This window comes from Rhinichthys klamathensis, unplaced genomic scaffold (assembly GCF_029890125.1).
Source record: "Rhinichthys klamathensis goyatoka isolate OS25496 unplaced genomic scaffold, OSU_Roscu_1.1 h1tg000140l_1, whole genome shotgun sequence".
In the NCBI taxonomy this organism is placed as follows: domain Eukaryota; kingdom Metazoa; phylum Chordata; class Actinopteri; order Cypriniformes; family Leuciscidae; genus Rhinichthys; species Rhinichthys klamathensis.
Genome location: NW_026606675.1, coordinates 304,810 through 365,757, shown reverse-complemented (window position 1 = coordinate 365,757; position 60,948 = coordinate 304,810). Strand labels below are relative to the sequence as shown.

Here is a 60,948-nt window from a genome sequence, read left to right as displayed (position 1 = left end):
ATTGGTCACATATTATACCCAAAATGAAAATTGTGTTATTTACTTGCCCTCATGTTGGTCACAACCAAAAAGACTTTGTTCATCTTTGGAATAAAAAGTAGTAAAGTATTTTTAATGTTTTCATTTTATGGACCCTAATGCTCAACCACGCATGCTTGACACGAGAACAAACTTAATTGGACTTCCGTAAATTACACCTGTTCATCTTATGAAGTGATCCAGTCTCTTCAGAAGTCTTAAGTCATTTCACATTGAATTATTTTTTACAATGTCCCTTTGTAACATTTGAAGTGAATTTTGGTTGCATGAACTTCAGATGGATGTAAAATTGAGACTTAAAAATAAGGAAGGACATGAGGGTGAGTAAATGTATAAAAAGTATAAGAACTGTATTTTTTTTGGGTGAACTATCCCTTTAAGTATTTGTCCAAGATTAGTGGGGGCGGGAAACTATTACACCACACTCGGTAATAAGAAAAAGAATGCTGACATATAGTACAAAGGGGGAAATAAAAACTTTAATTGACCATACGAGATGAAAATACAAACCAAAAAAAAAAGAAAGTAATTTCCAGTCTCCTTCCTAGATATAACCATATCAGAATGAGCTGAGGTGAAAAGACAGAATAATGGGACATTGCCTTTTGGTCCTTGTTATAGCTGTGTGCCTTTCCAACCATGGCTTTTACTCAAGGAGGTGCAGACTGATGTACAGAAACCATTATGCAGGGGACTTATGGGTAAAATTTGTAGATACAAGACAGATCTATAAAAAACCAACATAAATACAAACGATCAGGCTGAAACGTTGTCGTCGGAGACTACTGCATTATTCCTGGGTCTCCATGCTTTCCTCTTCCCCCTCTCCACCTTCCTCCAATGCTTCATCCTCCTCTTCCTTGCGCTCTGGGGGTTTCTCATAGGCTTTTTCAGATGGGGTAATGATTACTCCATCCCATGTAGACATCTCGGTGGTGAGATCTGCAGATGAGCATCACAGACAATTGGCTTAATGACACAGAAATGTTGGAACTACATAAATTTAATCCGGAATAAACCTCAAACACTCACAACTAGCATCTCCTTCAAGGCCCAAGATCTTGCGGTATCCTCCATGAGAGAGAACCCTCACCAGCGTTTGGGCTGTGAAACACACCATGTCCTGCAGAAACAAATGAATCAGATTATCTGATTTTAACATTAGAATGGTGTATTACCAGTTGACTCAAATCTGTATTACCTGCTGCTCCAGTGTCATGACAGTGTGAACACGGAAGTTCCCGCTTTCACACGGATCAGTGATCCCTACAGAACCTGGCAGGAAAAGACCTGCAGCGAGCATCTGAAGACAGCGCCTGCAATACACATGCTCATTTTACCCCAAGATGCAAAAAAAGATTGATGCCCATGACAACAAGCAATTGGTTAACAACAAACAGGAAGTTCTGACTCACCTGTAAGCAACATTGAGTGGCAATGGCTGCCTAGAGGGGTTGTTCATGACAGCAGAGTGACCCTGTGAAGAGAGCCACATTACAGATATCAAATCAACTGGTGTAGTGCAGAAAACCAAGTTAGACTGATAATGGTGCCCACCAGCAGATCCAGGATCCAGGGAGTGAGAGGTTCAAATCCAGGGAACCGGGCTCGAACGTCTTTCAACAAGCGGATCAAAACTTTCACACTGAATCAACATAGAAACCAAAGTAAGCCACAAAATTAATTAAAGGGATTGTTCACCCCAAAATTAAAGTGGTCATCATTTACTCAAACTCATACAGGATTGAAACAACTTGAGGGCCTTTCTTCTGTGTTGAACACAAAATATATTTTAAAAGACAGTTGGTAATCAAACAGTTGACAGTAACCATTGACTTCCATAGTAGAAAAAAAAAATACTATGGAAGTCACTGACTGACTAGCATCACCTGTCTACCAACATTCGTTAAAGGGCACCTATAATTCCCCTTTTAACAAGATGTAAAGTAAGTCTCTGATGTCCCCAGAGTGTGTATGTGAAGTTTTAGCTCAAGATACCAAAGAGATAATTTTTTACAGCATGTTTAAATTGTCACTTTTTTGGGGCTCAGAAAAACGTGCCGCTTTAGAGTGTATCCCTTTAAATGCAAATGAGCTGCAGCTGCAGGCCAAGGGGGCGGAGCCTCACGAGCTTGCCCTCTGTTGGTCAGGACAATCTCATCTCACGGTGACGGAATGATAATATCAGAACAGAAACTCTCAGTACCAGTGTTCATTTCGAATGAGTTGGACAATAATGCCTACAGAGTCAGATAATATATGCTGTATGGAGATAGAACAGGTATAGTTTAGTTTAATTACGGTTATAACGTATTTGTCATTTGCTTTTATCCATTATTAATACAAGCCTGCTGTAGCGAACCCCATCCGAATGATGGCCAAAAATATACTGATGAGTTCAATTAAGTTTATTGTACATCACACAAAAGATGAAGCGTTAGTTTTACTTCAGAAAATCACTGTAAGAGCTGAATAAACAATATAAGTGCGCGTTAAAGTCTTATCCATAAACGCTCTCTCTCTGCCTTTCATTATCATCAACATACACAGCGAATTACACAAAACACTCGTTACAACTAACAGTACACATTACACCTTTTCAGGGGGTGCTGAATAAACTGGTAAACTTTATATCTGTAAAACGACTCGATGAGCTGTCAAAGCGTGTGCTCTCACTTTCATTTCTGCCGTGATCAGTAACGTTAGGCCTATCGCTCTGGAGAAAGAAACCTGCTTTATACTGACCCTCATTCACAAAGCAGTCCGGTGTAAAATGATTCGAGCAGACAAGCGAATTTCGGTGGAGTTGAGGGAGCATTTTTTTCTAAAACAAAATGAATCCACCTCGTCTTCAGCGGCTGGCTCAGATTTCGGAAGTAAATAGAGAGCTATGTGGATCAATACATCCAGCTACACAACACCTACAATGCTTGGGAGACATTCTCATCACTGCAGCAATGGCGGATGTGTACAACTCGCTGTGAACTCGATCAGGGAGGTTCTGTTAAAACGGCAGTGTCCGTCAACATTTGTGGGCGGAGCCTGTGGCTGATGTGACGTCACACCAGCCCCATGGCTGAAAAGAGACACTGCTTATGATTTATGGGGATAAAAAAAAAGTAGGTGGATTATCACTATAGGGTTGACATCCCCTTTAAAATATCTTTTGTGTTCAACACAAAAAACCTCTGGAACAACAAAAATTTGGAACAACATGAGTGAGTAAATGGTGACCTATCCCCTTTGAAGCCATTAAGAGATACAACTATCCTTACGTTGACTGAGAAGCATTCTCCTCAAACCAGCGAGCGTGACGAATGGCTGCCAGAGCACTTTGCAGAACCTTGATGTCCACTGCAAAAGGAATAGGAAGGAACTGCAGTTAAAATTCTGGCTGCTATATGGCCGATAATCGATTCATGTCAGATGTTGAATGGATAGTTTACCCAAAAATTAAAAGGTTATTTACCCAACCCTCAAGTTGTTCTAAACCTGTATGAATCTATTTCTTCTGCTGAACACAGAATATGATATTTTAAAGAATGTGAATAACCAAAGAGTTGTCGGTATGCTACTTCCATAAACATACAGGTTTGAAACAACTTGAGGGTGAGATGACAATTTTTTATTTTAGGGTGAACTATCCCTTTAAAATTCTGCACAATGTAGTCTAAATAAACAAATAATAACACACAGCCAATCATTTTTAATGACAATGAAGGTAGGCATTACTACAATACCTGGATATTTGTTTTGAGATTTGATAACGGTAACAGTTAACGTTGTTAAATTATTCGCCTATCATCTATCTTCGCATTATTTGATAGGCAAAAGTAATATAATCGAGAAAATAGGCTAAAACCAGAGTTTTAAATTAATATATTAAATATATTTAATATTTGAATTAAATATACTATATTGAGAAATAAAAAATAGCAGCATGGTGAAACATTGTAGATCCCCAGAAAGCTAATTTGTAAGAAAAACTTGTCAAACTAACAGCTGTAGTGTTTGAGAGTGTGACTTACAGTGGAGCTCTGGGTCCAGTTTGCGCAGGTTGGGTGGAACCGTGGTGATGAGGATTTTTACCGTGGCATCAGCAGAGCTGATCTCAAAACCTGTCTCGTTGGTCAGCATGGACAGTACTGAAGAGAAGAGGAACACATTTCATTGAAAATGCAGGCAAAGTAGTTTGATTTTCCCCCATTTTGATTACAAATAAATGGCTTGCCAGATTAAAACCAATACTCACCCTCAGAAGGGTCCTGTGTACGCAGGGTATCAACTACTTTGTTTCCCAAAGCAGCGACAGCTTCCACTAAACAAATAAACAGGAAAAAAACAACAACAGGATTATCAATAAACAAAGCACTCTGGGGATAGAAGTGACCCACATATACAACTAAACAGAACAAAACTCATGAAATGATACTCACAGGTGGGTAAGATCTTCAGGATAACCACAAGGTCAGCTACATTGTGTCCTGTCGTCATGGTGCCCTTTTTATACGATCCCACTTGTCTTACTTCCTCAATTTGCTACAGAGGGGATTGTAAGACATTAAACATTTATTCTACAAAAGTAATATGGGGGAGGGGGAAATGAAGATTGACTTATTGAGTGACTTCGCCTTCTTACCACTTCAAAGTTTCCAGGTGCCACGATTAGGTTGTCAATGACATTGTTAATCTTAGTGACCAAGGACAAAATGGAAGCCTGGAACAGAATGAAAAAAAAAACATAAGCCCAAATTATTTAAACTAACTCAGCAATAATTCTCATTCATATTTTTTAAGAGTTAAAATAAATATGAAGGATGAGGCTTAATTTACTGATCTATGGTTTAACCCACATAGGAAGGACTCATTTGAGTGTTTTGGCCATTTATCCTAATGGAAAATCATTGTACCTGTTCAGAAGGGTTAGGAGAAAGATCTTGGTTCCTCTTCAGCAGACACTCACTGAAAGCAGTCTCGTCAGGAGCCGGCTTCACTCGAGGAAAGGCCATCTCACACTGTAACAAGCAGTTCATGAGCTGGAGGCGTAAAGGATTAGTTTCACAAAGCAAAGAATCAATGTAGAAATGCACTTACAACATAGAAGTCAAATGGTATGTGAGGAACAAAGGGCCGATACCTGAGAAAACAGAAGACATGGAATGTTAGACCAATATAAAATTAGTCAGCAAATAAAATATAAACGCATATAAATAAATAAAAACACTCACCCTTGGACCAAACCTCCGCGGGAGCCGAATCGGCCACCTCGGCCCCTGCCACGATCTCCTCTGAGAAACACAAAATCAGTAATTAAATAAAGGGGAAAACACATTTCTTTTAACAAAAAATAAATACAATTTAAATCATCCGGCAAAATCTCAAATCGTAGTCAAAGCAGCTAATCTTTTTTTATTTTAACTGTTGGGAAAAATAAACACAATCACAGGTAAAAAGGAGCATCATTGTTCATGTGAATGCTCGGTTCTTCATTCATTCGTTCATGAATGTGTTAACGAACATTTCCCTTGATAGAATACATAGCGTTTTACAAACAACAGAATAATAGGAGTTAAATCCAAATGCATCGAAAATCAGTTTTAATGCAAGCGCACAAATAGTAAATATGTCCCATTTATGTTATCCATAAAATGCACACCACGGCTAGCAGAGCAACATGCTAACAGGCACTGGGCTAGCATAGCATCACAATAATAATAAAAAATGCGGCGATTTGATGAACCTCGGTTTGTAACTTAGTCAAGCAGTTGATATTTTTTTTTTTTTTAAGAATAAAACAATTAGAACCTCATTGCGTAAGACGTTTTGTCAGCTTAACAGGAACACGCTGATGAGAAATGCTCTGCCTCCTTCAACAGCTACCGCCGATCTGCGTTTGCCTAACCGGAAGTTTCATTTCAGAATAAAAGTCCGGAATAACAGTCTTCTCCTTCTTCTATGGATTTATTGGCGGGTTGCATACCAACTTTATGGTGCATATCGCCACCACCTGTGCTGGAGTGTGAAGTGATTTCAGTCTCGATGTATGTAACTTTCCAGTTCATACCTAGGACAAAATAACAACACATGCTCAACTGTTTCCTTGGCATATTTCGCATACGCCTGTACCATGTTTCCCTATACGGAATAACAGTCTATAAAAGTCAAAGATAACAGCGTATCCTAGTAAAAGTCCCAGTCGTCATTGACAAACTGAAAAAATTATAAATTGAAGACCTATTTAAGATTTGGCTTTACGATTTTAAAGTCACCTATCAAGTAAAATAATTTGCAATTGATTATTTGAACTCATTTGTACAGACAGTCAGATGTAGGCTCGCTTTTATTACAGCACAAGATGCTCTTTTAATCATATCAGATCACCAGCTTTTACATAACCTTACAGCAACTGAAGTGGGGGGCAAACCAAATATACATTCTGAAAAAAAAAACAATGTATATACACTACCGTTCAAAAGTTTGGGGTCAGTGAGAATTTTATTTTTTGGAGGAAAGAAATCAATACTTTTATTTATCAAGGAATAATTAATTTGATCGAAAGTGACAGTAAAGACATTTATAATGTTACAAAAGATTCTAACCCTAACCCTATTCATCAAAGAATCCTTAAAAAAAAAAAAAAAAAAAAAAAAAAAAACTGTACAACTGACAGACCAACAACTGTTTCAACATTGATACTAATAATAAATGTTTCTTGAGCATCAAATCCTCATATTATACTGATTTGTGAAGGATCATTTGACACTGAAGACACTGACACTGGTGATGCTGAAAATTCAGCTTTGATCACAGGACTTTACTATATATTCACACAGAAAACAGCTGATTTACACTGGAATAATATTTAATACTATAACTGATTTTTGTTGTATTTTTAATCAAATAAGCGCAGCCATGGTTAGCAGAAGAGAATTCTTTTAAAAGTATTTAAAATCATACCGACCCCAAACTTTTGAACGGTAGTGTATATAATTTTTTACTCCAATTTCTCTGGTGATAATATTATTTGAAATGAATTATACATTAAATTAGAATCAAGCAAAAGAAAAAAAAAATCCCCTGACTGGATTGTAAAGTGATTGTATAAGTGCCTCCTTCATTCATTAAAAGAAAATATATATAAAAAAAAACAGTTTCACTATTATTACTATATATTTTTGGCCCACATCATATCCCACTCTTTGGGCAAGAATTTCATTTTTTCTTTCCTAAAACACTTACAAGTAGGTGTTGCAGTGAGGTCTAGATTGTGACACCATGTCAGGGGTGGACCTGTACAGTACGTACACCGCCTTTATCAGAGAAGAACAGGCACACAATATTTTGCCACCCACAGCCAATCAAACGCTCAGTAATCCAAAGCTGTGCCATTTTACGTGAATTACGTAGACATTATGCATGTGCTGAAGAAAGATAAGATTTGTTTTTGCATGTCAGAGTCACTTTCACTGTTATTACAGCAATATGCCTTCATCAGCAGACCACAATTTACAGAATTAATTAAATCCAGTAATAACAAAGAAGGTAAGAATGTTTGTAACAATTTTATAAAAATTTGTGTAAGTGATATGTCTTAGCTACCTGTCCTGTCTGGTACTTTGATGATATGTGTGCTTTCTTTTAATTCAGTTTAAGTCGAAGAAGAAAAAAGTACAGCAAATACTATTTCTGCCTCTTTCATTATCATGTATAAACAAAATATATAGTATTACCTTGATTAAATATTTTTAATGCATTGTTTTTTTTTCTCCATTTCACAACGAATTAAAACTTTTTAAAAACTTTATAAGACTTACCTTTACATAGACTTACTTTTATTTTTTTTCTATTAATATATATTGATTTATATTATTATGCTATTTTTCATTTATTTTTGTAGTACTGTAGTATATTATGTACTGCAATTAATTTGTATTAATTTTCAGATCACAATTCACACACCATCATCTATTTAAAAAAAAAAACATGTAGCAAGCAGCAATGGCAGAATCCAGAGACTACGGTAAAGTTCACAGAGCACCACTTAATTTAATCAAAGTTTAATTTATTGCAATTGTATTGTGCATAGTGTATGCATGTTCTCCTTCAAATGTTGTTCTTCCCAACAGTTGGAGATTTCCTGACAGAATTCAAGGAGCAGATAATTACAAGAGCGACTCGGGTCAGTGACATTGCGGAGGCTGTTATCTCCCAAAGTCTGATCCATGAAGTGGCAGCTCAAAAAGTGGAGGCTGCTCCAACCCAGCAGGAGGCAATGCGGCTCCTGTTTGAGGCTTTGGAAAGAGAGCCAGCCCGAAACAGAGTGTCCTTCCATCTTATCCTGAGAATGACAGAGCCTGAATTGATTCATGAACTAGGTTAGAAAAATTAATAGATTTGTGGATTTCAGTGGCTAGTGTCAGTCATTTGACAAGAACTGGATCTGTCCGATATGCACATTATTTTCAATATAACAGGTTAAATCATGAATCTTTTTTTGGCTTCAAAGCCATAGTCATTATAAACTTATCTCTATAAACTCTTATGAAGTGGTATAAAAAATAAAACTTGCATGAAGATTGTTATGGTAACATAACATTTATGTACATCAGGGCTCTGAACCGGTTCAAGGAACGAAAACAAAAACTGGAAATGACCGAAATTTTAACAGGAACATAGAGAAAAACTAAATTAACTGGTTAATAACGTTATTTTATCATTCTGTTTAAGATTTTAATTTGCCAGTCAACCAATAATAAATTCAAACAGTACGGCCAATGCACATGTGATGTTGACGTATCCAACGTCAGTGAAATGCCCACGCTCAGATGTCAAGTCATCCTATGTAAGTGCTAGCATTAGCTGTCGCAGGAGTTTATCCGAGGATATGTGACTGGCAGGTTATATCCAGTGTGGTGAGTTATGAAACCATCGAAAATTGCAGGTTAGTGTAGATCCGCTACTATTCAGGAAATTTAAATTATTAAAAATTATTAAACACTTTGTTGTCAAATTTAGTATTGTGGCTATATGTATATGGTCAGACACTTGCGTGTTGTTATATTATACAAAGTTTTCCAAAATCAAGCTCAAATGGCGTTACAAGATTTTTAACAAACAAATGTAGTAGATTTTTGTTTTGTCCGTCATTAGAAAGGTCGCATCTGAGGCAGTAAGTGCATCGCATTAAGTTATCATCAACTTACAGGTTACAAAGGTATTGTAGCTATGTGTGCGCTCAGTTTTTACTGTCGTTTTAAATATTTGGCAAAAAGCTTGCGTTATAAAAGACAAAGTGTTACACACAGGCTGAATTGGCTGACTAGATAGCAAATACCAGACTAAAGCCTGGAACACACCAAGCCGAAGCCGACGAACTAGCGCTGATGAAAGCCGACTGTGTTGTCGCCTCTCGTCGGGGTGAAAAGCTGCACTTGAACACACCGAGAGAACTACAGCCGACTGTCAGCTAGAATGCGCGTTCTGCGCCTGCGTGTAAATGAGACAACTGTCTATTTCTGCAGATATATTAGTCTATATTCGTCATTCAAAAAGGGAAACCGACGCTGCCGGCTGCAGATACACATACCGTAAGCAAAGCAGTGCGTGCTTACCGTTTTGAATATCAATCCTGCTAAACACTTTCTTTATTCCACTCCGCTCGTGTTACTATTGAAATATTCGCCAAGGAACACTAAGGTAAGATGACGTAACATAAGAACAGCCTTATATCTGTAGAGTTTTAACTTCTTTGCTCGCTGTTTTGCTATTATTCTCGTGCATTGACTCTTTCACTAAGCTGAGCAGCCAATCAGACTTCCCTCTTTCACCGACGGCCCGACGCCGATTCAACATGTCGAATCGGCCGAAACAAAGCCGACAAGGACCAATTTCAGCCGACGGCACGGAACCGTGCGGAACACACCGAGGAAACTTAGTCGGCCGACACACAAAAACTGCCCGACGGCCGACCGTCGGGTTGGTGTGTTCCAGGCTTTAGAGACTCATTTCCGATAATCAAATAAACAAAATATTAGCCTTTACACACATCGTGTTTTGAATAAAGAAAACGCTGTACATATTTAAAGAACTAGTTTTTTTATTTGCCCTTGCACTGCATACAAGCAGAGACCGTCTCCAAATGCGTGCAGGACTGAGGCGGGTGGGAGATACTGTTGGTTTTGCCGACAGTTTGAGGATCCACTCGAGTTATGAGGTTTAGTCACAAGCTCTTAGTATAAAGTACAATTCAAGCTTGTATAACATATAAGCAATAAAAAAAAGTTATTAACCGGTACATTTTCTAATCAAACCATTTTTGGAACGATTAGGTTACAGAATGAACGCATGAACTGAAATGTTAAAATACTGATTCTGCTTGGAGTGAACTGATGGGCCTGATGTAAATGATCTTTTTTTTTTTCAGAGTGGATACAACGCAACAGCAAGCACACGCAAACAGAGATATGCAGTCCACTCAGTTCTCCCAGAGAAAAAAGAAAACAGGATGGGCATACAAGAGACATTCAGAAGAGAAAAGACTCACTAAAAAGGCGTAAACTGGAGACGATGCGTGCCATTGAGCAGATCGAGAAACTTTGGGAAGGAACCAAGCAAGAAAGGACTGAGATAGAGAACACGAGACAGAGGATTCAGCGACAGCAAGATGAAATAACTAGGATAACCACAGAGAAAAGTCAACTTGAGAGAACTATTACTCACATGAAAGCTGAGATGGACCACATCCGTGAAAGAATGGATCGGAATAAAGAAGAGGTAAACCGAGAGAGGGAGAGGATTGAGCAAATGAGAGCTGATCTGCAAACCGAGCAAACCACCCTGGAGCAAAAGCATGATGATATCATGAGAGAGAGACAGAATTTGGAGATGATCAGATTTGAGGCTCTGAGACAGGAGGAGGAGCTGGAGAGCAACCGAGAAAGCACCAAGTATGAGTTGGAACGAATGGAACAAATGAAAAGTGCCATACAAGTTCAGATTAATGAGATAGAAATGAAGATTGACGAAACACAGAAAGCAAAGGGTCAGATGGATCAGATGAAATCTGAAATAGAGGAGGAAAAAAACGAGTTGGAGAGAAAAAAGGATGACATCAAGAAGCAAAAAGACCAATTTGAGCAGATTAAACTTGACATACAGCAAGTGAAGTTGGAAATGGAGCAAAGGTGGCATGAAACAGAAAAAGAAGGGCTGGAACAGAGAGCTATAATCCAAAAAGAGAAAGATGAGCTGAAATACCTGCAAGGCGAGGTTCAAAGAGCAAGAGAAGAGGCTGAAAGAAACAGAGAGTTTTCAAAACAAGAGGATGAGAGAATAAACCAGCTGAGAGCTCAAACACTTATAGAAAACAACCTCATTGAAAAGAAATGGCAAAACGTCTTAAGAAAAGAAAAAGATCTGGAAGAGATGAAACATGAAATTGAGAGAGGCAGAGAGGAGTTGGTAATGAATGGAGAGCTGGTCAAAAAGGAGTGGGAAAAGATCGAACAGGCCAAAGCAGACATACAAAGTCACATGATTTCTATGGAGGGCAGAGTTGAGGAAGTAAAAAGAGAAACTGAGAGGCTGAAACATATGAAAACAGAGATTCAGAGGGACAAAGATATTGTAGAAAAACAGAGGGATGATACACGGAAAGCTAAAGAAGAAATGGAGAAGAAGAGGTATGAGATAGTGACAGAGGAGATAGAGCACAGAGCTCGACTGCAGAGGGAGAGAGATGAGCTGGTGAGTGTAAGAGTAGAGATACAAAGAGCTAATGATATGGAGAAAGCAAAGATACTGAAAGAGAAGGAAGAAAGTGTTAAGATAAGAGAAGAGGCTAGACAAGAAAGAGAAATGACAGAACTGATCAAAGCAGAGATCAAGGCCGAAAAAGACAGCTTGAACCGAAGACAAGAGGAAATGCTGAGGGAGAGACAAGATCTAGAGAGAATTAAACATGAAATGGTCAGAGCCAAAGAAGAGATTGAGAACAGTCAAGAGGTCACAATCCGGGAAAATGAGAAAATGGAAAAAATGAAAGCTGAAATTCAAGGGCAAATTGAAGATATTGAGAGGAAGGTTGAGGAGATCCAAAAAACTAAAGAAAAAATGGAGAAAACAAAGGCTGAGTTGGAGGAAGAGCAGGAGGAGCTGGAAAGAAAGAGAGATTTGGTGAGAAGAGAGACCGAACAGTGCGAGTTCCTCAGAAGTGAAATCCTCAGGGTAAAGGAAGAAATGGAGAGCAGGTGGCATGAAACTGAGACAGAGGAAGTCGAACTCAGAGCAAAAACTCAGGATGAGCTGGAAAGACTGGAAAAACTAAGGGACGAGGTCCAGAGATCCCAGAAAAACATTGAGGACAGCAGGATGGAGCTCATGCAGTGGAAGTACAGTCTTGACAAAATTAAGGTTCAGGCAGAAGAAGACAAACATGCCGCTATCAAACAGATGGATGAGGCAAAAGCAAAGGGAGAAGAGTTGAAAAAAACAATAGAACAGATGGAGAAAGAGCGAGAAGAGATTAATAACAGCAGAGAAAAGGCTAAACAAGAAGCAGATGAAATCAAAAGCATGATAAATGAGCTACAAAGACAACAGGCAGAAATAGAGAACAGGATTAGAGCCGCAAAAAAAGAAAAAGAGGATGCAAACCATGCCAAACTTGCAGTCCAAGAGGCTGAGATGCTCCTAAAAAAGCAAATGGAAGAGTCAGAAAAGAGACGGTATGAAACCATAACAGAGGCGCTGGAGCAAAGAGATGAAATACATAAGAAAACAGAGGAGTTAGAACAAATAAATGAGGAGATACAAATAGCCAGACATGAGCTAGAAAAGATGAAGCATTCTGAAAAAGAAATTCTACAGAAGATGTTGGAGGATACACAGCAAGAGAGAGAGTTCATTGAGCAAATGAGAACAGCTGTGCTTAAGGACAAGGAAGATCAGGAAAAGCGTTTAGTTAACGAGAGAGAGGAGCTTGAACAGATTCAATTTCAGGTCCAGAACGAGAAGAAAGATCTAGAAAAACTAAGGTATGAGATGATGAGATATAATGTAGAAGTGCAGAGACAAAAAGAAGACCTTGAAAAGATCAAAACTCAGCTAGTTATTGACACAGAGACCATGAACAGAAGCAGAGAGTTAGCGAGACAAGATAGAGAGAAAGCTGAAAATGTTATGCTTGAGGTCCAAGAACAAAGAGAGGATGTGAATAAAAGGTTAGAGGAGACAAAAAGACGAGAGGATGCTATGAGGCAGATGAGGGAGGATATGGAACACGAGAGAGAGGATCTGGAGAAGATTCGCATGGAAACACAGAGAGGGGATGATACGTATGGAGAGGTCAAGGAAGAGATTAACAGAGTGAGAGCGGAGATGGAAAGGTTGTGGGACGAGGCTGAAAAGGGAGAGCAGGAGGAACGTGAGAAGATGAACAGGGAGAAGGAGGAGATAATGAGGAAGATGGAAGCTATGAAGAAGGAGATTGGTGAGATTGAAGACATGAAGGTGGAGTTAACGAAACATAAGAAGGACATCGATGTAAAGATTGAAAAGGCAAGGTCAGAAATGACTAAACTTGAAAAGATGAAAGCAGACCTCCAGAGACAGAAAGAAGATATTGAGAATCAGATGATGAAAGCAAAGAGTGAAAGATACCAGATGAAACTGATGAGGACTGAGATCTTGAAACAAAAAGAGGATGTTGAAAAGAAAATGGAGCTAGCAAAAGCAGAGATGGATAAAATGCAGCATGTCAAAAATGAAATAAAAAGACAAAAAGAAGAGCTGGAGGAAAGGATGCAGAAAACTAAACGAGAGATTGGAGAAATGGAGCTGATGAAGAGAGAAATGGAAGGGAAGAAGAAAGAACTTGACCAAAGGATGAAACTGACCATGAGGAAGAAGGGTGAGATGGAACAATTGAAGATGGAGATACAAAGGGCTAAAGATGAGATGGAATGGAAAAGAATGGAAACGGAGAGACAGAAGAACGAAATGGAGCAAGTTAAAGTTGAAATCCAAAGAGCGAGGGAGGAGTTTGAACAAAGGGTTGAGGAGAGAGATTTAGAAGAAGAGAAAGGACAGATGAATCTCACAATAATCAACCTTATTCAGCAGATCGAGGCGACAAGAGAAATGGTGCGCAGAACGAAGTTCCAGATTGAAAACCGAATGGCAGGATGTCAGATGGAGACAGCAGACCAAGAGGTGATGAATGCTGAGATGCAGAGGCTCATTCTGGAGATCGAACACATTCGAGAAATGCTGCAAGGTCTTAAGAGTGAGGTGGAACACAACAAGGACATTATGAAAAGAGACAGGGATGAGATGAAGCTGTTGAAGAACGAAGTTCAACGAAAGAGAAGAGAGATGGAACACAGAGAAGAAAAGATTATGAGAGAACGAGATGAACTAGAACTCATGAAAAATATGATGCAGCAGCAAAAAAAGGAGCTGGAGGAGAGGCTTGAGGATACCATTAAAGAGAATGATAAGGTGGAGCAGATGAGAGAAGATGTGAAAAACACTTTGGAGGATATAGAACAGGCAAAGGAAGAGATAAAGAGACAGAAAGAACTCATTGCTCAAGAAAAGACAAGCAAAGAAAAGGTAAGTCATAATTTACATAAAGTTGACAGATGCTTCATAATATTATCTGTATTATCAATATTGTCAGCAGCAACTGGACTCTTAAAGTCAACATTAAGCATTTGTAACCCATTTTACTTCCATAATGTAGTTAAACAGGACAATCATGAGTTAAACGAGAAAAGAAAGTAGACGAAGACCTCACAATGAATTATACAAATAAAAAGAGGAAATTTTGATTTCACGTTGACTTCAAAACAAGTTTGAAGAACATTTCGGAACATTTCTTTTCCCATATGAAATACAAGGGACTTTACATTTAATTTTGCCAAAACATTGTGACAAATATTTTGAACTGTACCTAGCATAACTGTATACTGTATATCTAAAGAATATTGGAACAAAGAGATGCAAATGCAAACAAGGAGCTTTTATTCCAGGTTCAACAAGTCATCATTGCAGCCGAAAGCCCAGAGTGTTCAAAAACAGAAGAACCAGCTGCCATCGAAACATTTATAACAGAAGACTTTGAACTCAGTGTAGGTGAAATTCAGAAAGAAAGAAAAAAACTGGAACATTATAAAGAAATCATTTTAAAAGAGAAACAAGAACTACTGAAGGCAAAGGAGGATGTGCAAACAGTGAAACATGAAGCTGAAGAGAGGATGTCCAGACTGCAAGAGGAGGAGAAAGAGATGGAAAAGAAAAAAGCGAGTCTACAAAACAGAGAAAGACTGCTGCAATCAGAGAGAGAAGAGAACCAAAGAGGTTTAGATTCAATATGTAAAGAGAAGCAGCAGCTGAATCAACGAAAACAAGAACTGGACAATATGGAAATAAATCTACAAAGAAAGAAAAATGAATTGGAAATAACAAGAATGATGGAGATTCAACAAGTTGATGTTCAAGTTCAAACTGATGTGATGGATGACACAAGAAAATATGAGAAATATGAGCTGGATAAAGAGCGACAAGCTCTAGAGTATTTCGAAGAAGACTTACTTGCACAAAAAAGTACAATGGAGAGACAACTGGCAGAAATAAATTTGAGCGAAGCCACAATGCAAACTACGACGGAAACCACAGCAGACATGGAGTTACAATTAGAGCTGCAAAAACAGGAGCTGGAACGAACAAAAGATGAGCTGGAAAAGGCAAAGCTAGAAATACAGAAAGGATGGGATGACCTGCAGGCTGAGCTAGCAGAAAGCAGAGAAAAAGAAGACATGATAAGAAAAGAATTAGAAAAAGCGAGAGATGTCCTTAATCACATTAGACAGGATATAGAAAAACAAAAGCAAACCATGGAGACTGATCTAAAAGACACTTTTGCTGGGGAACTAGAGGACATAGAATCTCAAAGAAAAATGATAGAGGATGAAAAGAGAACATTACAGAGCATGAAGTTTGAGCTGCAAAGAGAATCTGCCGATATTGAGAGAGTAAACCAGGACATGCAGGAAGAAAGACAGAATATTACCCTGACCAAGGAGGAGCTGGAAAAAGAGCGACAAGCTCTGGAGTATTTCAAAGAAGACATACTTGCACAAAAAAGTACAATAGAGAGACAACTGGTGGAAATAAAACTGAGCGAGGATGAACTTTCGCTCAAAGAAACCTCACTGCAAACTGCAACAAGAACCACAGCAGACATTGAGTTACAATTAGAGCTGCAAAAACAGGAGCTGGAACGAACAAAAGATGAGCTGGAAAATACAAAGCTAGAAATACAGAAAGGATGGGATGACCTGCAGGCTGAGCTAGCAGAAAGCAGAGAAAAAGAAGACATGATAAGAACAGAATTAGAAAAAGCAAGAGATGTCCTTAATCACATTAGACAGGATATAGAAAAACAAAAGCAAACCATGGAGACTGATCTAAAAGACACTTTTGCTAGAGAACTAGAGGACATAGAAGCTCAAAGAAAATTGATAGAGGACGAAAAGAGAACATTACAGAGCATGAAGTTTGAGCTGGAAAGAGAATCTGGTGATATTGAGAGGGTAAAACAGGACGTGCAAGAAGAACGACAGAATATGGATGAATTGACAGCGCAGCTTAAAAAAGACAGGGAGGAACTAGAAAAGAAAATGTGTGACATGCAACAAATACAAGCAGAGGTAGCAGGAGAAAAGAAAGCTCTAGAAAACCTGAGAGAGGAGAATGAGCTGACATTGAAGGAGATCAAAGTGGAGAGAGACACTCTTGAGAGGATGAATGAACTTGTTTCTCAACAAAAAGATGATATTGAGAATGAGAAGGGGAAAATAAAGAAAAGAGAAACCGAACTGCAGCAAATGCAGGATGACTTTAACAGACAACAAAAAGACATGCAGGATATCCAGAATATAGTTTTCATGCAAAAAAGTCAACTTCAGAAAAGCCAAGATGAAATAGCCGAAAAGCTAAAACAGGTGGATGATGTCATACAGTTCACACAAAATGAAAAAGACAATCTTGACAGAGAGAGGGTGGCTATAATGGAACAGAAGCAGCAGATGGAGAGCAACATGACAAATGCATTAAACAGGGAACTTGAAGTGGTAGCACTTGTGAAAGAAGAGGTAGTAAATGAGAAGCGACTTATTGAGGACTGCAGAATTACTTTAATGAGAGATACAGAAGATCTGGAGCAAAAGAAAATTGATTTGGAAAGACAGAGAGAGGAAATGAAAATGCAAAGACAGGGTATTGCAGGCGAACAACACAAGTTGGAACAGATTAAATCTGTTCTGCAAACAGTAGCTGAAGATACTGAGAAGCTAAGACAAGATACATTAGCTGAAAGACAGACACTTATAGACACTACAGCACAACTCCAGAAAGAGAGAGATGCCATTGTGAGTCTTGCAGAAGAGACAAAAAGAAAGAGAGAGGACCTGGACCAAATGCAAGCTGATATAGAAAAGCAGGAAAAAGCATTTGAGGTATTGAAGGCTGATCTGCAAAAAGAAGCAGGTGCCATTGAAAATCTAAGACAAGCTGTTCAAAATGACATGCAAAATGTAAAAGACATGAAAGCTCAAATTCAAAAAGAAAGACGATGCACTGATAGTCTAGTTGAAGAGGTTGAAAAAAGGTCAAAAGCTCTGGATGAGATGCAAATGGAGATTGAAAAAGAGAAAGACGCACTGAGAACTGAGAGAGACGCACTAGAACAGGAAAAGTCTAGGCTCAGAGATCTCAAAGACGAATTTGCTCAGCAAAAAGAACAGAACATTATAAGACTGGCAGAGATGCTGAAAGAAAGAGAAAATCTTAAGAAGATGAGTGAAACCACCTCAAAAGAAAGGTGCATTGTGGAGAGTGATAAAGAATATTTAAGGCTGAGAGAAAATGAACTAAAGCAAAAAGAAGCAGAGATTGAATACAAACAAAAACAAATGGATGAGTTGAAGAGCAGTTTAAGGATGGAAAAGGTGCAAACTGAGCAGATACAAGCTGAACAAGAACAACAATGGGAAGTTTCACAAGGAAAAATGGAATTTGTAAAGACTGCAAGAAATAGAGAAATGGCAGATCTGGATGAAGCGAGACAGGAAATAGAGAATTTGAGAGAAGAACTGAGGACAAATTATGAAAATGTGGAGCTCCAAAATAAAAAAATAACTGAACAAAAGGAATTATTTGAAAGCCACATGAAATCTTTGGAAATTGATAAGGAAGACATGGAAAAAGATAAAGCAAAACTGCAAAACGAATTTGAAAACTTTCAGTTTAAGAGGCAATGCTTTGAGAAAGAGATTCAGCAAGTGAGAGCTGAGCTTCAGAGAGAAGCTGAAAATATCGAGAGAATGAAGAAAGAGGTGATGGATGAAAAACAGAGTATAAAAGATAAGGCAGACCAAATTCAACATGAGGGAAATGACGGGAAAGAAGCTCTGGAGAGGATGTGCCTTGAGCTAGAAAAACAAAAGCAAGCCACTGAGACCGAAAAAGATATGATAGAAAAGCAGAAGTCAGAAGTGGAGAAGAGCAAAACAGAGATAGCTAGAGAAAAAGAAGATCTTGCTGAAATGAGAAAAAAGAACAATATTGATATGTCAGAAATGGATATGCAGAGAAATTCTCTTGAGCAAATGAAGATGAACATCTCACAAGAGGAACATGAAATTAAAAAACAGAAAGACAGTTTAAGCCACCAGGAAAACGAACTGATTATACGTATGACAAAATTGTATGCACAACAGAAAGAAACAGAAGAGATTCAGGATTTTATCATCAAAGAGAAGAGTCAGCTCAATGAAAGACAGGCTGAAATGGAAAAGCAAAAGAGAGAATTAGATGATGTGCTGGACACACTCAAGAAAGAGAGGACTGATATAATGGAGGAAAGACTAAGAGTGAATGACATGCATTTAGAACTGAAGAGGGAAAGTGAAACAGTGGAGCTGATGAAACAAAAAGTTCTCAGAGAAAAAGAATCTATTGAAAACAGCAGGAAAATACTGAACAGAGATCTAGAGGATATGAAAGAAAAGAGAACCATCTTAGCTGAGGAGTTTAAGACCTTAAACGATCATAAACAAACGATTGGCAAAGAAAAGAAGGAATTGCATACGATGAAAGCTGAGCTCCAACAAGAAACTGAAAATATTGCAAAACTAAGGCAGAACACTGAGGAAATGGCAATCAAACTTCAAAAAGAAAAGGAGGATATAGAGACTTCTGTTGCCAGGATCAGAGAAGAGGAAGCAAGTCTAAGAAAAGAAAAACAAACATTTAAATCTGATAGAGACACTACCGGAAAGGAAATGTTTGACCTGGAGAAAACTAAGACAGAGATAGACAGAGCCCAGGAAGATCTTGAGAACCAATTTGAATCTCAGAAAAGACTAAATAAGATAGCATTGGCTGAGATACAGAAAGAGAAGGATGTTCTTGAGCACTTGAGAATGAACATATCAAAAGATAGAGATGATCTAGAAAAGGAGAGGTATGATATTAAGAGGGAAAGAGCAGAAATAATGAATCAAAAACAGCAAGTGGAGGTAAATTTGAGGGAAGAACTGAAAAAGGAAAGTGAAAAGTTGGAGCTGCTAAGAAAGGAGGTGTATGATGAAAAGGAAGGAATTGACAACAGCAGAAAAACGATAAAAACAGAAATGGATGATTTGGAACAAACAAAGCTTGATGTAGTTAAAGACTTGGAAAATAACAAACTTCAGAAACAAATGATTGAGGATGAGAAGGACAAAATTGAGCAGATGAAAGCTGAGCTAAAAAGAGAAGCTGAAAATATTGGAAGGATAAAACTAGAGACAGAAAATGAAAGACAAAAGCTTGAGGAAGCAACAATCCAACTTAAGAAAGATAGAGACAATGTTGACATCCTTGCTAAGGAACTTAACAAGCAAAAAGTGGGTCTAGAAAACAGGGATCGGGAAATAGAAAGGCAAAGGAAAGCAATTGAGTCTAATAAACAGATGCAGGAAATGGCTTTGTTTGAGCTGAAGAAAACTGTGACAGATATAGCAACTGCGAAGGAGGATCTTGAAAACCAGCTTGCGGAAGAAAGAGAAAAGAACAAGATCGCACTTGCAGAAATACAGACAGAAAGAGACATGCTTCTTCTACTGAGAGACAATATTTCAGTGCAACAGTATGACATTGTAAATGAGAAGGAACAAATTAGACTAAGAGGGATTGAACTTGAACAAATCCAAGCTCTGATTTATAGACAGCAAGATGAAACGGAAGCTACAAGGAAAGCTCTCACAATGGAAAAAGATAGACTTGAAGAGAAGAAAATTGAAATAGATCAAAGACAGAGAGAAGTAAACGAAATCATTGATTTTGCAACAGAAGAAAAGGCTAATCTTGAGAAAGAGAAGTCTGAAATGATAGCACAAAAACACCAAATGGAGATCGAACTTGAGTTCTTTAAGGTAGAACTGAATAATGGAAGAGAATTAATTGAGGAAAGGACCCAAATGTTGAAAACATACGAGGCTGACGTGGATGAAAAAAAAGAAGCTTTAGAGAGAGAGATAAAAGAGCTCAGATATCAAAAACAAGCTATTCAAGATGAGAAGAAGGATGTACAACAGATGAAGATAGAGCTGCAAATAGAAGCTGATGACATCAGAAAGATAAAAGAAGAAACACAAAATGAAAGACAGGGTTTGGAAAAAATGGCCGAAGAACTTCAAAAAGAGAGAGAAGATATTGTTCATCTTGCTGAAGATACAAGGAGAAAGAATGAGATCATGGATGAAATGAAAATTGCAAATGAGTCTACATTGGAAAATCTACAAAGAGAGAAAAACAATCTTGAGCAAATGAGAGAGAACATCTCAAAACAAACAGATGATATTGAAAAAGAAAAAGAGAAAATAAGATTCAAACAAGATGAACTAGAGCGACTGCAAGCAGAGATTCATAAACAACAAAGTGAAATGGAAAAGAGCGACATTGGAGGTGAAAGAGCTGCACTGATCAGGGAAAAACAGGACATGATGACTGAACTGAAAAAGAAGTCTGAAGATATTGAGATCCAAATGAAGGCAGTATTGACTGAAAAGGAATTACTGGAAAATGACAGACAACTGCTGAAGAGAGACATGGAAGATCTGCAACAAAAAATAATGAATGTAGATAGAGATTCAGAGAGTCTGAAACATGAGAGAGAAGATTTTGAGAACGAGAAAGAATTGATGAAACAGATGAAAACTGACCTGCAACGAGAAGCACATGAGATTGAGAGAATCAAACTAGAGGCACAACATGAAAAACAAATACTGGAGGAAATGACTGTCCAACTCCAAAAAGAGAGAGACACCCTAGATGAGATGAACGAGGACATCACAAGACAAATGCTTGAAATTAAACATCAAAAGGAACAAATCAGACAAAAACAACATGAATTCGAGCAGATGCAAACTGAAATTCAGAATCTGAAACAGGAAATAGACAATGACAGACACATTATAATGAAGGACAGAAGTCAGCTTGACCTGAGACAATCTGAGCTTGACAAACAACAGACAGAAGTGAATGAGTTTATGGAAATAATGAGGAATGAGAGACGACAACTAGATAAAGATAAAGAAGAGATGGAAGAACAGAAACGGCAAATGGACAAAGAAAGAGATGATGTAGACCGAAGCAGAAAGAATTTGGATGAAGACTTAAAGATGATGATACTTCATAAACAAGTGTATGAAGATGAGAAGAACAAGTTAGAACAGATGAAGATTGAGCTGCAAAGAGAAGCTGATGACATCAGAAAGCTAAAAGCAGAAACAGAAAATGATAGACAGGTTTTGGAAAAGATGGCTGAAGTACTTCAAAAAGAGAGAGAAGATATTGTTCATCTTGCTGAAGATACAAGGAGAAAGAATGAGATCATGGATGAAATGAAAGTTGCAAATGAGTCTACACTGGCAGATCTACAAAGAGAGAAATACAGTCTTGAGCAAATGAGAGTGAACATCTCCAAACAAACAGATGATATTGAAAAAGAAAAAGAGAAAATAAGACTCGAACAAGATGAACTAGAGCGACTGCAAGAAGAGATTTATAAACAACAAAGTGAAATGGAAAAGGAAAAGAGCGACATTGGAGGTGAAAGAGCTGCACTGATCAGGGAAAAACAGGACATGATGACTGAACTGAAAAAGAAGTCTGAAGATATTGAGATCCAAATGAAGGCAGTATTGACTGAAAAAGAATTACTGGACAATGACAGACAACTGCTGAAGAGAGACATGGAAGATCTGCAACAAAAAATAATGAATGTAGATAGAGATTCAAAGAGTCTGAAACTTGAGAGAGAAGATTTTGAGAATGAGAAAGAATCGATGAAACAGATGAAAACTGACCTGCAAAGACAAGCACATGAGATTGAGGGAATCAAACTAGAAACACAACATGAAAGACAAAGGCTGGAGGAAATGACCGTTCAACTCCAGAAAGAGAGAGAACAAATCAACAATCTCATTGAGGAGACAAAAATAAAAGACATGGTCTTGGATGGAATTAAGACCGATACTGAAGAGAAAACTAAAGCCATTCAATCTGATAGAGACATGCTTGAGAAGGAAAAACATGATCTGGAGAAAACAATAAGTAAACATTCAAGAGCCAAGGTAGATCTTGAAAAACAAAGAGAAAAGCAAAGAATCAAACTGGCAGAAATACAGAAAGAGAGAGAAACCCTAGATGAGATGAATGAGAACATCACAAGACAAATGCTTGACATTAAACATCAAAAGGAACAAATCAGACAAAAACAACATGAATTCGAGCAGATGCAAACTGAAATTCAGAATCTGAAACAGGAAATAGACAATGACAGACACATTATAATGAAGGACAGAAGTCAGCTTGACCTGAGACAATCTGAGCTTAACAAACAACAGACAGAAATGAATGAGTTTATGGAAATAATGAGGAATGAGAGAAGACAAATAGATAAAGATAAAGAAGAGATGGAAGAACAGAAACGGCAAATGGACAAAGGAAGAGATGATGTAGACCAAAGAAGAAAGAATTTGGATGAAGACTTGAAGATGATGATACTTCAGAAACAAGTGTATGAAGATGAGAAGAACAAGTTAGAACAGATGAAGATTGAGCTGCAAAGAGAAGCTGATGACATCAGAAAGCTAAAAGAAGAAACAGAAAATGATAGACAGGCTTTGGAAAAGATGGCTGAAGTGCTTCAGAAAGAGAGAGAAGATATTGTTCATCTTGCTGAAGATACAAGGAGAAAGAATGAGATCATGGATGAAATGAAAGTTGCAAATGAGTCTACATTGGCAAATCTACAAAGAGACAAAAACAATCTTGAGCAAATGAGAGTGAACATCTCCAAACAAACAGATGATATTGAAAAAGAAAAAGAGAAAATAAGACTCAAACAAGATGAACTAGAGCGACAGCAAGAAGAGTTTCATGAACAACAAAGTGAAATAGAAAAGGAAAAGAGCGACATTGGAGGTGAAAGAGCTGCAATGATCAGGGAAAAACAGGACATGATGACTGAACTGAAAAAGAAGTCTGAAGATATTGAGATCCAAATGAAGGCAGTATTGACTGAAAAGGAACTATTGGATAATGACAGACAACTGCTAAAGAGAGACATGGAAGATCTGCAACAAAAAATAATGAATGTAGATAAAGATTCAGAGAGTCTGAAACTTGAGAGAGAATATTTTGAGAATGAAAAAGAATCAATGAAAGAGATGAAAACTGACCTGCAACGAGAAGCACATGAGATTGAGAAGATCAAACTAGAGACACAAGATGGAAGACAAAGGCTGGAGGAAATGAATGTCCAACTCCAGAAAGAGAGAGACACCCTAGATGAGATGAATGAGGACATCACAAGACAAACACATGATATTAAACATCAAAAGGAACAAATCAGACAAAAACAACATGAATTCGAGCAGATGCAAACTGAAATTCAGAATCTGAAACAGGAAATAGACAATGACAGACACATTATAATGAAGGACAGAAGTCAGCTTGACCTGAGACAATCTGAGCTTGACAACCAACAGACACAATTGAATGAGTTTATGGAAATAATGAAGAATGAGAGAAGACAACTAGCTAAAGATAAAGAAGAGATGGAAGAACAGAAATGGCAAATGGAAAAAGAAAGATATGATGTAGACCAAAGCAGAAAGAATTTGGATGAAGACTTAAAGATGATGATACTTCAGAAACAAGTGGATGAAGATGAGAAGAACAAGTTAGAACAGATGAAGATTGAGCTGCAAAGAGAAGCTGATGACATCAGAAAGCTAAAAGCAGAAACAGAAAATGATAGACAGGGTTTGGAAAAGATGGCTGAAGTACTTCAAAAAGAGAGAGAAGATATTGTTCATCTTGCTGAAGATACAAGGAGAAAGAATGAGATCACAGATGAAATGAAAGTTGCAAATGAGTCTACACTGGCAGATCTACAGAGAGAGAAATACAGTCTTGAGCAAATGAGAGTGAACATCACCAAACAAACAGATGATATTGAAAAAGAAAAAGAGAAAATAAGACTCAAACAAAATGACCTAGAGCGACTGCAAGAAGAGATTTATAAACAACAAAGTGAAATAGAAAAGGAAAAGAGTAACATTGACGGTGAAAGAGCTGCAATGATCAGGGAAAAACAGGACATGATGACAGAACTGAAAAAGAAGTCTGAAGATATTGAGATCCAAATGAAGGCAGTATTGGCTGAAAAGGAATTACTGGAAAATGACAGACAACTGCTGAAGAGAGACATGGTAGATCTGCAACAAAAATGTATGAATGTTGATAAAAAGCAAGCAAATGAATTTGAATTGGAGAAGTCTGATTTAGAGAAAATCAAAACAGAAATTGCTAAAGCCAACAAACATCTTGCAGAACAACAGGAAAAAAATGAGATTACAATAGCAGAGATGCAGAGAGAGAGGGATACTCTTGAAGAAATGAGGGTGAACATCTCAAAACAAGTAAAGACCATTGAAAAAGAGAATGAAAGTCTTTCTCACAGAGAAAGTGAATTTGCGCAGCTGCAGGAAGTCATATTAAAACAACAGCATGAAATGGATGAAATGAAGAACATCATCATGATGGAAATGAGTCAGCTGGACCAGAGACAAACTGACATTGATCAATTACAGCGAGAGGTTGATGATCTAATGGAATTCACAAAGACAGAAATGACCAACCTAGAAAGAGAAAGAGTGGAAATGATGGCACAGAAGAGAAATATAGAGAGGGATATGGTCAGTCTAAAGATAGAGAAAGATACATATGAACAACTGAGACTCAAGTTACTTGAGGAAAAAGATCTGGTTGAAAAAGACAGAGAGCTGTTGACCAAAGATTTGGATCAAATGGAGAGACAGAAAATGGATATGGAGAGAGAATTAAAGAATCTCAAATTTGAGAAACAAACCATTGAATCTAAGAAAGAAGAACTAGAGACGATGAAAATTGACCTTCAAAGTCAAGCTGAAGACTTGGAGAAATTATCTGAGAAGACAAACAATGAAAGACAGAGGGAGAAGGATATGGCAGTCAAATATAAAATACAATCAGATACCAGTGCTCTCCCTACAGACAACCAACTAATGAAAGAGCTCTTGGATGAGACAGATAAGCAAAGAAAAGAAATTCAGTCTGCCAAAGACTTGCTTCAAGAAGAAAGATTTGAACTGGAGAAAACCAAGACAGAGATAAGACAAGCCAGGGAAGAACTAGATAGACAAAAAACAGACTTAAAGAGAGAGAAAGACATTCTTAAGCAGGTGAATACAGATAACTTGAGACAAATATCCCATTTTGAAGATGAGATGGAAAGAATACAACACAAAGAGAATGAACTAGATCAAATGAGAGCAGAACTGCAAAATAAACAAAAAGAAATGGATGACATGAAAAACAAAATGAAAAAAGAAAAGGCTGATATGGAGAATCTGAAACAAAAGAGAACTGAGTTGGATAGAGACCTCCAAATTCAGAGAAAAGCTTTTGAAAATGAGCAAGATGAGCTGCAAAAGAAGAGAGAGGATATTGAGAAGTTAAAGTTAGAAGTTCAGAAAGAAGAACAGAGGGCTGCAGAAGAATTAGAAAACGAGAGGCAACAATTTGCAGAGGAGACCAAAATGAAAACTGACACCCTGGATGAAATGCAAGCTGACATAGAAAGACAGAAACAATCTGCTGCTGTAGAGAAAGAGATGATTACAAAGGAAAGGATGGATCTGAAGAAAACCCAGGAAGATTTCAAAAGACAATCCGAGGAGAGTGAGATCACACGGGCAGACCTGCAGAAACAGAGAGATAGTCTTGATCTAATGAGCATGGAGATCTTAAAACAAAAACATGACCTAGAGAGAGAAAGAGATGAACTGTTAGAGCAGCAGTGCCTGGTGGAGACACAAAAGAAGGACATCAAAAATGTGGAACAACTGAGCCAAGAGCTTTTGGATGAGAAGGCATTGACTGAGAAAAGCAGAAAGCAGCTGATTCAAGACATAGATGATATGCAACAAAATAAATCAAATCTACATAAAGAATTAGAGGAGATAAAATTCCAAAAACAAGATATTCAAGATGAAAGAGCTCAACTAGAGCAAATGAAAGCTGAGTTCCAAATGAAGTCGGAGGATATCGAAAATTCAATGCAAGAGATACTGAGTGAAAGAGAAAAATATGTACAGAAAAAGTCTGAAGAGAGCAGGTTAAGAACAGACCTTGATAAAGCAAATACTGAGATACAGAGACAAAAGGAAGAGTTGGAAAGTTATGCTGATAATCTAGAAAAATGTAGACTTAAACTAGATGAAGCAAGGGCTGAAATAGAGAGTATTAAAGAGGATGTTGAAAGACAGGCAACAAAACGGATTGAGGAACGTTTGCAAAAAGAAAGAGACAATATTGAGGATATAAGAAGGAACCTGCTTAAAAAGGAAGAGGTCATTGAACAGGACAAGACAAAAATAAGACTGAGATATCAAGAAATAGAGCTCATCCAAGCTGAATTAGTGAAACAGAAAGAAGAGATGATTGAAAAGATTGGTAAATCAGAACAAGAAATACAAGAACAGCGAAATAAACTACAGATGACAGAAGAGGAATGGAGTGTACGAATGGGAAAGTTGCAAGACGAGATAAACAAAAACAATGTCATTAAATCGGAGTTAGCAAAAGAAAGAGAAGCAATTGATGAAATGTTAAGAGAGCTTAAGAGAGAAATGGAGAAATATGAGAAGATCAAATCAAATATTTTAATCCAAAAAGAAGAGATTGAGACTAAAAGGCAGTCAGATTTAGAGGAACTCATTAGTATGAGAGCTGAAATGCTCAAACAGAAAGAGGAATTAGAGGACAAGATGCAAAAGACTAAACATGAGATGGAAGAACTGAAGCTTTTTCAGAATGAAACTGATGGCAAGAGGAAAGATCTTGATCACAAGATGAGACAGGTAGCAAGAAAAAGAGATGAGTTGGAGAAAATGAGGACTGATATTGAAGGTGCAAATGAGAAACTCGAAATGAACAGGGTCATTTTAAGTATAGAGCGGGATGAGATGGAGCAAATGAAAGCTGAGAAACAAAGAGCAGAAGAGGAACTACGATCTCATATGGAAGAAAGAGGTGGAGATATGGAAGAGAAAGAACATATGAACACCAAGATTCAGATGCTTATTCAAGAAGCTGAAAATACTAGGGAAATGGCTTGGAGAACAAAACATGATCTGGAAAGAAGCATGCAGAGAGAAGTTAATGTTGAAGCAGATTCAGAGGATAGAAAAGAAATGAGTGCTTACATGCAAAGGCTGATCCAGGAAATTGAGCATGTTAGAGAGGTTCTCAGAAGAATGAAAGATGAAATCAAGGCTGCTAGAAAAGAAAGATTTGAACTGGAGAACTTGAGGCTGGAAATTGAAGCCATGAAAAAGAACATGAAAGAAACTTGTGAGCAGCAGAACATTGAGATACAAAAAGAGAAACAGCAAATAAAGAGTAGCAAAGACTGCATGAGCAAAGAGAGAAGTGATCTTGAGCAAATCAGAGCTGATTTGGAAAGACAAAAACAAGACATGGCATTGGCCAAGCAAAAACTTCAAGATGAAAATGAACTGCTGGAGAAAGAAAAGGTTGACATGAAGAAAAAATCTGAGATGCTTGAAAGAATTTTAGAGGAGACAACTAGAGAAAGAACAGTTAAAATTACCAGTAAAAAGAAAGGAATGAGGAGAGATTCAGAGGAATTAAGAGAGAAAATGGAAACATTAAGTATGGATGACCAACAAGAAGAGAGTGAGAGTCAGACGGGCGAAGTTAAAAGACAAATAGACAAACTGACAGAGTTGAAGGCTGAGCTTCATCAACAGCAGGCAGAACTTGAGAAAACTAAAGTAGACTTAAAATATAAGATGGACGAGCTAGAAAACATGAGGTCTGAGATATTAAAACTTGAAAAGGACACTGAGAGTAAAACAAAAGAGGCGGAGCTGATGGATATGCAGCAACAGAGAGAAAACCTAGAAAAAAAGATTCAGAAAATGACACATGAAAAGGGAGAACTGGAAGTCCTAAGGTCTGAGATAGTCCTGGAAAAGAAAGATCTGGATCAGAAGATGAGACAAGTGATCAGAAAGAGGGATGATATAGAGAAAATGAAGACTGAGATAGCAAAGGCCAGAGAGGAGATCAACAGAGAAAGGCAAGAGCTGGAAATTCTCAGGAATGATGTTCAAAGCGCAAGAGAGGATTTTGAACGATTGGTGGAGAGAACTGCACATCTAGAAGATGAAGAAAATGCCAATGCTGACATCCAAAGATTGATTTTAGAGGTCGTGAAAATCAGGGAAATGGTGAGAAATCTGAAAGTTTACATGGACAGCAGGATGGATGAAAGTAATGCAGAGAAAGATGATAAGGAAAACTTTAAGTCTGAGATCCAGAGGGTCATTCAAGATATTGGACAAATACGGGAAAATCTAGGAAGCCTTAGAGCAGAGATAGAAACCACTAGAAGAGACAAGAATGAACTGGAGAAAATGAGGACACAACTTGTAGAGAAGCAACAAGAGGAAGAAAGCATGATAAAAATGCTGCAGAAAGAAAGAGAAGAACTGGAGCAGTTGAAGGATGAGATAAAAAGAGAAAAGGAGGATGTGAAGACCAAGAGAGAGCTGGTTGAGGTAGAAAAGGCTATGGACACAAGGGAGAAAAAGCAAGAACTTGAAAGGGTCAATGAGGAACTCTTGAGAAACCAGAGTCATCTGGAACATCTCAACAGAGATATACAAAATCTGAGGCAAACCATGGAAGAAATGAAAACACTGCATGAAAAGAAAAAGTCTGAACTAGAAGGCATTACTTCTGAGATAAGGAGGAGACAGCAGATACTGGAGAAACAAAAAAATGAGTTGGAGGAGAAGGGTTGGATCCTTGAAGAGATAGAGAAGAAGAAAGACACACTTGAAAAGATCAATATGGAAATACTGAGAAAGAGAGAAGATATAGAAAAAGAAAAGGACAATTTAAGGCAAGAGAAGCAAGAGTTTGAGCTCTTCAGAGGGGAACTACAAAGACAGAGAGATGATTATGTATCTTCAAGACAAGCTTTGATCATGGAGAAAGATCGGTTAGAAGACGAAAAAGCTGAAATCAATCAACAAAAGCATGAAATGAGTGGTGCCATGAAGGCCAATAAGATAGAACTGGAAAATCTAGAAAAAATGAGGAATGAACTAGAAAATCAGAGGGCTAAGTTAGTTGAAAAACTCCATGATGCCACAAAAATGGAAGATAAACTACAAGAGATGATGAGTGAATTAAACAAAGAAAAAGAGCAAGTGGAAGAAATGAAGCGGATGGTCAACAAAGAGAGAGATTTGATTGAACAAGAGAAAGAAGATGTGAGAAAACAGACTCATCAGCTTAAAGATGGCCGTGCTGAGCTTCAGAAGAAGTCAGGGATCTCTGACAGGCTGATTCAGGAAGCAAACCGTGAGAGAGATAGATTAACAGACCTCAGTCTAAAACTTAAATTGCAAAAAGAAGATATAGAAAAAACCATCACAGAAATGGAGACCACAAAGAAAGATCTCAATATAATGAGTGCAGAAGTTCAAGATGACAAGACACAACTGAAAAATGACAGGGATGATTATGAAATGGAAAAGACGCATTTGCAGCTTAAGATCGAAGAGTTAGTGAGAGAAACAGAGGACCTGGAAAGAAAAACCTTACAGCAGAGAGAACAAGATGATATAGCAAAACAAGAGATTCAAAGTCAGAGAGAGGCTCTAGAGCAAATTAAGATGGACGTTCTAAAGGAAAGGGATGAGATTGACAAAGAGAAGGAAAGTGTACATTCAGAAAGACAGAAACTGGTTACACTTCAAAGAGAATTGCAAAGAAAGGAAAGTGAGCTTGAAAACAAAGAGCAAACTTTCATGAAAGAGGAAATCTTGGAGATTAAAAGCAATCTGGAAAAGAAGGAGGCAGAAATTGAAGCGGAGAGACTGCAGTTAATGGAAATGGGTGAAACAATGAAGAGAGAACACAATGAATACAGAAAGATGATTGAAGAAGTACATAAAGAAAAAGAGCAGATTGAAATTAGCAAAAAGTGGATGGATCAAGAGAAGATAGATCTTGAAAACACGAAAAATGATCTGGCGAAGCAATTACAAAATTTAAAACATGAAAAATTAAACGTACAAGCTGAGAAGAATGCACTAGAACAGATAAGGACAGAATCCGAGGAGATCCAAAATGTTATCAAAAAGGAGAGAGAGGACCAGGAAAAATGTTGGATGGAGATTGAGGGGGAAAAGCAACGAGTGGAGGAAGAAATCCGACAATTAAAGAGACAGAGGGAAGAAACTAATAAACTCCACAGTGAGTTACAAAACAATAGAGAGGACATTGAAAGTAGCAAAGAAAAGATTGATAAAGAAATGGAAGAATTATCGCAAACGAGGGTTGAGCTGGACAGGAAAAAAGAAGAAATAGACAAGGATAATCAAAATCTTCAAGATGCTAAATCTGACCTTGAAAAAACTAAAGCTGAGATACAGAGACAGACAGACAAAATGAAAGACATAATAGAAATGAAAATACAAATAGATAAAGACAGAGAAGAAATTAAATGTTTGTCTGAAGAGACTGAAATGAAAATGAGGGACCTTGATATGATGATGAAGGAGATGGAGAGACAAAGGCAAGAAATTGAGAAAACAAAAGCCATTCTTGAAAAGGATAAGACAAAAATTGACAAAGAAAAGAAAGACCTGGAAAACCAAATGATGGACCAGATTGAGGAGATTCAAAAGGAGAGGCTGGCCCTTGAGGAGATAAAGGATGAACTTATTCGTGAAAAACAAGAAACAGAGGAAGAAAAGAATAACTTAATGACTCTAAGAAACAAACTAGAAGATTTAAGAGCAGAGATAAAGAACCAGCAGAATGAAAATGAGATTGTGAAGAAAAAGCTTCTTTTGGAAAAATCAAACACTGAGGAACGACAGGCCGAGGTACTCAACCAGCAGCGACAGAATGATCAAACCAAGGAGGAAAACAAGAAAGAGAGAGAAAATCTAGACCAACAGAGGTTTGAACTTGAACAGCAGAAACAGACGTTGGGGCTTAGAAACATAAAAATGATGGAGGAAACACAAGAAATGGAAAACAAAAAATACATGACTAACAAAGAAAGAGACATGGTTGAACAAATGCAAGCTGAGATACAGACTCAGATTCAGTCAACTGAACTACAAAGGCAAATCATCCAAGACAAGCAAAAAACTCTTGAGGAAAAAGAGCTAATAATACAGAGGAAGGGAGAGGAAGTAGAGAGGAGAAACATGGAATTAGACGGAATTGCTGGTCAGCTTCAGATTGAAAAAGAACATTTAGATAATGTTCTTGAGGAAACCAATAAGAGACAACATGCCCTTGACTTGATGCAGGTTGATATAGAATTGCATAAACAGAAAAATAATAAGGACTTTGAGTTGCTTGAGAAGATCCGACATGAAATAGACAAAGAAAAGTTAGAAATGAAGCAGAAAAAATATGATCTGCAGATCTGGACTGAACAACAGAAAGAAGAGGTTGAATCCCAGTTAGAAGAGCTAGAGAAAGAGAGAGAAAGACTGAAACAGATTAAGAGAGAGCTTCACGCTGAGAGAGAACAAACTGAGAAATGGAAAGCTGATATAAGTAGGGTAAATGATGAAACAGAGACCATGAGACAAACAGTGATCATGGAGAAGAATGAACTGGAGCAGAGAGAGACATATATTACTGAGCAGCAGCAAAGACTGGATCAAAGTGTAAGAGAGATGAAGGAAGAAAGACATGAAATGGATAAGATAAGGATTGAACTAGAAGCTCAGAGACAACAAATAGAAGAGGACACGAGAATAAATGCAAAACAGGAAAGAGAACTTGCACAACTGAGAGATGAAATACAAAGCGAAAAACAAGACATTGGTGAAAACAGGACCATGACTAACAAATTAATGAAAGATCTGGAAATCATGAAAGCCAAGCTGGTGGAACAACAAGAAGAGATCCAAACTGAAGCAGAACAACTGCAAGAGGAGAGAAGACTGGTTTACAAGACAAAATCTGAGGTGCAGAATGATGCTGAAAATCTGACGAACATCTTAGAAGAGATCAGAAGGGAGCGAGAAAAACTGGACATAAAGGAGGCCCACCTTAAACTAATGAAGGAGCAGTGTGACAATACCATGGAAGAAACTAAGAGGAAGAAGAGTGAACTGGAAAAGACTGTTGATGACATAGCAGAGCAAAATCAAAAGATTGAGATCAAGAAAGATTATCTGGAAAAAGAGACATTGAAACAGAAAAAAGACATTGAAACAGAAAGAGAAGATTTACAAAGACAAGCAGATGAACTGAAACTGCAAATGACAAAAAACAGAGAAAAGGAAGACATGAATAAAAGATCAATGGATGATTTCCTGAGACAGAGAGATGAATTAGAGAAAGAAAAAGAGGGCATGATGAAGAAGTGGAAAGAACTGGAGGTTCTTCAGAAGGGAATACAAAAACAAAAAGATGAAATGGAATCAATAAAAAACGAGTTACAGACTGAAAATACTAAAATGAATCAACAGCAGCACAGACTAGAGGAGAGTTTAAGGGCCATGAATGAGGAGAGGAAAGATCTGGAGAACACAAGGAATGATTTTGAAACACAAATGGAAGAGATGAGAGTAAAAGCAAAGATGGAGAGAGAAGAACTTGATCAGATAAAGGCTAAACTGGAAAGAAAGAAAACAGAAATAGATAATGAACAGAAAAAAATGGATGATGACAGGAAGATGATTGAACAGGAAAGGAATGATCTGGAGAAGATAAGGTCTGAAATAATGGCACAAAGAGAACAAATGGAAGAAGAGAGATCAAAAATTGATCTAGAAAAACATGACATTGAGAAGAGCAAAGAAATTGTACGGACATTTATGGATGAGGGGGAAGAACAGAGAAAATATAATAAGCTCCAGAAAGAAGAACTTGGCCTTAAAAGACAAAAGATCACTGATGAAAAAGATCTTCTGGCTCAAAGAAAGACTGAACTGCAAAATGAAAGTGAAAAAATCAGATACATGAATGAGGAAATAAACAAGAAGAGAGAAACACTGAAGGAAATAGAAGCTAAACTACAAAAGGACAAAGAATTAATTGAAAGTGTCATTGAAGAAACAAAGAGACAAAAAGAGGATCAGGAAAAAACAAGAACAAACATAAATAAACAAGAAGAAGAGCTGAGGAAAAACAGAGACCTTCTAGAACAGGAAAGAGAAGAAATGAATAATAAATGGACACAATTACAGCAGAGAATTGATGAATTTGATGCTCAAGTCAGAAAACAGAAGGAAGAGGATATAACAGAACAGACGAAGCTGGAAGAAGAAAGAAAAAGTCTAGAAAAATCCAAAGCTGAGATCCTAGAGGTGAAAACTAAAGCTGAGCAGCAACATCATGATATAAACCTAAAAACACAAGAGTTAAACACACTGCAAGGACAGATTATGAAAGAAAAAGAGAAAGAAGAAGAAATGACAGTAAGAGCAAAGATGGAGAGAGAAGAACTTGATCAGATAAAGAGTGAACTGGAGAGAGAGAAAACTGAAATAGATCATGAGCAGAAGAAAATGGATGATGACAGGAAGATGATTGAACAGGAAAGAAATGACCTGGAGAAGATGAGGACTCAAATAATGACACAAAGACAGCAAATGGAAGAAGACATGAGAGAGGCAATCCAACTAGAGAGATCAGCACTTGACCAGAAAATACAAGAGATTGATCTAGAAAAGAAAACAATTGAAAAGAACAAAGAAATAATTAAAAAATTAATGGATGAGGTGGAGGAACAGAGACATGATATTACAATCCAGAAAGAAGAGCTTGACCTTGAGAAACAAAAGATCACAGATGAAAAAGATATTCTGGCTGAAAGAAAGAATAAACTGCAAAATGAAGTTGAACGAATCAGATATATGGAGGAGGAAATAAAGAAGGAAAGAGAAAAACTGAAGGAAATGGAAGCTCATCTACAAATGGACAAAGAATTAATTGAAAGTGTCATTGAAGAAACAAAGAGACAAAAAGAGGATCAGGAAAAAACAAGAACAAACACAAATAAACAAGAAGAAGAGCTGAGGAAAAACAGAGAACTTCTAGAACAGGAAAGAGAAGAAATTAATAATAAATGGACACAATTACAGCAGAGAATTGATGAATTTGATGCTCAGGTCAGAAAACAGAAGGAAGAGGATATAACAGAACAGAAGAAGCTGGAAGAAGAAAGAAAAAGTCTTGAAAAATCCAAAGCTGAGATCCTAGAGGTGAAGACTAAAGCTGAGCAGGAACATCATGATATAAACCTAAAAACGCAAGAGTTAAACATATTGAAAGAACAGATTTTGAAAGAAAAAGAAGAAGAAATGACAGTAAGAGCAAAGATGGAGAGAGAAGAACTTGATCAGATAAAGAGTGAACTGGACAGAGAGAAAACTGAAGTAGATCATGAGCAGAAGAAAATGGATGATGACAGGAAGATGATTGAACACGAAAGAAATGACCTGGAGAAGATGAGGACTCAAATAATGACACAAAGACAGCAAATGGAAGAAGACATGAGAGAGGCAATCCAACTAGAGAGATCAGCACTTGACCAGAAAATACAAAAGATTGATCTAGAAAAGGACACAATTGAAAAGAACAAAGAAATAATTCAAAAATTAATGGATGAGGTGGAGGAACAGAGACATGATATTACAATCCAGAAAGAAGAGCTTGACCTTGAGAAACAAAAGATCACTGATGAAAAAGATCTTCTGGCTGAAAGAAAGACTGAACTGCAAAATGAAAGTGTACAAATCAGATACATGAATGAGGAAATAAACAAGAAGAGAGAAACACTGAAGGAAATTGAAGCTAAACTACAAAAGGACAAAGAATTAAGTGAGCGTGAAGAAACAAAGAGACAAAAAGAGGATCTGGAAAAGATGAGCACGGACATAAATGAACAAAAACAAGAGTTGAAGAACTGCAGAGACCTTCTAGAACAAGAAAGAGGAGACATTAAGAATAAATGGACACAATTACAGCAGAGAATTGATGAATTTGAGGATCAAGTCAGAAAACAGAAGGAAGAGGATATAACAGAACAGAAGAAGCTGGAAGAAGAAAGAAAAAGTCTAGAAAAATCCAAAGCTGAGATCCTAGAGGTGAAAACTAAAGCTGAGCAGCAACATCATGATATAAACCTAAAAACACAAGAGTTAAACACACTGCAAGGACAGATTATGAAAGAAAAAGAGAAAGAAGAAGAAATGACAGTAAGAGCAAAGATGGAGAGAGAAGAACTTGATCAGATAAAGAGTGAACTGGAGAGAGAGAAAACTGAAATAGATCATGAGCAGAAGAAAATGGATGATGACAGGAAGATGATTGAACAGGAAAGAAATGACCTGGAGAAGATGAGGACTCAAATAATGACACAAAGACAGCAAATGGAAGAAGACATGAGAGAGGCAATCCAACTAGAGAGATCAGCACTTGACCAGAAAATACAAGAGATTGATCTAGAAAAGAAAACAATTGAAAAGAACAAAGAAATAATTAAAAAATTAATGGATGAGGTGGAGGAACAGAGACATGATATTACAATCCAGAAAGAAGAGCTTGACCTTGAGAAACAAAAGATCACAGATGAAAAAGATATTCTGGCTGAAAGAAAGAATAAACTGCAAAATGAAGTTGAACGAATCAGATATATGGAGGAGGAAATAAAGAAGGAAAGAGAAAAACTGAAGGAAATGGAAGCTCATCTACAAATGGACAAAGAATTAATTGAAAGTGTCATTGAAGAAACAAAGAGACAAAAAGAGGATCAGGAAAAAACAAGAACAAACACAAATAAACAAGAAGAAGAGCTGAGGAAAAACAGAGAACTTCTAGAACAGGAAAGAGAAGAAATTAATAATAAATGGACACAATTACAGCAGAGAATTGATGAATTTGATGCTCAGGTCAGAAAACAGAAGGAAGAGGATATAACAGAACAGAAGAAGCTGGAAGAAGAAAGAAAAAGTCTTGAAAAATCCAAAGCTGAGATCCTAGAGGTGAAGACTAAAGCTGAGCAGGAACATCATGATATAAACCTAAAAACGCAAGAGTTAAACATATTGAAAGAACAGATTTTGAAAGAAAAAGAAGAAGAAATGACAGTAAGAGCAAAGATGGAGAGAGAAGAACTTGATCAGATAAAGAGTGAACTGGACAGAGAGAAAACTGAAGTAGATCATGAGCAGAAGAAAATGGATGATGACAGGAAGATGATTGAACAGGAAAGAAATGACCTGGAGAAGATGAGGACTCAAATAATGACACAAAGACAGCAAATGGAAGAAGACATGAGAGAGGCAATCCAACTAGAGAGATCAGCACTTGACCAGAAAATACAAAAGATTGATCTAGAAAAGGACACAATTGAAAAGAACAAAGAAATAATTCAAAAATTAATGGATGAGGTGGAGGAACAGAGACATGATATTACAATCCAGAAAGAAGAGCTTGACCTTGAGAAACAAAAGATCACTGATGAAAAAGATCTTCTGGCTGAAAGAAAGACTGAACTGCAAAATGAAAGTGTACAAATCAGATACATGAATGAGGAAATAAACAAGAAGAGAGAAACACTGAAGGAAATTGAAGCTAAACTACAAAAGGACAAAGAATTAAGTGAGCGTGAAGAAACAAAGAGACAAAAAGAGGATCTGGAAAAGATGAGCACGGACATAAATGAACAAAAACAAGAGTTGAAGAACTGCAGAGACCTTCTAGAACAAGAAAGAGGAGACATTAAGAATAAATGGACACAAATACAGCAGAGAATTGATGAATTTGAGGATCAAGTCAGAAAACAGAAGGAAGAGGATATAACAGAACAGAAGAAGCTGAAAGAAGAAAGAAAAAGTCTAGAAAAATCCAAAGCTGAGATCCTAGAGGTGAAAACTAAAGCTGAGCAGCAACATCATGATATAAACCTAAAAACACAAGAGTTAAACACACTGCAAGGACAGATTATGAAAGAAAAAGAGAAAGAAGAAGAAGAAATGACAGTAAGAGCAAAGATGGAGAGAGAAGAACTTGATCAGATAAAGAGTGAACTGGAGAGAGAGAAAACTGAAATAGATCATGAGCAGAAGAAAATGGATGATGACAGGAAGATGATTGAACAGGAAAGAAAGGACCTGGAGAAGATGAGGACTCAAATAATGACACAAAGACAGCAAATGGAAGAAGACATGAGAGAGGCAATCCAACTAGAGAGATCAGCACTTGACCAGAAAATACAAGAGATTGATCTAGAAAAGGACAACATTGAAAAGAACAAAGAAATAATAAAAAAAATAATGGATGAGGTGGAGGAACAGAGACATGGTATTACAATCCAGAAAGAAGAGCTTTACCTTGAGAAACAAAAGATCACAGATGAAAAATATCTTCTGGCTCAAAGAAAGACTGAACTGCAAAATGAAGTTGAACGAATCAGATATATGGAGGAGGAAATAAAGAAGGAAAGAGAAAAACTGAAGGAAATGGAAGCTCATCTACGAAAGGACAAAGAATTAATTGAAAGTGTCATTGAAGAAACAAAGAGACAAAAAGAGGATCTGGAAAAGATGAGCACAAACATAAATGAACAAAAACAAGAGTTGAAGAATTGCAGAGACCTTCTAGAACAGGAAAGAGAAGAAATGAATAATAAATGGACACAATTACAGCAGAGAATTGATGAATTTGATGCTCAAGTCAGAAAACAGAAGGAAGAGGATATAACAGAACAGAAGAAGCTGGAAGAAGAAAGAAAAAGTCTAGAAGAGACCAAAGCTGAGATCCAGGAGTTAAAGACTAAAGCTGAGCAGGAACATCATGATATAAACCTAAAAACGCAAGAGTTAAACATATTGAAAGAACAGATTTTGAAAGAAAAAGAAAAAGAAGAAGAAATGAGAGTAAAAGCAAAGATGGAGAGAGAAGAACTTGATCAGATAAAGAGTGAACTGGAGAGAGAGAAAACTGAAATAGATCATGAGCAGAAGAAAATGGATGATGACAGGAAGATGATTGAACAGGAAAGAAATGACCTGGAGAAGATGAGGACTCAAATAATGACACAAAGACAGCAAATGGAAGAAGACATGAGAGAGGCAATCCAACTAGAGAGATCAGCACTTGACCAGAAAATACAAAAGATTGATCTAGAAAAGGACACAATTGAAAAAAACAAAGAAATAATTAAAAAATTAATGGATGAGGTGGAGGAACAGAGACATGATATTACAATCCAGAAAGAAGAGCTTGACCTTGAGAAACAAAAGATCACAGATGAAAGGGATATTCTGGCTGAAAGAAAGAATAAACTGCAAAATGAAGTTGAACGAATCAGATATATGGAGGAGGAAATAAAGAAGGAAAGAGAAAAACTGAAGGAAATGGAAGCTCATCTACAAATGGACAAAGAATTAATTGAAAGTGTCATTGAAGAAACAAAGAGACAAAAAGAGGATCAGGAAAAAACAAGAACAAACACAAATCAACAAGAAGAAGAGCTGAGGAAAAACAGAGACCTTCTAGAACAGGAAAGAGAAGAAATTAATAATAAATGGACACAATTACAGCAGAGAATTGATGAATTTGATGCTCAAGTCAGAAAACAGAAGGAAGAGGATATACCAGAACAGAAGAAGATGGACAAAGAAAGAAAAAGTCTAGAAAAATCCAAAGCTGAGATCCAGGAGTTAAAGACTAAAGCTGAGCAGGAACATCATGATATAAACCTAAAAGCACAAGAGTTAAAGATATTGAAAGAACAGATTTTGAAAGAAGAAGAGAAAGAAGAAGAAATGAGAGTAAAAGCAAAGATGGAGAGAGAAGAACTTGATCAGATAAAGAGTGACCTGGAGAGAGAGAAAACTGAAATATTTCATGAGCGGAAGAAAATGGATGATGACAGGAAGATGATTGAACACGAAAGAAAGGACCTGGAGAAGATGAGGACTCAAATAATGACACAAAGACAGCAAATGGAAGAAGACATGAGAGAGGCAATCCAACTAGAGAGATCAGCACTTGACCAGAAAATACAAAAGATTGATCTAGAAAAAGACAACATTGAAAAGAACAAAGAAATAATAAAAAAAATAATGGATGAGGTGGAGGAACAGAGACATGGTATTACAATCCAGAAAGAAGAGCTTGACCTTGAGAAACAAAAGATCACAGATGAAAAATATATTCTGGCTCAAAGAAAGACTGAACTGCAAAATGAAGTTAAACGAATCAGATATATGGAGGAGGAAATAAAGAAGGAAAGAGAAAAACTGAAGGAAATGGAAGCTCATCTACAAAAGGACAAAGAATTAATTGAAAGTGTCATTGAAGAAACAAAGAGACAAAAAGAGGATCTGGAAAAGATGAGGACAAACATAAATGAACAAAAACAAGAGTTGAAGAATTGCAGAGACCTTCTAGAACAGGAAAGAGAAGAAATGAATAATAAATGGACACAATTACAGCAGAGAATTGATGAAGTTGATGCTCAAGTCAGAAAACAGAAGGAAGAGGATATAACAGAACAGAAGAAGCTGGAAGAAGAAAGAAAAAGTCTAGAAAAATCCAAAGCTGAGATCCTAGAGGTGAAAACTAAAGCTGAGCAGCAACATCATGATATAAACCTAAAAACACAAGAGTTAAACACACTGCAAGGACAGATTATGAAAGAAAAAGAGAAAGAAGAAGAAATGACAGTAAGAGCAAAGATGGAGAGAGAAGAACTTGATCAGATAAAGAGTGAACTGGAGAGAGAGAAAACTGAAATAGATAATGAGCAGAAGAAAATGGATGATGACAGGAAGATGATTGAACAGGAAAGAAAGGACCTGGAGAAGATGAGGACTCAAATAATGACACAAAGACAGCAAATGGAAGAAGACATGAGAGAGGCAATCCAACTAGAGAGATCAGCACTTGACCAGAAAATACAAAAGATTGATCTAGAAAAGGACACAATTGAAAAGAACAAAGAAATAATTCAAAAATTAATGGATGAGGTGGAGGAACAGAGACATGATATTACAATCCAGAAAGAAGAGCTTGACCTTGAGAAACAAAAGATCACTGATGAAAAAGATCTTCTGGCTGAAAGAAAGAATAAACTGCAAAATGAAAGTGTACAAATCAGATACATGAATGAGGAAATAAACAAGAAGAGAGAAACACTGAAGGAAATTGAAGCTAAACTACAAAAGGACAAAGAATTAAGTGAGCGTGAAGAAACAAAGAGACAAAAAGAGGATCTGGAAAAGATAAGCACGGACATAAATGAACAAAAACAAGAGTTGAAGAACTGCAGAGACCTTCTAGAACAAGAAAGAGGAGACATTAAGAATAAATGGACACAATTACAGCAGAGAATTGATGAATTTGAGGATAAAGTCAGAAAACAGAAGGAAGAGGATATAACAGAACAGAAGAAGATGGAAGAAGAAAGAAAAAGTCTAGAAGAGACCAAAGCTGAGATCCAGGAGTTAAAGACTAAAGCTGAGCAGGAACATCATGATATAAACCTAAAAACGCAAGAGTTAAACATTTTGAAAGAACAGATTTTGAAAGAAAAAGAGAAAGAAGAAGAAATGAGAGTAAAAGCAAAGATGGAGAGAGAAGAAAAGAAAACTAGAATAGATCATGAGCAGAAGAAAATGGATGATGACAGGAAGATGATTGAACACGAAAGAAAGGACCTGGAGAAGATGAGGACTCAAATAATGACACAAAGACAGCAAATGGAAGAAGACATGAGAGAGGCAATCCAACTAGAGAGATCAGCACTTGACCAGAAAATACAAGAGATTGATCTAGAAAAGAAAACAATTGAAAAGAACAAAGAAATAATAATAAAATTAATGGATGAGGTGGAGGAACAGAGACATGATATTACAATCCAGAAAGAAGAGCTTGACCTTGAGAAACAAAAGATCACAGATGAAAGGGATATTCTGGCTGAAAGAAAGAATAAACTGCAAAATGAAGTTGAACGAATCAGATATATGGAGGAGGAAATAAAGAAGGAAAGAGAAAAACTGAAGGAAATGGAAGCTCATCTACAAATGGACAAAGAATTAATTGAAAGTGTCATTGAAGAAACAAAGAGACAAAAAGAGGATCAGGAAAAAACAAGAACAAACACAAATAAACAAGAAGAAGAGCTGAGGAAAAACAGAGACCTTCTAGAACAGGAAAGAGAAGAAATTAATAATAAATGGACACAATTACAGCAGAGAATTGATGAATTTGATGCTCAAGTCAGAAAACAGAAGGAAGAGGATATACCAGAACAGAAGAAGATGGACAAAGAAAGAAAAAGTCTAGAAGAGACCAAAGCCGAGATCCAGGAGTTAAAGACTAAAGCTGAGCAGGAACATCATGATATAAACCTAAAAGCACAAGAGTTAAAGATATTGAAAGAACAGATTTTGAAAGAAGAAGAGAAAGAAGAAGAAATGAGAGTAAAAGCAAAGATGGAGAGAGAAGAACTTGATCAGATAAAGAGTGACCTGGAGAGAGAGAAAACTGAAATATTTCATGAGCGGAAGAAAATGGATGATGACAGGAAGATGATTGAACAGGAAAGAAAGGACCTGGAGAAGATGAGGACTCAAATAATGACACAAAGACAGCAAATGGAAGAAGACATGAGAGAGGCAATCCAACTAGAGAGATCAGCACTTGACCAGAAAATACAAGAGATTGATCTAGAAAAGAAAACAATTGAAAAGAACAAAGAAATAATTAAAAAATTAATGGATGAGGTGGAGGAACAGAGACATGATATTACAATCCAGAAAGAAGAGCTTGACCTTGAGAAACAAAAGATCACAGATGAAAAAGATATTCTGGCTGAAAGAAAGAATAAACTGCAAAATGAAGTTGAACGAATCAGATATATGGAGGAGGAAATAAAGAAGGAAAGAGAAAAACTGAAGGAAATTGAAGCTAAACTACAAAAGGACAAAGAATTAAGTGAGCGTGAAGAAACAAAGAGACAAAAAGAGGATCTGGAAAAGATGAGCACGGACATAAATGAACAAAAACAAGAGTTGAAGAACTGCAGAGACCTTCTAGAACAAGAAAGAGGAGACATTAAGAATAAATGGACACAATTACAGCAGAGAATTGATGAATTTGAGGATAAAGTCAGAAAACAGAAGGAAGAGGATATAACAGAACAGAAGAAGATGGAAGAAGAAAGAAAAAGTCTAGAAGAGACCAAAGCTGAGATCCAGGAGTTAAAGACTAAAGCTGAGCAGCAACATCATGATATAAACCTAAAAACGCAAGAGTTAAACATTTTGAAAGAACAGATTTTGAAAGAAAAAGAGAAAGAAGAAGAAATGAGAGTAAAAGCAAAGATGGAGAGAGAAGAAAAGAAAACTAGAATAGATCATGAGCAGAAGAAAATGGATGATGACAGGAAGATGATTGAACACGAAAGAAAGGACCTGGAGAAGATGAGGACTCAAATAATGACACAAAGACAGCAAATGGAAGAAGACATGAGAGAGGCAATCCAACTAGAGAGATCAGCACTTGACCAGAAAATACAAGAGATTGATCTAGAAAAGAAAACAATTGAAAAGAACAAAGAAATAATAATAAAATTAATGGATGAGGTGGAGGAACAGAGACATGATATTACAATCCAGAAAGAAGAGCTTGACCTTGAGAAACAAAAGATCACAGATGAAAAAGATATTCTGGCTGAAAGAAAGAATAAACTGCAAAATGAAGTTGAACGAATCAGATATATGGAGGAGGAAATAAAGAAGGAAAGAGAAAAACTGAAGGAAATGGAAGCTCATCTACAAATGGACAAAGAATTAATTGAAAGTGTCATTGAAGAAACAAAGAGACAAAAAGAGGATCAGGAAAAAACAAGAACAAACACAAATAAACAAGAAGAAGAGCTGAGGAAAAACAGAGACCTTCTAGAACAGGAAAGAGAAGAAATTAATAATAAATGGACACAATTACAGCAGAGAATTGATGAATTTGATGCTCAAGTCAGAAAACAGAAGGAAGAGGATATACCAGAACAGAAGAAGATGGACAAAGAAAGAAAAAGTCTAGAAGAGACCAAAGCCGAGATCCAGGAGTTAAAGACTAAAGCTGAGCAGGAACATCATGATATAAACCTAAAAGCACAAGAGTTAAAGATATTGAAAGAACAGATTTTGAAAGAAGAAGAGAAAGAAGAAGAAATGAGAGTAAAAGCAAAGATGGAGAGAGAAGAACTTGATCAGATAAAGAGTGACCTGGAGAGAGAGAAAACTGAAATATTTCATGAGCGGAAGAAAATGGATGATGACAGGAAGATGATTGAACACGAAAGAAAGGACCTGGAGAAGATGAGGACTCAAATAATGACACAAAGACAGCAAATGGAAGAAGACATGAGAGAGGCAATCCAACTAGAGAGATCAGCACTTGACCAGAAAATACAAGAGATTGATCTAGAAAAGGACAACATTGAAAAGAACAAAGAAATAATAAAAAAATTAATGGATGAGGTGGAGGAACAGAGACATGGTATTACAATCCAGAAAGAAGAGCTTGACCTTGAGAAACAAAAGATCACAGATGAAAAATATATTCTGGCTCAAAGAAAGACTGAACTGCAAAATGAAGTTAAACGAATCAGATATATGGAGGAGGAAATAAAGAAGGAAAGAGAAAAACTGAAGGAAATGGAAGCTCATCTACAAAAGGACAAAGAATTAATTGAAAGTGTCATTGAAGAAACAAAGAGACAAAAAGAGGATCTGGAAAAGATGAGGACAAACATAAATGAACAAAAACAAGAGTTGAAGAATTGCAGAGACCTTCTAGAACAGGAAAGAGAAGAAATGAATAATAAATGGACACAATTACAGCAGAGAATTGATGAAGTTGATGCTCAAGTCAGAAAACAGAAGGAAGAGGATATAACAGAAAAGAAGAAGATGGAAGAAGAAAGAAAAAGTCTAGAAAAATCCAAAGCTGAGATCCTAGAGGTGAAAACTAAAGCTGAGCAGCAACATCATGATATAAACCTAAAAACACAAGAGTTAAACACACTGCAAGGACAGATTATGAAAGAAAAAGAGAAAGAAGAAGAAATGACAGTAAGAGCAAAGATGGAGAGAGAAGAACTTGATCAGATAAAGAGTGAACTGGAGAGAGAGAAAACTGAAATAGATCATGAGCAGAAGAAAATGGATGATGACAGGAAGATGATTGAACAGGAAAGAAATGACCTGGAGAAGATGAGGACTCAAATAATGACACAAAGACAGCAAATGGAAGAAGACATGAGAGAGGCAATCCAACTAGAGAGATCAGCACTTGACCAGAAAATACAAGAGATTGATCTAGAAAAGGACACAATTGAAAAGAACAAAGAAATAATTCAAAAATTAATGGATGAGGTGGAGGAACAGAGACATGATATTACAATCCAGAAAGAAGAGCTTGACCTTGAGAAACAAAAGATCACTGATGAAAAAGATCTTCTGGCTGAAAGAAAGAATAAACTGCAAAATGAAAGTGTAAAAATCAGATACATGAATGAGGAAATAAACAAGAAGAGAGAAACACTGAAGGAAATTGAAGCTAAACTACAAAAGGACAAAGAATTAAGTGAGCGTGAAGAAACAAAGAGACAAAAAGAGGATCTGGAAAAGATAAGCACGGACATAAATGAACAAAAACAAGAGTTGAAGAACTGCAGAGACCTTCTAGAACAAGAAAGAGGAGACATTAAGAATAAATGGACACAATTACAGCAGAGAATTGATGAATTTGAGGATCAAGTCAGAAAACAGAAGGAAGAGGATATACCAGAACAGAAGAAGATGGAAGAAGAAAGAAAAAGTCTAGAAGAGACCAAAGCTGAGATCCAGGAGTTAAAGACTAAAGCTGAGCAGGAACATCATGATATAAACCTAAAAACACAAGAGTTAAACATATTGAAAGAACAGATTTTGAAAGAAAAAGAGAAAGAAGAAGAAATGAGAGTAAAAGCAAAGATGGAGAGAGAAGAACTTGATCAGATAAAAAATGAATTGGAGAGAGAGAAAACTAGAATAGATCATGAGCAGAAGAAAATGGATGATGACAGGAAGATGATTGAAAAGGAAAGAAAGGACCCGGAGAAGATGAGGACTGAAATAATGACACAAAGACAGCAAATGGAAGAAGACATGAGAGAGGCAATCCAACTAGAGAGATCAGCACTTGACCAGAAAATACAAGAGATTGATCTAGAAAAGAAAACAATTGAAAAGAACAAAGAAATAATTAAAAAATTAATGGATGAGGTGGAGGAACAGAGACATGATATTACAATCCAGAAAGAAGAGCTTGACCTTGAGAAACAAAAGATCACAGATGAAAAAGATATTCTGGCTGAAAGAAAGAATAAACTGCAAAATGAAGTTGAACGAATCAAATATATGGAGGAGGAAATAAAGAAGGAAAGAGAAAAACTGAAGGAAATGGAAGCTCATCTACAAATGGACAAAGAATTAATTGAAAGTGTCATTGAAGAAACAAAGAGACAAAAAGAGGATCAGGAAAAAACAAGAACAAACACAAATAAACAAGAAGAAGAGCTGAGGAAAAACAGAGACCTTCTAGAACAGGAAAGAGAAGAAATTAATAATAAATGGACACAATTACAGCAGAGAATTGATGAATTTGATGCTCAAGTCAGAAAACAGAAGGAAGAGGATATACCAGAACAGAAGAAGATGGACAAAGAAAGAAAAAGTCTAGAAGAGACCAAAGCCGAGATCCAGGAGTTAAAGACTAAAGCTGAGCAGGAACATCATGATATAAACCTAAAAGCACAAGAGTTAAAGATATTGAAAGAACAGATTTTGAAAGAAGAAGAGAAAGAAGAAGAAATGAGAGTAAAAGCAAAGATGGAGAGAGAAGAACTTGATCAGATAAAGAGTGACCTGGAGAGAGAGAAAACTGAAATAGATCATGAGCGGAAGAAAATGGATGATGACAGGAAGATGATTGAACAGGAAAGAAATGACCTGGAGAAGATGAGGACTCAAATAATGACACAAAGACAGCAAATGGAAGAAGACATGAGAGAGGCAATCCAACTAGAGAGATCAGCACTTGACCAGAAAATACAAGAGATTGATCTAGAAAAGGACAACATTGAAAAGAACAAAGAAATAATTCAAAAATTAATGGATGAGGTGGAGGAACAGAGACATGATATTACAATCCAGAAAGAAGAGCTTGAACTTGAGAAACAAAAGATCACAGATGAAAAATATCTTCTGGATCAAAGAAAGACTGAACTGCAAATTGAAAGTGTACAAATCGGATACATGAATGAGGAAATAAAGAAGGAGAGAGAAACACTGACGGAACCTCGTCTACAAAAGAACAAAGAAGAAACTGAGAGTGTCATTGAAACGGGGAGACGAAAAGAAGATCTGGAAAAGATGAACACAGATTTAAGTAGACAAAAACAAGAGTTGAAGAACTGCAGAGACCTTTTAGAACAAGAAAGAGAAGAAATAAATCATAAATGGGCACAGTTACAACAGAGAATTGATGAATATGAGCAGTCAAAGACTGAGTCCATAAGGAACATTCTGGAGGTCAGCAGACAAGAAGGAGAAAAGAACAAAATGGAAGAAAAACTTAAACAGGCCAACCAGGAATATGAAAGTGTCATAGAAGAAACAAACAAGAGAAGGAATGAACTAGAGCAAATTATGTTTGATATATCTCTTGAAAATCAAGAGATTGAGACCAAGAAAGATATTTTGGAGAAAGAGAGAAATAACATCAAAAAGGAAAGAGAAGAGTTACAGAGACAAGCTGATGATCTGGAGATGCATATGACAAAACACAGAGAAAAAGAAGAGATGAGTAAAATATCAATGGATGATGAGAAGAAGCTTCTTGAGCAGAAAGCTGATGAAATTTTAAGACAGAAAGATGAACTGGAGAAAGAAAAAGAGGACATAATGAAGAAGTGGAATGAGCTGGACATTCTTCAGAAGGAATTACAAAAACAAAGAGATGAAACAGAAGAAATCAAAAATGAGTTACAGATTGAAAAGAATAGACAGCAGCACAGACTGGAGAAGAGTTTAAGAGCCATGAATAAGGAGAAGAAAGATCTGGAGAACATGAGGAATGAATCTGAAACACACAGACAACAAATGGAAGAGATGAGAGTAAAAGCAAAGATGGAGAGAGAGGAACTTGATCAACTGATGTCCCAAATATTGATGGAACAAAATAAAACTGAAATGAGCAAGGAAATGATAGATAGTCTAAAGAAGGAAATGGAGCAAACAAAAGCCAAAATAAACGCTAAAGAGGAGGAAATCAAACTGGAAAAGCAAATAGTGCAAAATGAGAGGAAAGATCTAGAGCAGTTCAAGGCTGAAATCAAGAGACAGGCTGAAGAAATAAAGACCATAAAAGAGCAGACCCATCAACTAGAAAAAGAGAAAGAAGCATCTGAAACATTAAAGGAGGAACGTTTACCCAAACAACTTGCTCAACAGAAGTCAGAAGAAACAGTATCTCAAGGAAAACCGATACAAATAGATGAAGTCAACAGACTCTTGTTTGAGATTCAAAGGGAAAGGGAGGAACTTGAAAGAAACAAAAACATCTTGGAACATCAGAGGGAGGCACTGGAAGAGATGAAGAGTATACAACCAACACAGAGACCGGAAATCATTTCGATTAGTTCTGCAACACAAACATCTGATCTAGATTACATACCTGTAGGAGACATTTCAACCCCTCAGGAAGAGATTGTTGAGGAACACACAGACATTCATAAGGGATATAGAACTTTCATAACAAGAGAGAAGGAAGATCAACTAGAAAGAATAAGAGGTCAGGAAGACATGGAGCTCAAACTGAGAAGTGAAGAAACCGAAATGGAGGCAAGCCGAGAGGACACAACACCTACAAGTGAATATAAATATGTACCAGATCCATCCATGGTAGTAAAGTTGGAGTTCAATAAAGATGAAACCGAAGGCCTTACTGAGATGCTGAAGACTGAAAGAAGAGAACTAGAAAAGACAAAACTTATTTTACAGAGAGACCAGAAAGAGATCAAGAAAATGAGACAAGACATTGACAGAGAGAAGAAAGATCTAGAGAAATATAGAGCCACTCTTGAGAAACAATATGAAGAGATGGAGATATGCAGACAGAATATGGAAAATGAAAGATCTGAGTTAGAAATGACTCAAGAAAAAATAGAGATGGACATACAAAATATTCTAATGGAGACCAAGAGCAAAGAGGAGAGAATAGAAAACATGGAAGTTCAACTTCAAGAACAGAAGAGAGAAATGGAAACCATCTCATATGAGATAAAACAGAGACAAGAGGAGTTGGACTTCATAAACACAGAAATAAAAAGAAAGAGACGTGACATTGGGGATGCCAAAGGAATGGAGGAACATGAGTTATTTGGCATGCTTACAGAAAGAGAGGAGACTGTAAATAGACACATGGAGGAAATACAGAACCAAAAAGAGGCATTACAAAAGGAGAGGGATGAAGTAGAAAAAATACACGCTGGGCTGCAGAGGGAGAAAATGGAAATTGAGATGTGTCAAGCAATGTTGAACTCAGAAAAAAATGAGCTAAATAGAATGAGAGTCGATCTGGAGACACAAAAAGAGGAGTTTGAGGGTATGCAACAAAACATGGAGACTGAAAAAGATGAGCTGGAATCAAGGAAAGCAGAGGACACAGAGAGCCTTTTGGAGGACATTCTTAAAGAAAAGGAAAGGGTAGAAAAAATAGCAGCCCAACTTTCCAAAGAACAAGAAGAGGTTAAAATTATTAGGAATGAAACAAATAAACGGATGGAGGAGATTAAACGGATTGAGGAGGAAATTAAAACAAAGCAAGTAGAAATGGAGCACATTGAAGAACTGAAAGAAAAAGATGAACAAAAAAACATGAAAGCGGCTGAAAATCAAGAGCTTCAGCTGAGAAGAGTAGAATTAGAAAAAATGAAGACTGAAATTGACATTGAAAGAGGAGAAATTCAGAAAATGCGAAAAGAGTGTGAGAGAGAAAAACATGAACTGAAGCAAATCATAACAGACTTGCAGAAAGAAAAAACACAGAAAACAGATGCAGAAGTGCAATATGATGAAACACATGATGTTATGGACTCATTGAAAGAAGAGAAAGAAGAAATAGAAAGGATGAAAGCTGACCTCCAGAATGAGCAGAGAGAAATTGAAACAATAAGGGACATTATTAAAAGAGAGAAGGGTGAGCTAGAACACAAGAAAGCTGAAATGCTGCAAATGACTGCAGAAATAAGGGACGCGGACAGTGACAGGAACTTACAAGATGAAATGATGAAGATTGAAGCAATCCTCAAAGAAACCAAGAGACAGAAAAATGACCTAGAACAGGTGAATGAGAATTTGATCAGGGAAAAAACAGAGATGGAAAGCAACTGTCAGATACTAGAAAGAGAAAAAACAAAACTGGAGACAAGATTACAGGATTTGGTGAATGAACTGAATATTAAGTTGAAGGAATTAGAAGCTCTTCAAAAGTCCCAGATGGAGGAGAGAGAGAAGAAAACTCAGGAGAAATTGGCTATGGAAAAGAGCGAGCTAGAACAACAGAGGTTTAAAATGTACAAACAAGCACAACAACTGGAATACATTGGGGAAGCTTCAGAAAGGAAGTGGGATGAGACACAGGTAGCCACTGAAAGGACCAAACATGATGAAGAGAACAGGCAAATCTTGAAAATTGAGAGAGAGGAGGTCACACACCTGAAAGATCAATTACTGAAAGAGAAAGAGGATGTTGAAACCACCAAAGAGAGAATTAACAGAGAGATGGAACATATTGAAAAGATGCAAACCCAGTTAGATGACCAAAAAGAAGAAATAGAGCTTGAAAAACAAAAAATAGAAGACATAAGAACTGAGATTCAAGACAAGACAAATGCTCTCGAGAAAAGTATGCAGGACATACAAAAAGACAGGGAAAATATGAATGCTTTAGTAATCCAACAACAAAAAGAAAGAGAAGAGATGGATATACTAGCAGAAGAAAACAAAAGAAAAGAGGAGCGTGCAGAAGCTGAGATTAGAAGACAGCTAGAGGACATAGAAAATGTCAAGGTCAGGTTGGTAAAAGAGAGGGAACAAATTGATCGGATGAATGCAGAAATACAGACTAAAAGCAAAGAACTAGAGAAAACAATCAGAAAACAGCAAGAGGAGATTAAAATCAAAGAGAATGACATGCAAATAGAAAGAAAGGCTTTGGAGAAAATGAATGTTGAGCTAGAAAGGAAAACCACTGAAATAGAAAACAAGAGGGAGAAAGTAACTCTCTGGGAAGCAAATATACAGAAACAGAAAAATGAGGTAGACGAGCTAAAGAACATCTTAGAAAGAGAGAAAAGTGAACTTGACAGAGAGAAAGCTGAAGTACAACAAGAAAAACAAGAGATGGAAAACATTCTGAAAACCACCAAGAGTGAGATGGAAGACCTGAAGCAACTGAGGAATGAAATGGAGGAAGAGAAGAAAGACATGCTGGACAGACTGTCAATGGAAAAACATGAAATGGATCAACTAAAAACTGAGTTACAGTTGGAGAAGGAGAGCGTTGAAGAGGACAAGATGATGTTGAAGCAATTGATGAATGAAATAGAAAATAAAAGATCTCAACTGTACAGTGACACAGAGAAGATGAACATGGACCAACTAAATATTCAAAAAGAGAAAGACTCCCTGGAGGAAATCAAGGCTGATTTACTAAGAAAGGCTGAAAAACTTAATGAGGAAATGAGAAAAACAGAACAAACCACCTATCAAATCATCAAAGACAAAGAGGACACTCGAAAGAGTCTGGACGACATGAAGAGGAAGGAAGAAGAGCTCAGTACTGTGCATGCTGACATTGAAAGGCAGACAAAGCTTCTGGAATCTGATCTACTGCTACTTCAGACACAAAAAGAGAGCTTGGAGAAGAGCAAAGAAGAGAATGAGACGCTCAGAGAAGATCTTGAAAAACAAAGAGAAAATAATGACTTGACAATGCAAGAACTGCACAAAGAAAGACTGGCCTTAGAACAGATGATAACTGACATAACACAGCAGAAAGACACATTGGCAAACACACAGAATGAAATAAGACTTAAAGAACATGCACTGAAAAACAAAGAAAGAGAACTTGACACACAAAAAAAAGATATGGATAACCTAAGAAACATTGTTATGGCTGAGAAAAAGCAGCTGGAAATGAGACAAAATGTTATAAATCAACAGCAGCGGGAGGTTGATGACTTGATTGCAGAAAACAGAAAAATGAGAAATGATCTAGAGAGCATGAAAACCCATCTGGAACAAGAGAGACGGCAACTGCAGGAAAACATAAAAACATTTGAAGACCAGAAGAATGTTCTTGATCAAATCAAGGTTGATGCAGTGCAACAGACTGATGAGCTTGAGAAAATCACAACAGATACAAAGAGGGAAAAGGAACATCTTGGAATGGAAAGAGAAGAGATTGATGCTTTAAAGAAGGACATGCTCATCGACAATGAAAATATGCAGACAGAACGAGACAAGCTTAATGATGCTATTCAAAAGGACAGAGCAGAGATTGAAAACAGCAAAAAGAGCATTGATAGTGAAAAACGTCATATCGAAATGGATAGAGCTGCTTTAAACAGACTGAAGGAAGAGGTTGAAGTCAGCGAACAAAGAGTACAGCGCGAGAGAACTTTGCTGCAACAAGATAAAGACATGATACAGAAAGAAAAAGAGGACATGGAACGCATTATAGAAGAAAAAATTAGAACAACAGAGGAACTGGATCACCTCAAAGAGCATATAAACAGAAAATTATCCGAACTGGAGACGTTAAAAATGGAGATTAAAGTAAAGAGACAGGAAGCAGAAGTTCATTACTTACCAGGAGAGATGAAAACAGAAGACTACTCAAAGAAGGATGCTGATGTCCTAAGTGAGGCACAAAAAGCAGATGAAACGCATAAATATCAACTGAAGACCATCTCAATAGATGCTGAAACGCAAACGGAAGACATTAAGAAAATAGATGATAGCAGACAAAAGGTATTAAAAGAAGAAACAGCTGCAACAAAGACAAAACAACCAACTGTGACAAAGTTAGAGGACACGCACACATCTGAGGTGCAAGAAATAAGGGAATCTTTAAGTAAAGAAATGGAAGATTTGGAGAGAATGAAGACAATGATGAAAAAGGAGAGAGATGAACTGGAACAAGCTAAAACTGACATTCAAAGGAGGATGGAAGACTTTGAGAGAAATATGGAGGAAACCATGAAGAAAAGGTCAAGAAATGAAGAAAAACTGCTACAACGTACACAAGACAAGGAGGATTTATCAAAAACCCTTGATGAGAAAAATAAAGAAATAGAAATTGTCACAGAATCATTCATGAGAAAGATGGGACAACTGGAAAAGACTATAGCTGCAATGGAAAAACAGAAGGAAGCATTTGAAAATGAGTTGCTTCGACAAAAACAAAATGAACAGGAGAGACTAAAAATCCAGAGACAGACAGATGATACTTCCAGAAAGAAAGTCACATTCAAAGACACTAGAGAGGAGAAAAAGACAGACCAAGAAAGCAAAGCACAAACCTCTAAAACTGAGGGAGAAGTTCTCCAGCTAATGGATGACACAACCCTAGAACAAGATGAGCTAAACAACATGCGAGTTGAATTACAGAGGCAACGTGATGAAATGGAGAACAAAATGAAGATCACACAAACTGACCTCCTTGAGCTGGACAAGGCAAAAGAAGACCTGCATAAAGTGAGGGATGAATGTAGAACTGCTGAACAAGAAAAGTCAGTGATCTTGGAGAGTCTTGAGAGAAGTAGGAACAGTTCGGAGAAGGTTCAAGCCGAGGTCTTAAGACTTACAGAGGAGATTGAGCATCTCACACAAAGCTGTGAAAGCAAACGAAGAGAACTGCAACAAATAGAGAGTGGCATACAAAGACAGATGAAGAGGACTCAACAAGAAACTGATATCCAGAGCCAACTAGAAAACCAAGAAGTGGTAGAGACTCAAACAAGTACAGAAGACATTAAGCACAGGAGAACCCAAGAGACACAAACTGGAGACCAAGAAAGAGATGCTCTACCACACTATGAAGAGATAGGTGCAATGAAAAGGAGAATACATGAAATGAAAGGTGAACTAGAGAACAAATTACAAGACATCCAGAGAAAGGAACTGGAAAGAATAGGCATGCAAAGAGAAAAACTTGAGTTGGAGCTACGGAAAGCTGAGATAGAAAGATATAATGAAGCCCTCCGGCATGAGAGAGAAACCGACAGACTCAAGCTCATGGAAAAGGAGAAGGAAATACTTATTTTAAGGGAGTGCATGCTGATAGAGATCAATCGACTGAAGAGCAAAGAGACAGAAACAAGTACACAGCGCTTGGAGATGATGGAGCGCCTCGTCGGTGATGCAGCGGTAAGGATGGACCGATTCAGACGGGTTACGGATAGAGCCGTGCAAACCCTGATGTTGGAAGGAGATGGAGAGCAGTTTGGAAGAGCTGAGAGAGTGACGACAGATCAGGTGGAAAGTGACAGTGGAAGGGTGGAGATTTCTGAGATTTCTCTGGATGTCCTGAGTGAGGACAGGGAGGAAGAATCCCAGAGTGGGGGCGTGGCTGGACCAACTTCACGGAGATTGAGGCTATTGCACTGGATCAGACGGTGCTGCTGTCCCAGAAATGCTAGAAACACTGTAGAGGACACAGAGGACATTTTATAAACGCAGGTCTTGTTCATTAAGGCAGTCTTCACATGGAATTTGAATGAAAATGAGAAGCACTTTCTTAACAAGTACAATGTATTTTTATCTGTATATTATATGTAGTGTTCAGAGGGGAAAAAGCATAACATTTCAGTAAGGTCTACAATAACCCTAAAAAATTGGAATTCTAGAAAGCATAATAAAGTCGTATAATTACAGCTTATTTGCGTAGTTCCAAATGTTGGATCAAAGTTCATATGATCCAGAAAATCTTTGCATTTTCAAAACACAACACAGATGTTTGCACAAAGTACCAAAATGAATGCCATGTAGAGTACATACAAGTAACTTCTTGAAGGAATCAAATAACTCATTAGCATAATGTATGCAATACGTGTGTCTGTCTGTGTACTGTTTTCCCTAATGAATCTATGAAACACTCTGGGATCTGGATCAACTGATGCTGAAATTATCTATTTTGATTTCTCATAGCAAATTACTATAATTATCTAGTGTTTTTGTGCTATACTCCCTCCTGAATCTTTCCAAAAGGAACTGAAGTGCTTGGCTCTCTTAATTGACAACTCTGGAAATTTCTGCGAAACTATCTGTGAAAATACAAAGCTCACCTGTTATGTCCAAAGGTGATTATGCACATTCCTTTGGGGTCTGAGAAGAGCACTGATAAATGTGAGAGAATGAAAATCCTGTTCTTACGACTGCACCAGTTCGAGTGGTCCAGGTCTTCTTTGTTGCGTTCACATTCTTGCATCTCTGCATGATGGGAGTGTTGCAGATGTGCCCTGTAAAACATGGATACACAGAAGCTGCTGTTAGTGATTCATTTCACAAGGATCCACAGTATGCCAAATAACCGCCAGTGAACTACACTGGCAGGATAATTACAGTGGCCAATTATTTAGCGACTGGACAAAAAGAGAGCTTTGTGAATGTTTTAACTCAGATTAACAACGAGGCAATCTATTTTTAGATGATAACACCATCAAGTGTCCATTAAGAGGATCAAACACTCATTATTTCTAAAACAATTCTACTCTAATTTAATAACTATATCCCAGACTCATGTACACACACACACACACACAATATATATATATATATATATATTACTTTCAGTGTCTTGGCTTGGACTTGTCTTTCACAAACAGTGTATTTTGCAATAAACAGCTTTGGACTGAAATAAATAAAAATCTGAATTTACCATTTTTTTGTATTAGTTTTTCTTCAATATTGTGCTATAATGCAGCTCAAACCGTTGCATGTAGATAGAGTCGTACACAGAAAGAAACAACAATCACAGATCAGGCATTAGAATAAACATGGTTACTTACTGCATAATGTTGTGGCGTTGCTGACGGATCCATAGCAAAGTAAAAGAGTGTTCCTATGGCAATTCTCGATTGCAATAATGACCTACAATGGCGTCATTTTTCACAATCACGACGGAAAATCTAAATACTGCCCTAAACTCACTAGAAGGAAGGCAGCGCGAAATAAAACAGACTAGAACCAAATAGAAAGAGTCATGCAAAGAAAGAAACAGACACAAGAACATGTTAAGAATTTTACAGTGATTTTGACAAGTTGACACTTTTATGATGTATTCATACACAAAACATTCAGACTGGACTGACCTTTTGTTGGTGTCAGATGATTGTGGTAGATCAATCCATGACATGTAGTTGGAAAAGAGGCATGCAAAGAAATAAATAGAACATGTTCAGAAATGCAGTGTTTTTTCAGAATAAAATATTTATGTTACACTTTAACACAAGTTAATACAGTTTTGTACGTTTTCACGTGATATTTCTTATCATATTTACCATTGTGACGGCTCAAACCGTGGCATGTATGTGGAGAAAGCCATGCAAAACAACAAACAAAGGACATGATTTAGAGATTCTTTTCAGAAAAAAAAACCTTTTATAGAGATTTACCTTAATTAATGAATAGACATATCTCTTGTTCGCAAGTTTCATAAAACAAGTTTCAAAGTGACTTCAATACAACTGTATGACATCATAAAAGTAGCAGCATATCAAGTATGAATCAATTACCAATAACTGCTCAAGCTACTGCTTACCATTGTGATGGCTCAAACTGTGGCATGTAGATGGAAAAAGTCATGCAAAGAAAAGAAAATGATTTTGCACTTTAATATTTTTTAGTGATGTATTCATACAAAACATTCAGATTGTGTTGCATAATCTTTCTTACCATGTCTACCATTGTGATGGCTCAATGGCATGTAGACAGAAAGAAGAAATTAAGAAACAGACAAGAACAATTTTACAGTGACTGCACTTTTTTTCAAGTTTAGGCTATACAGTTTTATGATTTATTCATATACACAATATTCAGATTGGACTAACTTTTTTGTTGGAGATGATCTTTATTACTACATCATGTGGCAGATGCACTGTTGTAAATGTTAACCAGTTGATGAAAATTAAACAAATGTAAATAAAAAAAAATCGACACAAATTGGAAATTATGAGGTATCTATAATTATTTACGGAGCAAATAAAAATACGCTATAATAATTTATCATTTTTACTCATCCCTTTTCTTAAAAATGGATTAAGCGTTTCACAAAACCGCTGAGGCGTCGGGTCAACAACTCTCACTTCACCAAGAACAGTCTCTTTGGGACATAACGTTACCCGGATCGATTCGAAGATCGAAGTATTGCGAATACAGAGTAATTTACTGATGGGCAGTGCTGGGTAAGTCACTCAAAACAACTGTCCACTGCGGGTTACCAATTATTTGAGTAAGCACGTTTTCTAAATCCCCTACAAACACTTTAAACTAGAGAGTTACCAGCTTTTGTGCGCGCATGCTAATAGGCTATAGTATATCTGTGCAGGTGTTGGTATGTCTGACTAGTATGCGTAGGCCTACCTGAGATGAGTCTCATACTCATATGAATTGCACGTCTATGTTGAACTTACTGTGGCAGTAAGTTATTTTAGGGGACGTTTACATTTCATAGGAAAAACTTTTGTTTTTCTCCTCAACTAATTCCAAATAATGCCGCAAGCAAGCCACGTGCTCATCGCGTGCTGCACTTTAGTTCAGGTGTCACGTGCAACAGATACATGATGTAGCCTACACATGAGCTCAATTTAACATGCATATGAATATTTTAGAAATCTCAGCCAAGAGATGATTTGATATTGTTGTATGTTGCAAACTATATTCATGTTCTAAATGTTTGAATAGTTTTAAAAGCTGAAGCAACACATTCAATTATATAACATTACAAGAAAAAAACTAATTCAGCCAAAATGTGCACGTATGTGGTTTTATTAGTGGTTTTACTTTTTATATCACTTGAATTTTTTTTTTTTTTTTTTTTTTTTGAAATTTATTATAAATTACAAAAATAAGTCAGATACTTACACAAAAACAAAATTCAAGGAATTAACACATTCCTTATATCACAAATATATAAGTATAAAAAAAGTAAATTATATATATAAATCTACACACACAAACATATACATACATATACAATATAATTATTCCATATAAGTAAGATAAAAGGATACAAATAAAAGTATCAACCATAGAAAGCAGAAAATTCATCTTACACAAACAATACATAGAGGGTAAGTTAATCACAATAATATCAGGGAATACCAAATATACTTTTATAACACTCTATAAATCTATTACTTTTCTTATTATCTATCAGGATAAGAGAATTAAGAAGTAATTTAAATTCCACTAAAAATAAAGGGAATGAGGGTTGAGACCCTAAGAATTTCTGTTTATGAATGAAAAATTTCCCCAATAAAATACAAAAATTAACCACATGAGTAAGAGATTGATCCTTGCTATTATCATAGTAACATATTACATCCTTGAGAGAAAATTTATAAATTATCATGGGAGGGTGGAATATGAAATGATTTAAATCAGACCAAATATCACTTGAAATCCCACGCCGTCTGCTCACTCGATGACGCAATTACGTAAGACGTATACATATTGTTTGAACTGATTATTTCCTGGAAGAACCGATTCTCTGTAATATGTCTTACTTCACTATTCAGTCTTGTTGCTTCATAATGAAACTTTCTATCCAAACACAAGAGGGCATCAGAGCATCAGTAAAGATCTTTAAAAGAACAAGTGAATTCAAATAGATTTAAAAAAAAAAAAAAAAAAAAAAAAAACCTTCCAAATAATCTGTTTAGTGCTTGCGGCATTCTGCTATATGATCATTAACTGATGTTTTCATTTTCATAACCCCTGTCCTTCACTTGCTCTGCACACGTATTCTTTCCTTTATGTGCTAATATTAAATGATAACCTTTTAAGCAAACCACAACATAGCAGCTTTAATTAACTCTGCTCAAAGGAATGTCTCTCTAATTGGCATTAAATATTAAATTCCCCTTCCTGTTGTAATGCTGAAAAAAATAGTTTACACCAATGTCCAATTGACACTGAGCCAAATATTGATGGTCCAGAAGTGCTGTGCTGGTTTAATTATCCATATACGTAAATAGATTTTTCTGTTGTCTATACTACAGCCCTGTAATATAAATAGAGAATTGACAAGGAAAGTGAATGCAAAATATTTTATCGTTATGTATTAGCATCATTAAAAGTGGGATAGAGACAGTGGGCAGTACAGTGCCAGTTTTGTCTTAATGAATGGAGTGACTCAGCTGTGTAGAAGAGGCTCATTAGCAGACTTCAGTCAGGGTCTTGTGCCCCAGGGCATAGTCTCTCATGTACAGCCTCCCCCCTGCTGGCTGAGCCACATTTGGACGTGCTGTAGAACCAAGGGAAGCTATAGACGAAGATATATAGCCGCTAAACCCCAAGCGCGAGACAGTTATGCTCCTTCATGCAGGTCAGTGGATAATCTAATTTAGTGTAATGAATCTAAAATGCAAGGAGGAGGTTCATGCGCTGTGCAAGTCGCTGAATGTGTACACACAAACACCCAGCATTTGTAATACATCTGCAATTATTCCTAAGCATTTGTTCCTGGTGCAGTTGAAACCTGTCATAGTTCATACCGGCACATGTGACAAGATGTTTACTGCAAGCAAACCCAAGCAAAGGTCACTTTCATACCCTTTACTGCCAAGAGCTGTCACACATCACATTCCTGCACAGATATCCAGCGCAGGAAAAGACAGGACAGCTCGGTGTCCGGTGGACAAGTGTTTCTTTTTATTATGTAAATGTTAAAACATAGCGCTAATTGGTTTTCTGCATGAGTGGCATCTTTGAAGCTAATGTCTGGTTGCTGGTTGACACGCACATATTTAACATAATGGGTTTTCCTATTGCTGTCTGTTTGTGTAATTGGTGTATTGGGTGTGTGTGAGACTTAACACAGAGGACTTTCATTTGATATATCCCGACTGGTTTGACACGCCGGTATACAATAGGCTACAGATTAAACTTGGTACGAGGGACGATACATGTCATAGTTCATACCGGCACATGTGACAAGATGTTTACTGCAAGCAAACTCAAGAAAAGCAAACTCAAGAAAAGGTTAGTTTCTTCCCCTTTTACTGCCAAGAGCTGTCACACATCACCTTCACCTATAGAGGGTTTTGGTTGCAGTGCAATTACTAGCCAGGGAAGGTTAATGAGAAGCAGACTCTTTCTTTGTCTCTCTCTCCTCTCTCTTGATGTGTTTATATATTGCATTTTTCAGCACAGAGGGGAGTTTGTTGTGTGGAAATGCCTTGTCTGTTGAACTCCAGATGCACATGGCTGGTTTTGGGTTTGCTGAGGAGAGTCATTCAGTCTGTGCTGCTGGTCAGGAGGGGCAGTTTGTAAAATAGTGTGTTCTGCTGTTAGTCTCACTGTAAAATGTCAGTTCAGAGCAGAGAACAGCGGCCTTATCGCATCCTCCTTCTGTCCAGTGCCTCGAGGGGACGGATCCTATTGTTTCGAGAAAGAGGTGAGAGGACAAGGATAGATTATACACATAAGCTCAAACACACACACACACACACATATATTCATATACTTCCACACAGCCAGATATGTCCGCTGCTCTGTATCTCTCTCACACACACTGACATTCAGACAGTTGAAACAAATGTAAAGGTGCTTTTCTGTCAACCCATAAAACACTCATCGTGAATCTTGTGTTCTGTTTGCGGTCAGTGGCTTTAATGAGGTCCGCTCGTGTGAGTGCACAGATAAGGAAAAGCCTCTGAATGCTACGCCAGTCTTACACTCGCCTCTTTTTATGCTACAGACCAGTCCAGCGATTCAGCACCTTGGAGAGCGGCAGCATGCATTCACTGAAGTGCAGATTGTAAGAGTGCCAATTCAGCATATATTGACCTTTGTGACTAGTAGACATGCATGGACTCACTTACCTATTGTT

General features: G+C 37.0%; 4 protein-coding genes across 4 annotated transcripts; 3 read left to right on the top strand and 1 right to left on the bottom strand.

Moving 5' to 3' along the window:
- Nucleotides 1-500: 500 nt before the first annotated feature.
- ilf2 (interleukin enhancer binding factor 2) lies at nucleotides 501-5,971 on the bottom strand. The gene is made up of 14 exons (XM_056257591.1): nucleotides 5,845-5,971; nucleotides 5,268-5,327; nucleotides 5,134-5,176; nucleotides 4,950-5,054; nucleotides 4,679-4,756; nucleotides 4,476-4,578; nucleotides 4,292-4,357; nucleotides 4,068-4,184; nucleotides 3,315-3,393; nucleotides 1,597-1,684; nucleotides 1,455-1,516; nucleotides 1,241-1,355; nucleotides 1,072-1,162; nucleotides 501-981 (listed from the first exon to the last, which is right to left on the bottom strand). The coding sequence occupies exons 1-14, from the start codon at nucleotides 5,847-5,849 to the stop codon at nucleotides 830-832; spliced, it is 1,164 nt and encodes a 387-aa protein (XP_056113566.1). The 5' UTR covers nucleotides 5,850-5,971; the 3' UTR covers nucleotides 501-829.
- A 1,517-nt stretch (nucleotides 5,972-7,488) lies between these two features.
- LOC130089955 (nesprin-1-like) lies at nucleotides 7,489-37,267 on the top strand. The gene is made up of 7 exons (XM_056257579.1): nucleotides 7,489-7,581; nucleotides 7,983-8,059; nucleotides 8,166-8,414; nucleotides 10,463-14,652; nucleotides 15,072-36,491; nucleotides 36,663-37,163; nucleotides 37,259-37,267. Exons 2-7 carry the CDS (start codon nucleotides 8,038-8,040, stop codon nucleotides 37,265-37,267), a joined length of 26,391 nt encoding a protein of 8,796 aa, XP_056113554.1. The 5' UTR covers nucleotides 7,489-7,581; nucleotides 7,983-8,037.
- Nucleotides 37,268-37,359: 92 nt separating this feature from the next.
- Nucleotides 37,360-40,865, top strand: LOC130090003 (trichohyalin-like; the record flags this gene model as incomplete). Its single annotated transcript, XM_056257667.1, has 1 exon — nucleotides 37,360-40,865. A coding segment is annotated over exon 1 (3,447 nt), but the record flags the coding sequence as incomplete, so codon positions are not given.
- An 18-nt stretch (nucleotides 40,866-40,883) lies between these two features.
- Nucleotides 40,884-54,681, top strand: LOC130089969 (golgin subfamily B member 1-like). Its single transcript, XM_056257593.1, has 2 exons — nucleotides 40,884-40,959; nucleotides 40,990-54,681. Exons 1-2 carry the CDS (start codon nucleotides 40,884-40,886, stop codon nucleotides 54,567-54,569), a joined length of 13,656 nt encoding a protein of 4,551 aa, XP_056113568.1. The 3' UTR covers nucleotides 54,570-54,681.
- Nucleotides 54,682-60,948: the final 6,267 nt, after the last annotated feature.

Excerpts from the sequence above, each read along its gene's own strand:
- ilf2 (XM_056257591.1), bottom strand. Across the intron at positions 4,579-4,678 it reads CACCTGGAAACTTTGAAGTG|CAAATTGAGGAAGTAAGACA; the intron begins GTAAGAAGGCGA and ends TCCCCTCTGTAG. Across the intron at positions 4,185-4,291 it reads TACACAGGACCCTTCTGAGG|TACTGTCCATGCTGACCAAC; the intron begins GTGAGTATTGGT and ends TCTTCTCTTCAG.
- LOC130089955 (XM_056257579.1), top strand. The coding sequence starts at position 8,038 with ATGGCAGAATCCAGAGACTACG. Across the intron at positions 8,060-8,165 it reads GGCAGAATCCAGAGACTACG|TTGGAGATTTCCTGACAGAA; the intron begins GTAAAGTTCACA and ends TCTTCCCAACAG. Across the intron at positions 14,653-15,071 it reads AAAAGACAAGCAAAGAAAAG|GTTCAACAAGTCATCATTGC; the intron begins GTAAGTCATAAT and ends CTTTTATTCCAG.
- LOC130089969 (XM_056257593.1), top strand. The coding sequence starts at position 40,884 with ATGAATGAGGAAATAAACAAGAAGAGAGAAACACTGAAGGAAATTGAA. Across the intron at positions 40,960-40,989 it reads ACAAAAGGACAAAGAATTAA|AGGATCTGGAAAAGATAAGC; the intron begins GTGAGCGTGAAG and ends AGAGACAAAAAG.